The 72,089-nt window shown below is 43.5% G+C and overlaps 4 protein-coding genes across 10 annotated transcripts in view; 1 reads left to right on the top strand and 3 right to left on the bottom strand.

Annotated features, from left to right (window-relative positions):
- LOC139368969 (kinesin-like protein KIF3B) overlaps positions 1-3,611 on the top strand; it is a 13,949-nt gene extending 10,338 nt beyond the window's left edge. Inside the window, exon 9 of the mRNA XM_071108500.1 lies at positions 3,369-3,611. Coding sequence (XP_070964601.1) covers positions 3,369-3,489 — 121 coding nt within the window. The 3' untranslated portion in view covers positions 3,490-3,611. The remainder of the gene's footprint in view (positions 1-3,368) is intronic.
- An 8,372-nt stretch (positions 3,612-11,983) lies between these two features.
- Positions 11,984-16,712, bottom strand: LOC139367765 (protein-L-isoaspartate O-methyltransferase domain-containing protein 2-like). 3 transcript variants are annotated; one of them, XM_071106090.1, is made up of 6 exons: positions 16,257-16,712; positions 14,995-15,342; positions 13,967-14,069; positions 13,639-13,810; positions 12,689-12,812; positions 11,984-12,523 (listed from the first exon to the last, which is right to left on the bottom strand). In XM_071106090.1, exons 2-6 carry the CDS (start codon positions 15,299-15,301, stop codon positions 12,060-12,062), a joined length of 1,170 nt encoding a protein of 389 aa, XP_070962191.1. In that variant the 5' UTR covers positions 15,302-15,342; positions 16,257-16,712; the 3' UTR covers positions 11,984-12,059. The 3 variants fall into 3 exon arrangements, with proteins under 3 accessions (XP_070962191.1, XP_070962192.1, XP_070962194.1); XM_071106091.1 differs by having other exon boundaries at positions 12,019-12,523; positions 16,590-16,712; XM_071106093.1 differs by having other exon boundaries at positions 12,019-12,523; positions 13,675-13,810.
- Positions 16,713-25,281: 8,569 nt separating this feature from the next.
- On the bottom strand, positions 25,282-44,792 carry LOC139367766 (myelin transcription factor 1-like). Of its 5 annotated transcripts, none has more exons than XM_071106095.1 (17): positions 44,519-44,792; positions 42,708-42,854; positions 42,085-42,175; positions 39,747-39,875; positions 37,488-37,702; positions 37,133-37,335; positions 34,989-35,231; positions 34,660-34,820; positions 34,332-34,394; positions 33,495-33,563; positions 33,163-33,225; positions 32,584-32,667; positions 28,278-28,499; positions 27,948-28,039; positions 27,426-27,529; positions 26,808-26,951; positions 25,282-26,563 (listed from the first exon to the last, which is right to left on the bottom strand). In XM_071106095.1, the coding sequence occupies exons 1-17, from the start codon at positions 44,715-44,717 to the stop codon at positions 26,423-26,425; spliced, it is 2,370 nt and encodes a 789-aa protein (XP_070962196.1). In that variant the 5' UTR covers positions 44,718-44,792; the 3' UTR covers positions 25,282-26,422. The 5 variants fall into 5 exon arrangements, with proteins under 5 accessions (XP_070962196.1, XP_070962195.1, XP_070962197.1 ...); XM_071106094.1 differs by having other exon boundaries at positions 25,282-26,566; XM_071106096.1 differs by lacking the exon at positions 33,495-33,563 and having other exon boundaries at positions 25,282-26,566.
- Positions 44,725-48,386, bottom strand: LOC139367381 (myelin transcription factor 1-like). The gene is made up of 5 exons (XM_071105576.1): positions 48,295-48,386; positions 47,735-47,797; positions 45,977-46,323; positions 44,798-45,730; positions 44,725-44,738 (listed from the first exon to the last, which is right to left on the bottom strand). The coding sequence occupies exons 1-5, from the start codon at positions 48,384-48,386 to the stop codon at positions 44,725-44,727; spliced, it is 1,449 nt and encodes a 482-aa protein (XP_070961677.1).
- Between the last annotated feature and the right edge of the window lie 23,703 nt (positions 48,387-72,089).

Below are 72,089 nucleotides of genomic sequence, written 5' to 3' on the forward strand. Positions count from 1 at the left end.
AGTGGCCTTAGACATGGAATCAATGTATATAGGGCAGCAGCCTCTAAGGTGCCGGGTTGAGTAACTGAGTGGTAGCCGGCTAGTGATGGCTATTTAAGTCTGATGGCCTTGAGATAGAAGCTGTTTTTCAGGCTCTCTGTCCCAGTATTGATTCACCTGTACTGACCTCGCCGTCTGGATGATAGCGAGGTGAACAGGCAGCGGCTCGGGAGGTTGTTGTCCTTGATGATCTTTTATGCTTTCCTGTGACATCAGGTGCTGTAGGTGTCCTGGAGGGGAGGTAGTTTGCCCCCGGTGATGCGTTGTGCAGACCTCACTATCCTCTGGAGAGCCGTACGGTTGTGGGCGGAGCAGTTGCCGTACCAGGCGTTGATACAGCCTGACAGGATGCTCTCAATTGTGCATCTGTAAAAGTTTCTGAGGGTCTTAGGGGCCAAGACAAATTTCTTCAGCCTCCTGAGGTTGAAGAGGCACTGAGCCTTCTTCACCACACTGTCTGTGTAGGTGGACCATTTCAGATCGTCAATTACGTTTACACAGAGAAACTTGAAGCTTTCCACCTTCTCCACTGCGGTCCTGTTGATGTGGATCGGGGCGTGCCCCCTCCACTTTTTTCTGAAGTCAACGATCAGCTTCTTCATTTTGTTGACATTGAGGAAGAGGTTATTTTCCTGGCACCACACTGCCAGGGCCCTCACCTCCTCCTCGCTGTCTCGTCATTATTGGTAATCAGGCCTACTACTGTTGTCGTCTTCAAAGTTGATGATTGAGTTGGAGGCGTGGCCATGCAGTCATGGGTGAACAGGGAGTACATTAGGGGGTGGAGCACGCACCCTTATGGGGCCCCTGTGTTGAGGATCAGCAAAGTGGTGTTTCCTACTTTCACCACCTGGGGGCGGCCCGTCACGAAGTCCAGGACCAAGTTGCACAGGGCGGGGTTCAGACCCAGGGCCTCGAGCTTAATGATGAGCTTTGAGGGTACTATGTTGTTGAAGGCTGAGCTATAGTCAATGAACAGCATTCTGACGTACAGTTGAAGTCGGAAGTTTACATACACCTTAGCCAACTACATTTAAACTCAGTTTTTCACAATTCCTGACATTTAATCCTAGTAAAAATGTCCTGTTTTAGGTCAGTTAGGCTCACCACTTTATTTTAAGAATGTGAAATGTTAGAATAATAGTAGAGAGAATGATTGATTTTATTTCAGCTTTTATTTCTTCAGCCGCACCAATGTCAGAGGAAACGGTGTACAACTGGCGACCGAAGTCAGCTTACAGGCGCACAGCCCCGCCACAAGGAGTCGCTAGAGCGCGATGATACAAGAAAATCCCGGCCGGCCAAAACATCCCATAACCCGGACGATGCTGGGCAAATTGTGCACCGTCTCATGGGTCTCCTGGTGATGGCTGACTGTGACACAGCCTGGGATCGAACCCGGGGCTATAGTGAAGCCTCTAGCACTGCTGTGCCACTCGGAAGGCCCAGCTGCAGAGGGCCCATGCCAAATCTTTTCAGCCTCCTGACAACTGTTGGTGTGTGTGGACCATGATAATTCCTTAGTGATTAGGTATTTTAATCCCAGGGTCCTAAGCTAGTGCTGAGCTTGGAGAGGAATGGACAATGGTGTTGACCTCAGCTCAGCCTTCAATAAACAGCATTCCAACGTGTTCCTTTTTGTCCAAAAGGGAAATGGAAGTGTGGAGTGCAATCGAGATTGTATCATCTATGGATCTGTTGGGGCGGAATGTGAATTGGAGTGGGTCCAGGCTGTGAACCATGACCAGCCTTTCAAAGCTTTTCATGGCTAAAAAATGTGAGTGCTACGCGGCCATAGTCATTTAGACATGTTACCTTGGCGTTCTTGGGCACCGAGACTTTGGTGGTCTGCTTGAAACATGTAAGTATTACAGACTGAGTCAGGGAGATGTTGAAAATGTCAGTGAAGACACTTGCCAGCTGGTCAGTGCATTCTGAGTTCTGGTAATCCATCTGGCCCTGCAGCCTTGTGAAGGTTTAACGTGTTTAAAGGTCTTCCTCACATCGGCTACGGAGAGCGTGATCACACAGTTGTCCGGAACAGCTGGTGCTGTGTTGCTTGCCACAGTGTTGGTTGCCTCAAAGCAAGGTATTTAGCTCGTCTGGTAGACTTGTGTCACTGGACAGCTCGCGGCTGGGTTTCCCTTTGTAATCCATGATAGTTTGCAAGCCCTGCCACCTCTGAGCGTCCGCGCCGGTGTAATAGGTTTTGATCTTGGTCCTATATTTACGTTTTGCCAGTTTGATGGTTCGTTGGAGGGCGTAGAATAATTTCTTATAAGCGTCCGGATTAGTGTCCCGCTCTTTGAAAGCGGCAGCTCTAGCCTTTAGCTCAGTGCGGATGTTGCCTGTAATCCATGGCTTCTGGTTGGGATATGTACGTCCATTTTTTTTCCCCCCGCCTCTAGTTGCACAGGTGACATGCTGGTAGAAATTAGGTCAATGGTTTTCAGTTTCCCTGCATTAGTCACTGGCCACTAGGAGCGCCTCCTCTGGGTGAGCATTTTCTTATGGCCCTATACCGCTCTTTGAGTGTGGTCTTAGTGGTGGTAAATTGACAGCTACAAAAAATAAAGAAAATATTTTGGTAAATAATGTGGTGTGTGGGTCAGCTGTTTATTTAGCTGCACCCACCCACAATTGCTAATAACCCATCCGCAACCGCCTGACTACATGTGAAAACCTAAGGCCCCTGACTCAACAGAATGTCATACATTTATAGAATGAATGCTTCAATCTAGTTGACAAACTTTATAGATGTCATCTTCATTTGTGGAGCAAAGACGTTTAGGGACCAGGGATAAAAGACAATAATAGAAACAAATACTAATGTCCAAACGACATCAGTTTAACTGTTTTATGTGGAAGTAGAAAGCTGTGATAACGACCCAATGTTTCTGAAAAAGAGTTCAGTTTGGGCCGGATGCATATTTTATGTGGTTGAAATATAACCAATGTCTTTCACCTCCGACTCATTGAAGTAGAAATCTTCGTTCTTAATCGAGGTTAGTGATCGCTGTTCTGATGTCCAGAAGCTATTTTTCTGTCATAAGAAACGATGACGGCAACATTATGTGCAAAGAAAAGTTACGATCAGCGCAAAAAAAATAGCATAATTGGTCAGGAGCTATAAAATGGTCACTTCCCTCCAGTGCCATTCTGGGTTTTGTCCTTAGTTATTTCAGTAGGGAGGGTTTCTTCCTGTTTAGTATCACAGGTCTACTCGATACCACAGGGTTTATAAAGCAATAATCATAAGCAAATTTAGAAGCCATCCAATGATGTTTCCACACACACAAAAAAACGTTATCTTCTTCTCTTCCAACCAGCCGACCTAAAACGGGTAAGAAGACTGGTACCCCTACCTCTCGCACCCCCAACTCTCCATACAGCCCCTCCAGCCCAGGACATCCTTTATACCCACAATCCCGTGGGCTAGTGCCCAAGTGATAACTCCACACATTTCCTGTTTTTGGACCCAAAATTGAGAAGACTGCTTTTTGTTTTGTTTTTCTACTGAGTCTTGCAGACTGATTTTGCTGTCAGCAAGGGAAAGTGACAGAGACTCCAGACTGATTTTGCTGTCAACAAGGGAAAGTGACGGAGACTCCAGACTGATTTTGCTGTCAGCAAGGGAAAGTGACGGAGACTCCAGACTGATTTTGCTGTCAGCAAGGGAAAGTGACGGAGACTCCAGACTGATTTTGCTGTCAGCAAGGGAAAGTGACGGAGACTCCAGACTGATTTTGCTGTCAGCAAGGGAAAGTGACGGAGACTCCAGACTGATTTTGCTGTCAGCAAGGGAAAGTGACGGAGACTCCAGACTGATTTTGCTGTCAGCAAGGGAAAGTGACGGAGACTCCAGACTGATTTTGCTGTCAGCAAGGGAAAGTGACGGAGACTCCAGACTGATTTTGCTGTCAGCAAGGGAAAGTGACGGAGACTCCAGACTGATTCAAGCACTTTTTTAAAATTATTTTTTTTAAATATATTTTTATTTTACCTGAGACCATAGCTCTTATCATTTTTTATTTTTTTAAAGAGATTTGTATCTACCTTTCCAACCCACATGGTTACTGCAGTACAATACTATGCCATCTGTGCGTGATGTTCCAGAGACAAGCGGTTGAATACTACCTTCCCTTATGGGGCCCACACATGTTCTTAATGTTAACAGATAAGGACGGTGTCCTCTAGACCAATTATTTTTTGAGCTCTAGTCACTATGCATGTGTCCTCCTGGGCCCCTCCTAGGTCTACAGTGTGATGGGAGGAGATGTGGGACATGGGGGGGCTGGCATCGGAAAGGACAGATCTAAATGCTGTGGGGGGGGGGTTTGTCTCTGTCCAGAAGTGTTTGTGGTTGTCAATGTCCCTACTCAAGGTTTACAAGCTGTTATCCAGGTCTGTCTGTACACAGTTGTGCTTTAAGTATCTGTTGTCCTCAATAAGTGGGGGAGTGTTTTGTTTGTACTGCATGGTGAACTAACTGTACAGGCCGGAGGGTGAAGCACGCTGCAACACGTCTGTCACGTCACGCGATGTGGCCGGTCGCTGCTGGAATCACAACATGCTGTTCTTCCTGGAGCACATATGGTGACAGGGATATGGAAGAGGGGAACTAGAGGTCAACACAAGCCAAATCATCTATCAGGGTTCTGAGGTGCCTTAGATTCTCCAGACTCTACAGACCTACAGCGGCTGGCTAAAAGGAGGGGCAGGGAGCTGTGTGTTGCCTCAACCTCATCATCTTTACCGACCTCTCGATCTGCCTCTGAGTGTTCCTTGGAATCAACTGATTTGTTGTACCTTTAGGTAGAAAGTTTATGTCAAGAGGCCTCAATCAGAATGGGACTGGAGGTAGTTTTTCTTGTATGCTTTGGATAAATATGCACTGAATATTACACCTGCATCTGAGCGTTGCCCCCACGCCCTCCACTTATACTACCCTGTGACAGTATATGTGTATACTATGATATACTATATCACCTTTTGCTGTTGTAAAAAAATGTAATACTGAAAAAGGTTAACTTTTATTTCATTTTTATACATATGTAGATACCTTTTTTTTTTTTTTTTTTAAACAATGTTTTCTTTGAAAGACTATTTTTGGATTTGTATAAATTTAAGTGCACTTTAATTTTCTGTTACGTGCATTTGAAATGGCTTTAGTGTTTAAGTTTGTTTTAAGGTCGGATCAACTGTTGCACAATGTTTTATGGGAAGGATGCGTTCTGTCCTAAAATGTGATGTTCACTCAGATTCTGTGTGTTGAGACGTGTATGCATTTGGCATGAGATGGTAATCTTTATACAAGGGTTAGCCCCTATTTTTATTTTTTATACTTCTGACCATAGGGTTAATTCAGCATGATTTTTAGAAAATTCTTACGTCACCAAGCCATAGAATTTGGCATTTAAAATGAATCCCTACATTCTTTATCCCATTGTCACGTCACCGTATCTAAACTTTATGTATAAGACGATTCAGATATTGTTTTTGCCAAATGTTAAAATTATGCAGATGCACTACTATCGGTGTGACTGGCAACGCAGAAGTCCTCAACTGTTCTTTTTGTAAAGAAAAGTTAATAAAGATGACCTAATTACACGCTGATCTATTTTAATTTAAATGAGTGAAACTGATGTGTGGTGGAGTTGAAGTGTATGATCACATCCCAAACATTCAACTTTTGCATAAAATTGACTTATTAACAGCAGTCAAAAGTACAGCTCAAATTCCAAAATAACATCCTTAAAGACAACACACATTTGTCAGAACTTAAGGAATAGTTCTACAGTATACAAGCAAACTGGGAAATACCTTTTTAATTGCTCATATTCTACCACAGTATTGAAATATTTTTAAAAAATCACAACGTGCTGAGTCAGATGAACAAAACAATCTGCCTGGCCAAGGGAGTAAAGATTTATCACTTAACATTTGAAATCAATGTGAAAGTGTTACATTAAAAGGACAAATCAGAATAGTTTTGACCAAAATGCCAATTTCATGTGACATACTGTAGGCTGACTAAGTTAACATCCAGTCTGTAAGGTATCTGTAGCAAGTATGAGCTAAAGAATATATATATCTATATATAAAATTGTATTTATATGCAGAAGACCACCACACAATGTATAACTAAACGAGCAAAAAATATAAACCTTCATAAGTCAGAAATGAAAGGTTTCTTTTCTCTCTGCTGTTTTGACAGCACACAGTAGCTACATGCATTTCCTGTCCTGTCTTCTCACAGGTTTACAGCAGTGGCATGATACACTACACAGCCAAAAGTATGTGGACACCCGCTCGTCAAACATCTCATTCCAAAATCATGGGTATTAATATGGAGATGCCCCCCCCCCTTTGCTGCTATAACAGCCTCCACTCTTCTGGGAAGGCTTTCCACTAGAAGTTGGAACATTACTGTGGGGACTTGCTTCCATTCAGCCACAAGAGCATTAGTGAGATGGGGCACTGATGTTGGGCGATTAGGCCTGGCCTCGCAATCGGCGTTCCAATTCATCCCGAAGGTGTTCGATGGGGTTGAGGTCAGGGCTCTGTGCTGGCCCGTCAAGTGCTTCCACACCGATCTCGACAAACCATTTCTGTATGAACCTGGCTTTGTGCACGGGGGCATTGTCATGTGGTAACAGGAAAGGGCCTTCCCCAAACTGCTGCCACAAAATCACCTAGAATATCATTGTATGCTGTAGCGTTAAGATTTCCCTTCACTAGAACTAAGGGGCCTAGCCCGAACCATATAAAACAGCCCCAGACCATTATTCCACATCCACCAAACTTTACAGTTGCCACTATACATTCGGGCAGGTAGTGCTACAAACCCAGATTTGTCCACCGGACTGCCAGATGGTGAAGGGTGATTTATCCGTCCAGAGAACATGTTTCCACTGCTCCAGAGTCCAATGGTGGCGAGCTTTATACCATTCCAGCCAATGTTTGGCATTGTGCATGGTGGTGATCTTAGGCTTGTGTGCGCGGCTGCATGGCCATGGAAACCCACTTCATGAAGCTCCCGATGAACAGTTCTTGTGCTGACGTTCCTTCCAGAAGCAGTTTGTAACTTGGTAGTGAATGTTACACGCATCAGCACTCATCAGTCCCGTTCTGGGAGTTTGTGTGGCCTACCACTTCGCGGCTGAGCCATTTCCACTTCACAATAACAGCACTTACAGTTGACCGGGGCAGCTCTAGCGGGACAGAAATTTGACTTGTTGGAAAGGTGGCATCCTATGACGGTGGCACAGACGTCAGCACTTCAGTAAGGCCATTCTACTGACTGTTTGTCTATGGAGATTGGTGTGGCTGAAATAGCTGAATCCACAAATTTGAAGGGGTGTCCACATACTTTTGTATATACAGTTTATGTATTATCCCCTGTAAACTAACTTTCTTTCACTATTGATTACAGAGTAAACCAAAATACCAGCTTTGGATAAATGTACATGTCAAGTTTGGCGTTAATTTGATCTTAAATGAATTCAGAAGGTAATGAAATTCAACTCGTGAAAAAAATCCCAGTTTTTTTTTTTTTTTTTTATCTACCTATGAATCAAACGTCAATTATTTTCCAGAATTGACTGAATTAAAAATGGAACTGAACCATTTTAGAGGGAAAAGTAAACATTTACAAATATAAGAGAATTTGAGCAGAATCCATCATAACAATGGAAGAAGCATGGTCAACCCTAGTCTGTCATGTTCAAACTGAAACGTCTGCTGGACATGATCATGGCGTCATAGTGTCTCCTGCATTTATTCTCAAGAAAGTTAACTCAAAACAACACCTAATATCCACTGCCAGTCTGCTAACAAAATAGAGTCAAACAATAATATCGCTTTAAGTGTCTCTAAACCACAGGCATCATGGGTCATCAGTGTCACAACACATCTCATCAAGACAACCTCTACCAGCTCCACACCACCTCATCAACAGACAACCTCTACACCACCTCTCTTCAGAGGTCAAACATCTCTCTGGCTTCTGGACACTACTGAAATGACAAACTTTCTCCTCCACTCTGACACTATCCCATCTTTTCCTTCCATTTATGAAGCACAAGGCTCGATCTCAGATGGTTCTTCCAGTCTCTCGTGGTAACAGAAGATGTGGACCAACGTGCTCTGGGACATGTGGCTGCAGGTGATGTCCAATAAGTAGAGTTTGGTCTTTCAACCAGATAACAGACACCTCCATAGTTCTAGGGCTCACTCAGCACAGAATATATGAATCCCATTCTCACACACAGCTTAAGAGGGAAACAACTTCTGTTGGGTTGAGTGAAAAAGTGAAATCACAAAGATCCTCCCTTCCCAAATACTGCAACAACAAAAAATCCATTCACATAATTGATCTGTTTGGCTGTCTAAACATCCTCAACATTGAGAAAGCTAAGTTACTGAGTACCAGAGAGCCTAGAGACACCTTTCTATCCAAGGTGAAACCCTTCCCATACTGGTCAAATATGTCTCCTCCTTACAGTGACAGGAAAGGAATTGAGTAAGTAACAGTAACAGAGACCCAGTCAGAGACAGAGACCCAGTCAGAGACAGAGACCCAGTCAGACAGAGACCCAGTCAGTAACAGAGACCCAGTCAGGGGTCAGAAACAGAGACCCCGTCAGGGGTCAGAAACAGAGACCCATTCAGTTACAGAGACCCAGTCAGTAACAGAGACCCAGTCAGGGGTCAGAAACAGAGACCCCGTCAGGGGTCAGAAACAGAGACCCATTCAGTTACAGAGACCCAGTCAGTAACAGAGACCCAGTCAGTAACAGAGACCCAGTCAGTAACAGAGACCCAGTCAGTAACAGAGACCCAGTCAGAGACAGAGACCCAGTCAGAGACAGAGACCCAGTCAGAGACAGAGACCCAGTCAGGGGTCAGAAACAGAGACCCAGTCAGTAACAGAGACCCAGTCAGTAACAGAGACCCAGTCAGTAACAGAGACCCAGTCAGGCAGGGGTCAGAAACAGAGACCCAGTCAGTAACAGAGACCCAGTCAGAGACAGAGACCCAGTCAGGGGTCAGAAACAGAGACCCAGTCAGTAACAGAGACCCAGTCAGTAACAGAGACCCAGTCAGTGACAGAGACCCAGTCAGAGACAGAGACCCAGTCAGTAACAGAGACCCAGTCAGAGACAGAGACCCAGTCAGGGGTCAGAAACAGAGACCCAGTCAGTAACAGAGACCCAGTCAGTAACAGAGACCCAGTCAGGCAGGGGTCAGAAACAGAGACCCAGTCAGTGACAGAGACCCAGTCAGAGACAGAGACCCAGTCAGAGACAGAGACCCAGTCAGAGACAGAGACCCAGTCAGAGACAGAGACCCAGTCAGAGACAGAGACCCAGTCAGAGACAGAGACCCAGTCAGAGACAGAGACCCAGTCAGTGACAGAGACCCAGTCAGTGACAGAGACCCAGTCAGTAACAGAGACCCAGTCAGAGACAGAGACTCAGTCAGTAACAGAGACCCAGTCAGAGACAGAGACCCAGTCAGTGACAGAGACCCAGTCAGAGACCCAGTCAGAGACAGAGACCCAGTCAGAGACAGAGACCCAGTCAGGGGTCAGAAACAGAGACCCAGTCAGAGACAGAGACCCAGTCAGAGACAGAGACCCAGTCAGAGACAGAGACCCAGTCAGAGACAGAGACCCAGTCAGGGGTCAGAAACAGAGACCCAGTCAGGGGTCAGAAACAGAGACCCAGTCAGGGGTCAGAAACAGAGACCCGGTCAGAAACAGAGACCCAGTCAGAAACAGAGACCCAGTCAGAAACAGAGACCCAGTCAGTAACAGAGACCCAGTCAGTAACAGAGACCCAGTCAGTAACAGAGACCCAGTCAGGGGTCAGAAACAGAGACCCAGTCAGTAACAGAGACCCAGTCAGGGGTCAGAAACAGAGACCCAGTCAGAAACAGAGACCCAGTCAGTAACAGAGACCCAGTCAGTAACAGAGACCCAGTCAGTAACAGAGACCCAGTCAGAAACAGAGACCCAGTCAGAAACAGAGACCCAGTCAGAAACAGAGACCCAGTCAGGGGTCAGTAACAGAGACCCAGTCAGAAACAGAGACCCAGTCAGAAACAGAGACCCAGTCAGAAACAGAGACCCAGTCAGAGACAGAGACCCAGTCAGAGACAGAGACCCAGTCAGAGACAGAGACCCAGTCAGAGACAGAGACCCAGTCAGTAACAGAGACCCAGTCAGTAACAGAGACCCAGTCAGTAACAGAGACCCAGTCAGTGACAGAGACCCAGTCAGTGACAGAGACCCAGTCAGTAACAGAGACCCAGTCAGTAACAGAGACCCAGTCAGGGGTCAGAAACAGAGACCCAGTCAGTAACAGAGACCCAGTCAGGGGTCAGAAACAGAGACCCAGTCAGAAACAGAGACCCAGTCAGAAACAGAGACCCAGTCAGAAACAGAGACCCAGTCAGTAACAGAGACCCAGTCAGAAACAGAGACCCAGTCAGAAACAGAGACCCAGTCAGAAACAGAGACCCAGTCAGTAACAGAGACCCCGTCAGTAACAGAGACCCCGTCAAGGGTCAGTAACAGAGACCCAGTCAGAGACAGAGACCCAGTCAGGGGTCAGAAACAGAGACCCAGTCAGTAACAGAGACCCAGTCAGAGACAGAGACCCAGTCAGAGACAGAGACCCAGTCAGGGGTCAGAAACAGAGACCCAGTCAGTAACAGAGACCCAGTCAGTGACAGAGACCCAGTCAGAGACAGAGACCCAGTCAGTGACAGAGACCCAGTCAGTAACAGAGACCCAGTCAGAAACAGAGACCCAGTCAGAAACAGAGACCCAGTCAGAAACAGAGACCCAGTCAATAACAGAGACCCAGTCAATAACAGAGACCCAGTCAGTAACAGAGACCCAGTCAGTAACAGAGACCCAGTCAGGGGTCAGAAACAGAGACCCAGTCAGAAACAGAGACCCAGTCAGTAACAGAGACCCCGTCAGGGGTCAGAAACAGAGACCCAGTCAGAAACAGAGACCCAGTCAGGGGTCAGAAACAGAGACCCAGTCAGGGATCAGAAACAGAGACCCAGTCAGGGATCAGAAACAGAGACCCAGTCAGGGATCAGAAACAGAGACCCAGTCAGGGATCAGAAACAGAGACCCAGTCAGGGATCAGAAACAGAGACCCAGTCAGAGACAGAGACCCAGTCAGAGACAGAGACCCAGTCAGAGACAGAGACCCAGTCAGTAACAGAGACCCAGTCAGTAACAGAGACCCAGTCAGTAACAGAGACCCAGTCAGAAACAGAGACCCAGTCAGAAACAGAGACCCAGTCAGAAACAGAGACCCAGTCAGTGGTCAGTAACAGAGACCCAGTCAGTAACAGAGACCCAGTCAGAAACAGAGACCCAGTCAGGGGTCAGTAACAGAGACCCAGTCAGAAACAGAGACCCAGTCAGAAACAGAGACCCAGTCAGAAACAGAGACCCAGTCAGAAACAGAGACCCAGTCAGAAACAGAGACCCAGTCAGAGACAGAGACCCAGTCAGAGACAGAGACCCAGTCAGAGACAGAGACCCAGTCAGAGACAGAGACCCAGTCAGTAACAGAGACCCAGTCAGTAACAGAGACCCAGTCAGTAACAGAGACCCAGTCAGTAACAGAGACCCAGTCAGTAACAGAGACCCAGTCAGTAACAGAGACCCAGTCAGTAACAGAGACCCAGTCAGTAACAGAGACCCAGTCAGGGGTCAGAAACAGAGACCCAGTCAGTAACAGAGACCCAGTCAGTAACAGAGACCCAGTCAGTAACAGAGACCCAGTCAGGGGTCAGTAACAGAGACCCAGTCAGTGACAGAGACCCAGTCAGAGACAGAGACCCAGTCAGAGACAGAGACCCAGTCAGAGACAGAGACCCAGTCAGAGACAGAGACCCAGTCAGAGACAGAGACCCAGTCAGAGACAGAGACCCCGTCAGTAACAGTCAGGGGTTGTTGGTTTCTGCTGGGTGCTGCATCTGTGGAAAAGTCATTTCTCCCGGCAGTACAGCAGGTACATCTTCAGAGGCTCCGGGAGGGGCAAAACGAGAATCCTTTCTCTCAGGATGTTTATAGGTGGCTCTGCTGGGAGTAGCTCCCCTGTCTCCTTTTCTGCTTCCTCCTCCTCCTCCTCCTCCCGGGCTGCCCTTCGCTGCCCATCCTCCTGCCCCCCGTGGTTATTGTTGTTGTTGTCCAGGGGAGCAGGGGTGGGGTCAGCATTGCTCACCACACGCTTGTGTGCCAGTACTACAGAGGTGCAGTGGCGGCGGTGGTGAACTCGCCGGCGTTTAAAACGCGGGCCGTACTTGTGGAGCCCACTGACCCCCAGGCCCCTGCCTCCTCCAAAAGAGCCCTGACCCCGTGGCTGACCCCCCCCGTTGTCCGTGGTCACTCTCAGGGTGTGGCGGATGGCTATACGAGCCAGCTCTTGCAGTGTCCGCACCTCAAACGTGGCTGCTCCGTGGGTCACCAGAGATCAGCAAAGGAGAGAGAATGAAGAGAACGTCAGTATGCTTTGGATGGTGATCAAAACGTATGGGGGGGGGGGGTTTCCTAGCGTTTTTCACTCATCTCTTCTGACTTTTATGTTAGAAAATCCCAAACTGACAAGGTACTCACGTAGTGGGACTGTCTTGGGTTCGCCATTGGTGTTATGTTGGGGCAGTGCCAGTGGAGCGAAGGACACAGAAATGATCTTTTTGGTCTCCCAGCTGCTCTGGCCTGTACGCCTGATCTTGGTCAGCTAGGAAGAGTACAAGAATAGGGTACATTAGGGCAGGGCTTCCAAAACTTGGTCCTGCCCCCCCCCACGTGCACATTTTGTTTTTGCCTCAACACTACACATTTGATACAAATGATCAAAGCTGGATGATGAGATGGTTATTTGAACCAGCTGTGTAGTGTTAGGTCAAAAAACAAAACATGCACCCAGGGGTGGGGGGGGGGCAGGACCGAGTTTGGGAAGCCCTGCATTAGAGCACATCCTATTTGTGTAAGGGACATAATTACATGTATTTCAGTAGCTAGGTCTCCATCCTATTGGCTACAGATTTGCATGCATTATATTTTAGAATATGCATGAAAATATGCAAATTTTCTCATCAGAGGGGTGTTTCCAGCCAATGATGACGTATTGCACATACAAAAAAAATTAACTTTTGCTGTTCAATTCCCACGAATAAAAAAAAATACAATGGGTTTCCTTCACATTATCTTTAAGCTCATCACCGTGCACGTTGACCACGCTTTGAAGTTCATCACCACTCATTCCATCTGTAGCCTAATAAACCGCATGCCTGAGTCGTAGTGGGAGGACCACACAGCATATCATTGTGTGACTCCAAATGTACTCCAATTCAATGGTTATTATATCAATATTTGCGCATAAAGGCGTTTCCACCACCATTTATCGCATAGTACATTTTACAGACGAAAAGATCACACCACCTCTAGCGTATTTTATTTTGTCGACATTTTGCTGAGTTTACCGACAAATTGACATTTTCTATCCGACAAGTACAAGCATAAAAAAGGTTGGATGGAAACCTAGTTAGTGTGAGTATACACACCTTCTCCTCCAGAGGCAGTACCAGAATACCCCCCACCTTCAGCAGGTTCTTCATGTATTCTTCATGGTCTCTCTGCACTCCCGCGCCACAGTACACCCTGTCATACTGCCTGCTCTCAGGGGGGATCTCCAGGCAGTTCCCCGCCACAAACGAAGGTTCGCAGAACTCAAACCTAAAGAAAAAACACAAATACAGTATAAACAAAAACAATAGATTTTACAGGCTACACACTCCCACCTGATATTCAACTAGCCACGATGTCTACTGACAAGAGAGAACTTCAAGGCTGATGTAGACTGGAAAGGCAATCAGAGGTAAAGAGTCTCACTTGTCAAAGCTTTCGCTGGTTTTGATGAAGTAGTCTAGCTTCTGATAGGCATACTCAATCACATCAGCATATAACTCCACCCCATGGTTCACACCAAATGGACCTGGAACCAGGATTACAACAGAAAAATAACATCCACAATGCATTTCAATCAACTTTTCCAATCAGTTGGCCTGCTGATTTCCCCCTTTCCAACTCCAACAAGACCCAGAGTGGTTGTACTGTCCAGCTACAGTAACTCACCCAGGCCCGGAGTGGTTGTACTGTCTGCTACAGTAACTCACCCAGGCCCGGAGTGGTTGTACTGTCCAGCTACAGTAACTCACCCAGGCCCGGAGTGGTTGTACTGTCTGCTACAGTAACTCACCCAGGCCCGGAGTGGTTGTACTGTCTGCTACAGTAACTCACCCAGGCCCAGAGTGGTTGTACTGTCTGCTACAGTAACTCACCTAGGCCCAGTGTGGTTGTACTGTCTGCTACAGTAACTCACCCAGGCCCGGAGTGGTTGTACTGTTTGCTACAGTAACTCACCCAGGCTCAGAGTGTTTATTTTACCAGGTAAGTTGACTGAGAACACATTCTCATTTACAGCAACAACCTGGGGAATAGTTACAGGGGAGAGGAGGGGGGATGAATGAGATGAATTGTAAGCTGGGGATGATTAGGTGACAGTATGAGGGACAGCTTGGGAATTTAGCCAGGACACCAGAGTTAACACCCCTACGCTTACGACGAGTGCCATGGGATCTTTAGTGACCAGAGAGTCAGGACACACGTTTAACGTCCCATCAGAAAGACAGCACCCTACAGAGGGCAAAGTCCCCAATCACTGCCCTGGGGTATTGGGATTTTTTTTTTTTGGACTCGAGGAAAGAGTGCCTCCTAATGGCCCCCCCAACACCACTTCCAGCAGCATCTGGTCTCCCATCTAGGGACCGACCAGGACCAACCCTGCTTAGCTTCAGAACCAAGCGGGCAGTGGGATGCAGGGTGGTATGCTGCTGGCTAAACCAGTTACAACAACTCACCCAGTATGAGTCCCACCATAGTGCTGAGGTACCCCGTCCCACTGCCCAGGTTGAGGAAGGACAGGCCAGGGTGCAGGTCCAGGGCCTCCATCACCTCAGAGTAGATACAGGGGGCTGATAGGTGGATGTTGCCGTGCCTCCAGGCCAGGTCCTTGTAGGCACTGTCACGGTACTCCTCCAGGTAGTAGTCGGCCCGGTCGATGGCCCTGAAGGCCCGCTCCACCAGGTCTGAATGGATGTAGTGTGCCTCCTTCAGGTTGTCAATCAACTCGTCATTATCCTCGCCAGCGCTCACAGCTCCTCCCATCTTGACTGGCGAGAGAGAAGGGGAAACTTCTGAGCCTTTATCTGAAGAACAGAAACAGGTTGTGTGCAATTGAATTGAAAGAGTTTGTTGCATTGCCACCACTAACAAAACATCATCCTCCACTTCACATTTTGTACATTTCAGAGTAAACAATCCCCATTTTTTGCCTTCCAATGATATACTGAAAGTGCTTTGTGAAAAGACTTCCTCAGCACATTAGGTGTGAGTGCTGTTCCTGTGGCCTGCCCCTGCGAACAATGCCAATGGGGAGATGACAAGCCAAATGTTGAGTTGGCCTGCTGTGTCATAAAGCAATAGAAAACAAAGGAGCCTGGCCACTTTAATGATGCTTGGTTCCTTTGATGCCTAAAACAGCCATTGTGTTTGATTGCCAAATGACTAATTTATGCACAATAAATTATTTGAGAAAATCCTCGATGGTAGTGAATATTTCTGAATAACATTATGAATTTATTTTTCAACAGCGATTACAAATACACGACCAAAAGATGGCGCTGTGGGACTTGGACCTTTGCCTTGTTTTAAGAGAAAAGTACACTATTTCCTGTAAAAGAACGCTGCGTTTTCTAACACAAACCTTGAAAAACAACCACACCATGCTAAAAAACAGCATATAATTTAGCAAGAAATGTCAAAACTACAATAACGTTACCCCACATGCATCCGATGACCTTCGCGAGACACGTTGCAGTTACTATTTGTGCGCAAGTTAACCCGATGTTGAGTCCAAAATATCCACAACAAATATGCAAACGTGTCAGATCATGTCAATTAAGTAGTTTAGTTAGCATCTAAATGGTTTTTAAGTGGTTGACACATTGGAAATGTGAAGAAGAAAAAAAGCCAATCGTAATCTGAACAAAGATTCGGGACTAACGTTAGGCAAGGTCGACAGACACACGCTAACATAACGTTAATTGGAAAATATAATTACCTAGAACTTGATAATCAAAATTTTCCGTGTTAAAATATCGATGGCCGCTGCAAATCAGCTTGTTTTAAGGCTTTTGTTCGGTAGCGCTCAGATAGTTCACAGCTAGTGCTAGCTAGGCGCTAACGTTACAGCTTCTACCCCCAAAACGGTACAGCTTCTACCCCCAAGCCATAAAACTGCTGAACAATCAAATGGCTACCCAGACTATTTGCATTGAACCCCCCCTTTCAGTTTAAAAAAAATATTTTAGATTTTTGTACACTGCTGCTACTCGCTGTTTATTATCTATGCAGTCACTTTACCCCTACCGACGTACAAATGACCTCAACTAACCTGTACCGATAGCCTCGTTATTTTTATTGTGTTACTTTTTTACTTAAGTTAATTTATTAAATATTTTTCTTAACTATATTTTCTTAAAACTGCATTGTTGGTTTATTAATGGGTTGCCTGCTGTATTCGGAGCAGATGACAAACACCTTTTGATTTGCGATGTAAACGTTCAACCAGTCGACGCGCTTACGTCATACGTAAGAAAAAGCAATGTAGATCTGATTATCATTTTGATTGGCTATTGATTGATACACTAAAATAAATCATGGGCCTAAACATACAATATAGTAATTGAACAAGCCCACCTGTAAATGTGCACCAAAGTGAATGTGGTGCAGGCTGCTAGATAAAATATGTTTACAGAATAGAATAGAAATACTATGATTTAAAAAATATATATATAATCTTGATTAATATAGCACATCAATCTGTTGAATGCAAGCTTTATATTTATCTTTAGGATTAGGCTTGAGCTGGAATGTGGACATGAAGCTAGGGTTAAGGTTAGGGTTATGGTTGAGGTTAGGGTTAAGGTTGAACCGGGATGTGGACATGAAGCTAGGGTTTGGGTTAAGGTTAGGGTTAAGGTTAGTGATAGGGTTAGGATTGAACTAGGATGTGGACATGAAGCTAAATGACGCAAATCATATTTTATCAGAGCGGAATTATATATGCTGCCTGTTCTATTATAGTAGTCTAAAATAAATAGCATATAGTAATTTATATTTATATGTATACACAAACAGCAACATGCCTTTTAAAAGGTTATGCTTGTTCACGTTATAGAAAATAGGCTACTGGAGTCTGAGGAGATTTCATTGACTAAAATGTATTTTACTTTTATTTCACTAGACAGGTCAATTAATTAAGAACAAATTCTTATTTACTGTAACGACCTGGCAAATATCTGACTCAAACATGTCATGTGACTGTGGCACACTATTTGAGATCTCATGTAGCCCAGCAGATGGCAGTGGTCAACCATGTCACGTGACTGTGGCACACTATAGCCCAGCAGATGGCAGTGGTCAACCATGTCACGTGACTGTGGCACACTATAGCCCAGCAGATGGCAGTGGTCAACCATGTCATGTGACTGTGGCACACTATAGCCCAGCAGATGGCAGTGGTCAACCATGTCATGTGATTGTGGCACACTATAGCCCAGCAGATGGCAGTGGTCAACCATGTCACGTGACTGTGGCACACTATAGCCCAGCAGATGGCAGTGGTCAACCATGTCATGTGACTGTGGCACACTATAGCCCAGCAGATGGCAGTGGTCAACCATGTCATGTGACTGTGGCACACTATAGCCCAGCAGATGGCAGTGGTCAACCATGTCATGTGACTGTGGCACACTATAGCCCAGCAGATGGCAGTGGTCAACCATGTCATGTGACTGTGGCACACTATTTCATGTAGCCCCGCAGATGGCAGTGGTCAACCATGTCATGTGACGTGCAGCCTGTCATCAAACATTGTCCTCCATTTTGGCAAACGACAAAACAAGAGAGACGTTTTTTTATTTTATTTTCTTCTCTGGCAACCCATAGCCTACAGTGTATGGCATACACACACACACACACACACACACACACACACACACACACACACACACACACACACACACACACACACACCAATTAACGCAAGCGACCGATGCACTTGTCTATAATTCTTTATTAATGTTTTTCATAGATAACATGGTTGATACCCCCAACAATAGCTGACATCTCTTATCTTGTTTATAATACTGACACGGGAACATGGGAACATGTACACAAGTACACAAAACACAGAGTCACAATTTCAGCCCAACTACAGAGTTAACCTCCAAAAGAAAACAGGAGACCCAGAGGCCATACAGCCAAGGCCTGTCCTGCTTTACAAAATGGTAGCAAAAGAACAACCACCTCTACAAAAGTAACAAAAATCCTTACTATCTATCATTGTGGAAGTGCTTGTAATTTTGGAAGTTTGTAATTTTCAAAAGGGTATTAATAATATGAATGCCTAGAAAATCCCCAGTAAAAATAGCTCATCTCTGTAAAAATGGGCTTAGCAGGACAACCCTTGGCTGTGCATTTAGTCACAAACTTTTTTTTTCTCTCTCTCTCAAATTTTCTTTAATACAACAACAATAACATTGTTCCTTAAATACAAATATGTACAGAGACTTCAACAACAAAAAAATTATTCTTCAAAATAATGCCCTAAACACTAATGCATTATCTATAATAAAGGTTATGCTCATTTGGATATTTCCTTCACAGAAATCGTCCATACAGTTGGATACCTGAATCATCGTAATTAGATCACAGTTTCCTTATCATTATAGCATATTGATGTTTTGTGTCTCTGTAACAACATGAATGTGTCACCACGGCAACAGCAATAGTATCTTCTCCTGCCTGTCAAAGACACATTTAATATGTTTTTCTTTTTTTAAATAGCCCCCCCAATCCTCCCTGATCCCCTGAAAATTTTGTCTTCACCTCTGCCAACCTCCTGAGCAGGATTTGAGCCAGCTTCTTAAAATGTAAACATACCTTTGCCTGCAATGAGTGGAGAGAGAAAGGCACACATGATAAAAGCACACAGCTTTAAGCTACAGTACCTACAGAGGGAGTTTGGTTTTGGTTTGATTAGCTAAATGACACCTTTTTACCATTCTACCAGATATGATTTTCTCCTGGAAATGTTAGTGTGGTATGTATGTACTTTGATTTGTTATGTTTTGTGTTTTTAATTAGGATGATAATGTTTGAAGTATAGGCACCTAATGATTGGCTACCTCCCTTTGCTGGACAGAACAGAATCAGGGGACCATTCTCAGGGGCCTTCAGATGTGTACAGTACCAATCTCAGGGGCCTTCAGATGTGTACAGTACCAATCTCAGAATAGGGTGCTTTGGGCTATCTTTTATCATGTTTACAGGGTACTCTACTCTGTCTGTCCTCACTTTAACTGATGAAGGAAGGGCAAAGGCCATTAAAGAGAGGACACTAAGAATCTTTGTATACCCTGGCCTACCACAAACTGCGATATTAGATCATTGGTTTTATATTCTGCCTTATTCAGGGGGATTCACAGGTGTGTGATCACTTTTGATCAGAGCGAACAGAGACTTCTTGCTTTCTCATGCAACACTGTACTTTTACAACCACTACATGAGGCCACATCCATTCACAACTAGCAACTGGAAATGGATCGTTTTACATGTCATGGCCAAATCACATGCCATGGTACAATATGTCACCATGCTCCTCCATCCTGTCTCGTACGTAGACATGACCATTATCATCCATGTAGTCAAATGTAGTGTTTATAAATTTTAAAAAACTGTCAACACAGCGTTCCATTGGCTGGCGTAACATGACCATGTATTTATACACTCTACTCTGTGCCAAGTTGACACAGTCCAACATTTTCAGTGCTTCTATCCCCATGACAATTGGCCATTTAGGAAAAAAACTAAAACATTACAAATACAGAAGACAGAAACTCCTTATAGGAAGAATATGTTCATCACTCATTATCAAATGAACAAGCTGTTGTTGTTAACACTTGATTCTATTAAGTTTTGTACCTAGCTTTATAAATGTGTTGGACTGCCATTCAGCCATTTAATCTTACATCTCAGTGCAGTTCAAGCAGTTTAAAAGGGGTCATACCATATCGAATAAGATATGAGAATAATCGTAACCTGTATACTCTTGTAGTGTAGTATGCATGCGCATTAAAGGGAGGTGGAAGAATAAGCTACTTTCTTAATCAAATGTATCAAGAACTCCTTCCTGAGGAAAAGTCACACAAGACAAAAGCCTTTAAAGGTTTTGACATTCTGAGTGATGGACACATATTTATGTAACAAACGCCTCTCTCACTCTCTCTCTCAAACCAAGAGGGAGACCTCTAGCGCTGCAAATCAATCTCCACTCCCACACGTTCCTCTCTCTTCACTTGGAGGGCTTTGAGTCAATCCCTGCTATCGCTGCATGCTTTGACTAATGTCTTAGTATCGTATTTATTTTGTAGATTTAGTCAGTTCTTTCCAGTAACCTGCGAGCACAAACCCTGCATCCCCTCTATTTATTTTACCTTTATTTAACTAGGCAACTCAGTTAAGAACAAATTCTTATTTTCAATGACGGCCTAGGAACAGTGGGTTAACTGCCTGTTCAGGGGCAGAACGACAGATTTGTACCTTGTCAGCTCGGGGGTTTGAACTTGCTAGTCCAACGCTCTAACCACTAGGCTACCCTGCCGCCTCGGCAGAGGGGATGGTCAAAAGATTTTGGTCTGAAAATATTACTGCCATGTGTAAACACGCGATAGCATTCATTGAATCAAACACCCCGGACACTGATGCAAAGGGAATTATACATCTCAAACAGTGTTTGGATTTACATTATCAGTCAGAAGTTTGGACGCAGCTACTCATTCAAGGGTTTTTCTCTTATTTTTTTTTACTATTTTCTACATTGTAGAATAATAGTGAAGGCATCAACACTTTGATATAACACATATGGAATCATGTAGTAACCAAAAAAAGTGTTCAACAAATCAAAATATATTGTATATTTGAGATTTTTCAAAGTAGGCACCCTTTGCCTTGATGACAGCTTTGCACACTCTTGGCATTCTCTCAACCAGCTTCATGAGGTAGTCACCTGGAATGCATTTCAATTAACAGATGTGCCTTGTAAAAAGTTTGTGGAATTTCTTGCCTTCTTAATGCGTTTGAGCCAATCAGTTCTGTTGTGACAAGGTAGGGGTGGTGTACAGAAGATAGCCCTATTTGGCAAAAGACCAAGACCAAGAACAGCTCAAATAAGCAAAGGGAAATGATAGTCCATCATTACTTTAAGACATGAATGTCAGTCAATACGGAATATTTCAATAACTTTGAAAGTTTCTTCAAGTGCAGTTGCAAAAACCATCAAGTGCTATGGTGAAACTGGCTCTCATGAGGACCACCGGATTCTCTCAACCTGCTTCACCTGGAATGTTTTTCCAACAGTCTTGAAAGAGTTCCCACATATGCTGAGCAATTGTTGGCTTCTTTTCCTTCACTCTGCATTCCAACTCATCCCATAACATCTCACCATTGGTTAGAGCCTGTAAGTAAGCATTTCAACTGTAATACCTGTTGTATTCAGCGCACGTGACAAATTAACTTTGATTTGATTTGAAAGGAAGGCCCAGAGTTACCTCTGCTGCAGAGGATAAGTTCATTAGAGTTAACTTCACCTCTGATTGCAGCCCAAATAAATGCTTCACAGAGTTCAAGTAACAGACACATCTCAACATCAGGAGACTGCTTGAATCAGGCCTTCATGGACAAATTAGTGCAAATAAACCACTACTAAAGGACACCAATAAGAAGAGAATTGCTTGGACCAAGAAATTCGAGCAATGGACACACCTGGTGGAAATCTGTCCTTTGGTCTGATGAGTCCAAATGTGAGATTTTTGGTTCCAACTGCCGTGTCTTTGTGAGATGCAGAGTATGTGAACGGATGATCTCTGCATGTGTGGTTCCCACCGTGAAGCATGGAGGAGGATGTGGATGGTATGATGGTGTGGGTGTGCTTTGCTGGTGACACTGTCTGTGATTTATTTAGAATTCAAGGCACACTTAACCAGCATGACTACCACAGCATTCTGCAGCGATACGCCATCCCATCTGGTTTGCGCTTAGTGGGACTATCATTTCTTTTTCAACAGAACAATGACTCAAAACACACCTCCAGGCTGTGTAAGGGCTATTTGACAAAGGAGAGTGATGGAGTGCTGCATCAGATGCCCTGGCCTCTACAGTCACCCGACCTCAAACCAATTGAGATGGTTTGGGATTAGTTGGAATGCATAGTGAAGGAAAAGCAGCCAACAAGTGCTCAGCATATGTGGGAACTCTTTCAAGACTGTTGGTAAAGCATTCCAGGTGAAGCTGGTTGAGAGAATGCTAAGAGTGGGCAAAGCTGTCATCAAGGCAAAGGGTGTCTACTTAGAAGATTCTGCAATCTAAAATATATTTTGATTTGTTTAACACTTTTTTTGGTTACTACATGATTCCATATGTGTTATATCAAAGTGTTGATGCCTTCACTATTATTCTACAATGTAGAAAATAGTCAAAATAAAGAAAAACCTTTGAATGAGTAGGTGTGTCCAAACTTTTGACTGGTACTGTACATTAAAACACAAACAGGGTAAATTTGCAGGTCTTTGTTTCTCTTTTTCTCACTCTGCTGGGGTGAGTACCAGTACATTCCTAGTGGCCATAACCCAGTGTGCTATTAGAAGTCCATACTCAAATGCTGGCACTTTCAATGGTTTAAAAAAAATACACAAGAGAGTTTCATTACACTTTCTGAAAGCTAATTACACTACCCATTATCACAGGGTCTCCCATTAGGCTACCTCATTATATTATCACAGGGTCTCCCACTAGGCTACCTCATCATATTATCACAGGGTCTCCCACTAGGCTACCTCATTATATTACCACATGGTCTCCCACTAGGTTACCTCATCATATTATCACAGGGTCTCCCACTAGGCTACCTCATTATATTACCACAGGGTCTCCCACTAGGCTACCTCATTATATTACCACAGGGTCTCCCACTAGGCTACCTCATCATAATATCACAGGGTCTCCCACTAGGCTACCTCATTATATTACCACAGGGTCTCCCACTAGGCTACCTCATTATATTACCACAGGGTCTCCCACTAGGCTACCTCATCATATTATCACAGGGTCTCCCACTAGGCTACCTCATCATATTATCACAGGGTCTCCCACTAGGCTACCTCATCATAATATCACAGGGTCTCCCACTAGGCTACCTCATTATATTACCACAGGGTCTCCCACTAGGCTACCTCATTATATTACCACAGGGTCTCCCACTAGGTTACCTCATCATATTTTCACAGGGTCTCCTACTAGTTGCAACAGATCACTCAGAGCAAGTACTACACTTTCCCTATTGGCTTTTTAACGTTGTGATCTGTGTTTGAGAGCTGACCTTATCATAATCTTATCACAACGACACAGTACTGCACAATATAACGCCAATGTGACCAAAGAGGCCTCTATGCATGAACTCACTCACAGGACACTTGAACGAAGAGCCAACCATTTAGTTAAGATTACAGACATTTCAGATTCACTACAACATACATTAGCTTTTCAGATTCACTACAACATGCGTTAGCATTTCAGATTCACTACAACATGCGTTAGCATTTTCACCATGTCTGGATCAAAGATAGAGAGAAATCCATAGAAAAGGAAACCTAAAAAGCCACAGTCATATCCGCCTCTATTCGTCACAACTCTCAGACAGGTGTAGTTCCTCTGATAAGCTAACAGAAGAGGAAAAGAGGCAACAATTACACTGGAAAAATATATGCATGTTTCTATTCATATAGCTTTTAAATGTCTATTTATACAGAATGTATATACAGTGTACTTATGGCCATCTTGGCAAAGAAACAAAGGCATCTGAAACAATCCCAACTCTCGGTCTGACGCCCTGGTCATGTCACGTGACTAGACATTGTACATTGCAGAATGCAAAGAATCAGGAAAGAAAGTGAGGGGTTTGTGGCACTTTGTGCATCAACAAATGAAATCTAAAATAAGGCTACATGGGCGTAGTGGATCTGATATTAGTTGTCATTCTCCTTGATGGTTTAGTTTTTCCTTAAAGTGTTTTAGACCCAGACATCTAGTCTAGAACACACTGGAACAGAGCTCTAGAACACACTGGAACAGAGCTCTAGAACACACTGGAACAGAGCTCTAGAACACACTGGAACATAGCTCTAGAACACACTTGAACAGAGCTCTAGAATACACTGGAACAGAGCTCTAGAACACACTTGAACAGAGCTCTAGAACACACTGGAACAGAGCTCTAGAACACACTGGACCAGAGCTCTAGAACACACTTGAACAGAGCTCTAGAACACACTGGAACAGAGCTCTATGTAGCTTCTGCCCAAGACATTTAGAGAAAAGAATAAACAGAGAAAAAATATTTGATCAAAAGGCATTAAAACATCTCTGGTACGTTAAAGATGTTTTGGGTTAGCCAGTGTTGGCCACTACAAAGCGCTCGGGGAAGAAACATTTTATCCTTCTATTTTCTTGGTCTTATTTTTCCTGACAAAACGCAAACAACTCCTTGCTGACACAAAGACAATCTGATACCAACAGAACAGTGACTGCTTGTGTTTGTTATTCTGCTTAGGAATAACTGCTGGTATATCTATGAAAGCAAATCAAACAATATTCTATGATTTTCTTTCGGGCCATGGTTTTTTCTTTATTTAAATATTAGCCATGGATTTTAAGACTACTAAGACTCAGCCATCACAGCACACACAGAAATGACTAAATAAATATACAACCATATGACAGTCAATTTCCTCAATATTAAATAAATAATAAATACATACTTTCTTTTTAAGCCGTGGATTTTCTGAAGATACTTTATCATAACAGAAATAACAGAAATGAAAACAGTTTTATAAAATTATCAAAACTTTTGTCAGTTATAAAATATCTGCACTTAAAAATGTTTAAAAAAAAAATATTTAAAATAAAATAAGATATATAAAATAATTAAGTGTGAACAGTTATCTATAGATATTTTTAAATATTGATGTCGAAGACTCCCTGTTTTAAATCTTTATGGCCATGATAGACCAGCAGGGTTGCATTTTGTGTTTCACAAAACAAAAAAATAAAGTGAATAAATAGATAACATTAAATAAATACAAGTAGTTTAACATAAAATGGCAATAAATTACAATTTTGTGCATTCACAAATGTTTTATAATTTATATAACATGAATTATTGTACCACAAACTATTCATTGAAATGAAGTGCAATTTCTATGTTCATAAAAACTATTGATAGGACTAACTGGAATTGACCATTACTATCATCATTCAGTTCAAGGAAAGAAGGCTGTATTTGCTGCTCTCATACACCAGTTGTTCCATTAAAAATATAGTACAGGCTGTACTGTTGATTTCCAGAAGAGAAAAACTCCCCCGTGATTTGTGACTTAATCTTCATTTGAACAGTTGTTCTGCTGATTTCAGACATAGAGCCGTGTTGACATCTTGCTGCAGTAGTAACAACAATAAGTACATGAACCAATACTCAAGAAGACCTCAGAGTTCAGTGATTCTCCATTTGCTTCTCCTCAATAGGGGTTGCTGCACCGCTCACAAGCACGCTCTCCTTATCCTGCCCCAGAGCAACCTTTCTGAATGAAGCCTTAGTGTCTTCCCTAGAACACAACGTTGGCGTTTCATCGGCTTGGTTTTTGATATTTCCTCAACGGTTTTCTTCACCTCATGTAGGCAGGTCTGACCCACTACTTCCCATCTTTATTTATTTTGTTCTTCTCCAAATTGTTGCTGAACTAAAGCTTGAATTACAGTATACATTGGGACAGTCAATGAGACACCTCCAAAACAGGACAGACATGAAAACGACAAAGATAACATATCACAAACAAACAAATCCCCAGATATAGATTTTTTTTCTCATCAATTCAAACTGAAGGATTTGGTTCCATTTCACTTCCTCCTTCCGATCCCAGCAGCAGCAGGTTTGGATTTTGGTCCTAGTTAAGTTTTTCTTCTTTACAGAATGCTCCCTGGGTTTAATTTAAGTTGTCGTTTATAAAACCTGAATGCCCTTTTTGTATTCGTATTCTCGGTAAATATACTGTGGTCTCTTGACTCCATCTCTCCTTTGACATGTTTTCACTTTTTTTTTTTCTCTCAAGGTTTTCACACCTTGATGCTCTTCACAGCCTTGTTGATGCTCTCCAGCAGAGCCTTGTTCTCCGGGTTCTGGAAGCACTCCTTGTTGGTGTACATGTCAGTCAGGGTGCTCAAGTAGCTGTTGAAATTCTGCTCAGTGATTGGCTCCTGCTGTGATGCGAAAAACAAGGAATTTCAATTTGTTTGTACAGTATACAGTTTCTGTTTAGTGTGTTTCTGTCCATGTGTGTATTAGTTTGTGTTAGTGTGTGTATTAGTTTGTGTTAGTGTGTATATTAGTTTGTGTTAGTGTGTGTAGTAGTTTGTGTTGGTGTGTGTATTTGTTTGTGTCTGCATGTTCAAGCCTCGGCCACAGCTGTTTCTGTACTGTATGTAAATGTATTTAACTCACCATGTGTGGGAGACGTATGTTGGCCAGGCTGCGGATCAGGGCGTGGCTGAGGCCAGATAGCTCCACGAAGAGAGCCTCATTCTGCTCCTCAATCAGCTTGTTCTCATCCTCAATGTTCTTCAGGTTCTTCTCCATGGATGAGATCTGCACCACAGCCCAACTGTTATTTACACATTCTGTATATACATTTACTTGAGCTCAGTCATTTTGCAATAAACCACAATGTTAAACTGTTAGATATTGGCTCAATAATGCGACACAAAGACACACACACTGTCATGTGCCTATCACTGAGGACTGGCTTCCGTCTGGCCACTCTACCATAAAGGCCTGAATGGTGAAGTGCTGAAGAGATGGTTGTCCTTCTGGAAGGTTCTCCCATCTCCACAGAGGAACTCTAGAGCTCTGTCAGAGTGACCATCGGGTTCTTGGTCACCTCCCTGACCAAGGCCCTTCACCCCCGATTGCTCAGTTTGGCCAGGCGGCCAGCTATAGGAGAAGTCTTGGTGGTTCTAAACACACACACACACACACACACACACACACACACACACACACACACACACACACACACACACACACACACACACACACACACACACACACACACACACACACCTGTGTCTGCAGGTTCACCATGTCTGTCTCCATCTCGTTGTTGGTCTCGTTGAGCTCATTGATCTCCTTGTTGAGTTGCTTCATGTCCTCGTCATTATCCAGAACTACAGGATGAAAAGGGGATGTCATCATTTGGGGCGGCAGGGTAGCTTAGTGGTTAGAGCGTTGGACTAGTAACCGCAAGTTCAAACCCCCGAGCTGACAAGGTACAAATATGTTGTTCTGCCCCTGGTTCCTAGGCCGTCATTGAAAATAAGAATTTGTTCTTAACTGACTTGCCTAGTTAAATAAAGGTAAAATAAATAAATAAGAGAGAACAGGAAAACTGGGACAACATCATAGTTTGAAAAACGAAACGACGCAATGCTCTCTCGCCATTAAAAAACTCATTATTTTATTAAACCAACTTGAAAAAAAGCTTGAAGGTAATGAGGTAATGAACAAACATTCTAGTTTGAAATACTGTATTGACTAGACATTGACTGCCACATAAAGGTGTTCCCTATTCCGTTGTTCTCTTACCGCCACTGGCCCTGAACTTGGTGCTCAGGTACTCCTCTCCAGGGAACTTGGCTTTCTTCTTGGCAAAGGAGGCTCTGGGACAGCCAGAGAGACTACAAAACAGGAGGAATAAAAATGGTCCATTTCATCAAGTTGAGTATTTGAAACCATGAATGAAACACACAATGATACAGTTAGATTGATTATGCAACCAGGGGTAATAATCTGCCCTGTGTTCTGTGTTGTCATTGGTCTATACCTGCGGTGTGTGAGGAAGCTGGCCTGTGATTGGCCTTTACCTGCGATATGTGAGGAAGCTGGCCTGTGTTCTGTGTTGTGATTGGTCCTTACCTGCGGTGTGTGAGAAAGCTGCCGTTGGCGTGTCCTGATCCATCGCAGTCGGGGGTGGGGCAGGTGGGGGCCTCCGTCTTGAAGGCCTTCCAGGAAAAAGGGTTACCGTTGAGCATCCCTTCCTTCTGCCTGCGGGCAGCCAGCGGGCACCCATAGGCACTGCGATGCGTGGCGTACTTCCCACTGATGTGACCTAGGCTGTCACAGCCAGGCACAGGGCATCTGTAGGGAAGAGAGAGAGTGACAGAGAGAGAGAGGGGTAACATTAGTATATCTATAGATATGTGACTTGTAGAGAGAGATGAGATGTAAAGCACAAAGTGTATTGTAAATATAGTTATAACATAATTTCATATAAAAAATGAATGTGTAAGACTGCCATTACTTGAGTCGCATTAGCTGGCATCATTTCACTATGTAACAATATTTCACTATGTAACACTATGTGACACTATGTAACACTATTTCACTATGTAACACTATGTAACACTATTTCACTATGTAACACTATGTAACACTATTTCACTATGTAACACTATTTCACTATGTAACACTATGTAACACTATTTCACTATGTAACACTATGTAACACTATTTCACTATGTAACACTATTTCACTATGTAACACTATGTAACACTATTTCACTATGTAACACTATGTAACACTATTTCACTATGTAACACTATGTAACACTATTTCACTATGTAACACTATTTCACTATGTAACACTATGTAACACTATTTCACTATGTAACAATATGTGACACTATTTCCCTATGTAACATTATGTAACACTAGTTCACTATGTAAAACTATGTAACACTATTTCACTATGTAACACTATGTAACACTATTTCACTATGTATTACTATGTAACACTATGTAACACTATGTAACACTATTTCACTATGTAACAGTATGTAACACTGTTTCACTATGTAACACTATTTCACTATGTAACACTATTTCACTATGCAACACTATGTAACACTATGTAACACTATTTCACTATGTAACACTATTTCACTATGTAACACTATGTAACACTATTTCACTATGTAACACTATTTCACTATGTAACACAATTTCACTATGTAACACAATTTCACTAAGTAACACTATGTAACACTATTTCACTATGTAACACTATTTCACTATGTAACACTATGTAACACTATTTCACTATGTAACACTATTTCACTATGTAACACTATTTAACACTATGTAACACTATTTCACTATGTAACACTATTTCACTATGTGACACTATGTAACACTATGTAACACTATTTCACTATGTAACACTATTTCACTATGTAACACTATGTAACACCATTTCACTATGTAACACTATTTCACTATGTAACACTATTTCACTATGTAACACTATGTAACACTATTTCACTATGTAACACTATTTCACTATGTAACACTATTTCACTATGTAACACTAATTCACTATGTAAAACTATGTAACACTATTTCACTATGTAACACTATTTCACTATGTAACACTATGTAACACTATTTCACTATGTAACAATATGTGACACTATTTCCCAATGTAACAATATGTAACACTATTTCACTATGTAACACTATGTAACACTATTTCACTATGTAACAGTATGTAACACTGTTTCACTATGTAACACTATTTCACTATGTAACACTATGTAACACTATTTCACTATGTAACACTATTTCACTATGTAACACTAATTCACTATGTAACACTATTTCACTATGTAACACTATTTCACTATGTAAAACTATGTAACAATATTTCACTATGTAACACTATGTAACACTATTTCACTATGTAACAATATGTGACACTATTTCCCAATGTAACAATATGTAACACTATTTCACTATGTAACACTATGTAACACTGTTTCACTATGTAACACTATTTCACTATGTAACACTATGTAACACTATTTCACTATGTAACACTATGTAACACTATGTAACACTATTTCCCAATGTAACACTATTTCACTATGTAACACTATTTCACTATGTAACACTATTTCACTATGTAACACTATGTAACACTATTTCACTATGTAACACTATTTCACTATGTAACACTATTTCACTATGTAACACAATTTCACTAAGTAACAATATGTAACACCATTTCACTATGTAACACTATTTCACTATGTAAAACTATGTAACACTATTTCACTATGTAACGCTATGTAACACTATTTCACTATGTAACACTATTTCACTATGTAACACTATGTAACACTATTTCACTATGTAACATTATTTCACTATGTAACACTATGTAACACTATGTAAAACTATTTCACTATGTAACACTATGTAACACTATTTCACTATGTAACACTATGTAACACCATGTAACACTATGTAACACTATTTCACTATGTAACACTATTTCACTATGTAACACTATTTCACTATGTAACACTATTTCACAATGTAACACTATTTCACTAAGTAACACTATGTAACACTATATAACACTATTTCACTATGTAACACTATTTGACTATGTAACATAACACTATGTAACACTATTTCACTATGTAACACTATTTCACAATGTAACACTATGTAACACTATGTAACACTATTTCACTGTGTAACACTATTTCACTATGTAACAGTATGTAACACTATTTCACAATGTAACACTATTTCACTATGTAACACTGTGTAACACTATTTCCCAATGTAACACTTTTTCACTGTGTAACACTATGTAACACTATTTCACTATGTAACACTAAGTAAAACTATTTCACTATGTAACACTATTTCTCTATGTAAAACTATGTAACACTATTTCACTATGTAGCACTATTTCACTATGTAACACTATGTAACACTATTTCACGATGTAACACTATGTAACACTATTTCACTATTTAACACTATTTCACTATGTAACACTATTTAACACTATTTCACTATGTAACACTATTTCACTATGTAACACTATTTCACAATGTAACACTATTTCCCAATGTAACACTATTTCACTGTGTAACACTATGTAACACTATTTCACTATGTAACACTAAGTAAAACTATTTCACTATGTAACACTATTTCTCTATGTAACACTATTTCACTATGTAGCACTATTTCACTATGTAACACTATTTCACGATGTAACACTATGTAACACTATTTCCCAATGTAACACTATTTCACTGTGTAACACTATGTAACACTATTTCACTATGTAACACTAAGTAAAACTATTTCAATATGTAACACTATTTCTCTATGTAACACTATGTAACACTATTTCACTATGTAACACTATTTCACTATGTAGCACTATTTCACTATGTAACACTATGTAACACTATTTCACGATGTAACACTATGTAACACTATTTCACTATGTAACACTATTTCACTATGTAACACTATTACACTATGTAACACTATTTCACTATGTAACACTATGTAACACTATTTCACTATGTAACACTATTTCACTAAGTAACACTATGTGACACTATGTAACACTATGTAACACTATTTCACTATGTAACACTATTTCATTATGTAACACTATTTCACTGTGTAACACTATTTCACTATGTAACACTATTTCACTTTGTAACACTATTTCACTATGTAACACTATGTAACACTATTTCACTATGTAACACTATGTAACACTATGTAACACTATTTCACTATGTAACACTATTTCACTATGTAACACTATGTAACACTATTTCACTATGTAACACTATGTAACACTATGTAACACTATTTCACTGTGTAACACTATTTCACTATGTAACACTATGTAACACTATTTCACTGTGAGGCCAAAAACCTGCCCGACTAAAAACAAAGTGTTACTTCATCGCCGTAGGTTTAATATTATTGGTACCTCGCTATAGGTACTGTACCTGTTGCCTGGCATCATGTCGTGGTAGCATAGCCAAGCAAGCACATTCAACAAACACAGACACCCAGGTATTTTATTAGCTGTCGTCAGTTGAAAAGAGACAATTTCAGAGAAATATTACTGTACTATTTTTTGAGACATGATCTACACTGCAATACTCTACGATGAACTACAGTACTATGAGTCAGCACAGGCAGCGCAGTGCGTCTCAGGCTGGTCTGGGTGTGGTACTGCTGTGATGATGTCATCTCTAGGAGACAGACTGGGGACAGGTCATCCTGCCTCTGCACGGAGGTCAGGGTGACTGCCTTTACTATTTTGGATGTGACTTTTACCGTAAATCTTAATTGGAAGAAAAAAGGGCCGTGGCTTTCTTTAGTGGTACGAACTTTAAGAGCTCGGAGTCCTCCTTGTCGTCCTTGGTGGGAGATGTTTTTAATCCACCTTTCTTGGCACGGGGGCACCCAGACAAACTGAAAACAGAAAGTATGAAGCTGATAAAAAAAGGGTGGAAAAACACCTTGAACAATCGTCTTCTATGGTGGAGACGTTACTGTTTGACAACAGGGATGGAACATTATATGGAAGCATCTTATTTGTTTTATTCTAATGCCCGAAAGAAAGTGAAACATTTTAAATTAAAATAAAAGAAACCAAAAAAAAAAAATAACGCTATTTTAAATAGTAAATCCAACAAAGTAGTAAAACCAAACTAAAAGGATAAGCATATCAAAAATTGATAAAACTAGATTTTTCACAATTGCGGATGAGTGTATGAGTGTATGAGTCCTGCCTGAAACGACCATGATCTCTTTCTAAGCTTCACTGGCCTTGTGTGTCTGTGTGTGAGAGAAGGAGGAGCGAGGGAGAGGGAGAGAGAAGGTCGTTTTGCGACTGTCTCCCATACAAGATGGAAAGTAGGTAGGGATGGTGAACGTAGGTTGGTAGTCCACTGATGAGCTCTGTACCTTCTGTGGGAGGCGTAGTTTCCAGTGTTATGTCCTGAACCATCACATCCTGGAGTGGGGCACCTGGGAAAATCAAGGGGAATGGGTTAAATGTAAGTACACCGACAAACTAGAACCATCACATTTGCACCACAGCAACTGATGGGTGTGAGGGTGTACGAGTTCTGGTTTGTCAGCGGAGATGGGTGCAGGAGAATAACAAGGGCAGATGCAGTAACAGTGATGTTAGCAGTCCCAGTAAAAACAGCAGAAATAGAAGTAAATAGAATGGATCATTGTAGCATACAGTAGTGACAGAACCAAGGAGAAAGCCCAGTGGAAGACAGACATACTTGAGTTCAGCAGAGTGGGTCGCCATGAGGGACCGAAGACTCTTATCAGCAAGAGGACACCCAGACAGACTGAAGGGAGAGAGAGGAGATAGAAAGAGAAGAGAGAGAGAAAGAGAAGAGAGAGGGAGAGAGAAAGATAAGAGAGAGAGTAAGAGAAGAGAGAGAGAAAGAGAAGAGAGGGAGAGAGGAAGAGAGAGAGAGAAAAAGGAGAGAGAGTAAGAGAAGAGAGAGAAAGAGAAGAGAGGGAGAGAGGAAGAGAGAGCGAGAGAGAGAAAGAGAAGAGAGAGAGAAGAGAGGGAGAGAGGAAGAGAGAGAGAGAGAAAGAGAAGAGAGAGAGAAAGAGAAGAGAGAAAGAAGAGAAGAGAGAAAGAGAAAGAGAGAGAAATAGAGAGGATAGATAAAGAGAAGAGAGAGAGAAAGAGAAGATAGAGAGAGAGAAAGAGAAGAGAGAAAGAAGAGAAGAGAGAGAGAAGAGAGGGAGAGAGGACGAGAGAGAGAGAGAAAGAGAAGAGAGAGAGAAAGAGAAGAGAGAAAGAAGAGAAGAGAGAAAGAGAAAGAGAGAGAAATAGAGAGGATAGATAAAGAGAAGAGAGAGAGAAAAGGAAGATAGAGAGAGAGAGAAAGAGAAAGTGAGGGAGGAAAATAATCAAAGACGAAATATAGTTCAAGGTTATTGAGAAAGTCTTTGGAAATAGAAAACAGCCAGCAAGGAAAACATTCTATTTTTGATGCAATCTTAATCTAAATTGTTATTTAAGTTATCTGCTATGTTTATGGTATACAGTGTGACTACATCATTGGCTCAGGGCTTGTGCTATATAGAGGGGCATACCATACCTGCGATGGGATGCATAGTTTCCGGTGATGTGGCCACTGCCGTCACAGCCAGGAGTGGGGCACCTGGAGACAACAACAGAGAGGATAGGAAAGGAAGGAGAGGAGAGGAGAGGAGGGGAGGGGAGAGGAGAGGAGAGGAGAGGAGAGGAGAGGAGAGGAGAGGAGAGGAGAGGAGAGGAGAGGAGAGGAGAGGAGAGGAGAGGACGGTGAATGACAGTATCTCAGGGGAAAAGGGATCAGAAAATCAGAGAGAGAGTGTCGTGGTGGACTTAAAGGATGCTTTGTACAAGCCGTTCCTCCAGGGAGAATAGACAGACCATTGACTTACAGGAGCACATCTTTCTTGCAATCCTTTGGCTGTTGGAACTGGACCTTGAAGTTTGGGGTGGTGACCTCTCCAGGGTACTTCCTCTCCTCGGGGTAGTCCTGCATCAGGTCCATGTCCTCAGGGTCGGACGAGGCAAACGACTGCGCTGTGTGGTGCTCCATCTGTGCAATCAAACGGAATCAAGAAGAGTGGAAAACACAACCGAATCCTTTAGTACATTTTAAATGGTTGGTTACGCATGAGTGTACACACGGCAACGAGCCTCAATGATCATAATGAGGAGAAGAGACAAGGACAGATGAAGGAGAAGAAGAAGGTAGAGGACAGACCTCCTCTGTATCCTCCTCCCGCTGGCGGTTAGGTTTGGTGTAGTCCAGAGGCTCCTCCCAGTGTTCCTGTTTGTAGGCGTGGCCCGTGTGGGGCGAGGTCATGCCACTGCTGCCTCCGTGGTGCAGGGAGGAAGAGGAGGAGGGGTCCGGGGAACATACCCCAGGGCTGGTGCCCTCTCGTTTGACGGGCTTCTTCATGCTCAGGTCAAGAGTCCCATTCTCGTCCACCTCGATGTCCATGCTCTGCAGAGGGCAATTATGGTAATGCTGACAATCACAATGACATTACATTGTCTCATGTGATACACACCACAATGTATCACGACAAGTCTATCCCCAGCGCCTGTTATCTTAATGCCCCACCTGTCTCTCTTAAACACGTTTGAATGGACATACATTGCCAACAGAGCTGGTCAGGCTCCGTTTGTATTGTCAGATCTATAAGACCGGGGAAACAGAACCTCTCTTTAGCATTCATCTGAAATGGTATTCATATTGGCTGTAGAGGAGCCAGAGAAATCAAAGAGTTACGCGCCGCGGGCACGTTGGCTGTGGGGAGCAAGAAAAAAATGGGCCCTGGTCCCAGAACGGTCCCTGGCTGACGAGCACTGCTACTGAGCCACTATGGCCATTAATCTTCCCTTTCTATCGCCCAACACCATGTCAGGAAATCAAAAAAGTATGAAACAGTCACTCTCCCCGCAAAGGCAAAAAGCTTTTAAAAAAACACAGTATGGGTGAGAGTGCTGCTCCAATTACATCTCCTGTGCACAGATAGACAGAGGGAGGAAGGGAGGGAGGAACAGAGAGATTCGGCCAGCAGATAATGAAAATAGACTACCTGGTGGAGGGTAATCCAGGGAACTGGCAGCCAGCCAAATTCAATAACAACATGAAAAGGATGAAGGGATAGGGGGAGAAAATAAAGATAGGTGATGCAACAATACCTCAACACCATCATCTTCCTGGTAATGAACGCCACCTGATGTTACATTCTATTTGCTTGGCAGTTGGGGAGCTCTAGGAGTTTAGGGAGTAACTTGGCAGTAGGTGAGCTCTAGGAGTCTAGGTGGTAACTTGGCAGTAGGTGAGCTCTAGGAGTCAAGGTGGTAACTTGGCAGTAGGTGAGCTCTAGGAGTCTAGGTGGTAACTTGGCAGTAGGTGAGCTCTAGGAGTCTAGGTGGTAACGTGGCAGTAGGTGAGTTATAGGAGTTTAGGGAGTAACTTGGAAGTTGCTGAGCTCTAGGAGTCTAGGGGGTAACTTGGCAGTAGATGAGCTCTCGGAATATATGGCTAATTGGCAGTTTGTGAGTTCTAGGAGTCTTGGGGTAACTTGGCAGTAGGTGAGCTCTAGGAGTCTAGGTGGTAACTTGGCAGTAGGTGAGTTATAGGAGTTTAGGGAGTAACTTGGAAGTTGCTGAGCTCTAGGAGTCTAGGGGGTAACTTGGCAGTAGATGAGCTCTCGGAATATATGGCTAATTGGCAGTTTGTGAGTTCTAGGAGTCTTGGGGTAACTTGGCAGTAGGTGAGCTCTAGGAGTCTGGGGAGTAACTTGGCAGTAGGTGAGCTCTAGGAGTCTAGGGAGTAACTTGGCAGTGGGTGAGCTCTAGGAGTTTAGAGGGTAACTTGGCAGATGGTGAGCTCAAGGAGTCTGGGGGCAACTTGGCAGTAGGTGAGTTCTAGGAGCCTAGGGGTAACTTGGCAGAGTTAGATCTCTAGGAGTCTAGGTGGTAACTTGGCAGTGGGTGAGCTCTAGGAGTCTAGGGAGTAACTTGGCAGTGGGTGAGCTCTAGGAGTCTAGGGAGTAACTTGGCAGTGGGTGAGCTCTACGAGTCTAGGTGGTAACTTGGCAGTAGGTGAGTTATAGGAGTCTAGGATGTAACTTGGCAGTAGGTGAGCTCTAGGAGTCTAGGTGGTAACTTGGCAGTAGGTGAGCTCTAGGAGTCTAGGATGTAACTTGGCAGTAGGTGAGCTCTAGGAGTCTAGGGAGTAACTTGGCAGTGGGTGAGCTCTAGGAGTCTAGGTGGTAACTTGGCAGTAGGTGAGCTCTAGGAGTCTAGGGGGTAACTTGTGGACACAATCAGGACAAATAATACATGTTAGCAGCAGGTATAAGCAGGGCTAAAGATAGGCGGCTTGCCTACCTTGCTAGCCAGGTCCTGGTGCTTGGTGCTCAGGTTCTCAGGCCTCTCCCAGCAGCGTGTGGACAGGTTTAGGATAGCGGTGGCAGCCATGTGGGCTGCCTGGGCTTCATGGGAGTAGTCGTAGGCAGAAGAGGAAGCAGTCTTTCCATAACCTCCATGCAGGCTGAGGCTGGGAGAAGAAGACTTGGGGGACGAGAGTTTAGCTGAGGGAGCAGAAAAAAGATAAACAGAGATGTTAGCTATATAATCATGTCCTGTTGTGTGTCTGTATTTGTGTCTGTATGTCTGGGGGGGGGGGGGGGGGTTGTATGTGTGGGCTAAAGATATATACGGCTATAGGACAACGTTTCCTTACATTTGAAGGCTTTGGGTGAGGCTTCGCTGGTCGGTATCTTTGGAGCAAGCATGCGTTTCCCAAACACCTGACAGTCGAAGCTTGCATAATCAAAGGAGACCTTGGAGTACTTCTCCAGCTCCTTGGCCAGGTTGGCACGAGGTGTGGCAGGCACCATATTGGGCCTGTACTGCCCATAGTGAGGTACTTCCAGCTGCTTCACAAAACACATGGGCCTGGAGGGGAGAGAGGGAGAGAGGGAGAGAGAGAGAGAGGGAGAGAGAGACAAAAAGAGAGAAACAAAGAGAGAGAGAGAGACAAAGAGAGAGAGAGAGAGACAAAGAGAGAGAGAGAGACAACGAGAGAGACAAAGAGAGAGACAAATAGAGACAAATATTGTATTATATACCTCACTTGCTTTGGCAATGTTAACACATGTTTCCCATGCCAATAAAGCCCCTTGAATTGAAATGAAAGAGACAAAGAGAGAGAGCGAGAGACAAAGAGACAGAGAGAGAGAGAGAGAGAGAGAGAGAGAGGGAGAGAAATAGAGAGAAAGAGAGAGAGAGTGAGAGATAGAGAGGGAGAGAGAAAGCGAGAGAGAGAGAGCGAGAGAGAGAAAGAGAGAGAGAGAGAGAGAGAGAGAGAGAGACAATGAGAGAGAGCGAGAGAGAGAGCGAAAAGAAGAGAGCGAGAGAGAGAGACAGTGTGTGAGAGAGAATTGAATTGAGAGAGAGAGAAAGGGGGTGTGTGTGTGTGTGAGAGGAACAGTCTGCTTGGGAGGAGAGAGGCAGGATTAAAAGCTCTCTTATCAGCAGAGGGCACATTTGCATATTGTAGAGCATGGAATTGATTAGCTTTAAACCCTCTCGTTTTCCTGGAGTGCCAGGGCTTTTGTCAGACCTGTTGGGGTTAAATCCACTGACACACGCAAATGGTCCTGGGAGGGGATAGTGTAGTCCAGTGATTTCCCTCTACTTATCACAGAGTATAGTACCCCATCCCTCACCGCTCCTACCATGTACAATCCCATATCCCTGGTCACAGACAGTAGCCTGGAATGGCTCAAACAACATGCTCTCTCGCATGGCTCACAGACTGTCTGGGAGGAAATGGCTTCTGTCATGTTCACAGACACATAGACAGACAGTGTTGAACTAAGCTGTGTGCTTTCTGCCATTGAGCACTGGGAAAACCTTTCTCTTTATTCAACGTGGATAGCATTATAACAATGATATCATGTCGAGTATTTAGCCAGCTCGGGTGTGTTTTCTACACACAGAAAAGGCCAGCTCATTTGAATGACAATGAAGAAAAAACAAGGCTAGCTTTATTATGTTTAAATACTTGGGCACTTTGTCGGACCACAGACGAGGTTCCTCAAGGAAAGCAATTATTTTCCCTTATCCTCACAATACCCTCTAACTCGCATAATTAGCTTATCGGGTGGCATTATTAATTAAAATACCAAGAAATGAGGATGTACTTAGCATAATACCTCTGTCTAGTCGTTAAATGTAATTATCATTCTTTTGAGCGTGATGAGGGTGAATAGAGAGAACAGGATGTTGAGGTGACATGACAAAAACATCATTGCACTAGTGCTGATTAAAACTGGGATGTCCTGATTGACACATCATACAAGGGCTCCGCCTGCCGAGCAGTCGACAACAACACGAGTGGTGCTGCTCAGTCACTGCAAGGTCACAGTGTCACGCCCTGACCTTAGAGAGTCTGTTTATTCTCATTTTGGTTAGGTCAGGGTGTGACTTGGGTGGGCAAATCTATGTGTTCTATTTCTTTGTTGGCCGGGTATGGTTCCCAATCAGAGGCAGCTGTCTATCGTTGCTGATTGGGGATCATACTTAGGCAGCCTGTTTTCCACCTGCGTTTGTGGGATCTTGTTTTTGTTCAGTTACTGTGTAGCCTGCAGAATGTTACGTTCGTTTATTATTTTGGTGTTTTTTTGGTGTTCATCTAAATAAAATAAGATGTACGCTTACCACGCTGCGCCTTGGTCTCCTTCTATCAACGAGCGTAACACACAGGGTTGGGGTCAAATCCAATTTCATTTGAAATTCCAATTAAATTCTTGAATTCACTCATGAAGTGGAGAATTTATGTTGAATTCAATTGGAATTTCAACAATCTTCAAGTTCGAATTGGAATTAGGCTGTTTGGACTTCCTGGATTTGCATTAAATAATTTCTCAACTTGTATTTCTTTATTTCCTATAGATAGATAGAAAGAGGTGTGACCAATCACAGGGCAGTTCCTTACCTTAAAACTCTGTCATTGTTGTTGGGACTTTCTTTGAGGTGCTCTCTGATTGGCTGGGAGAGATGCTGCTTGTCAAGGTTGTGGCTCTTGGACAGCTTCTCTGTGGCTGCGATGGGGCATCCTGACAAACTGGGACATCCAATAAGAGGAGAGAGTGAATACTGGGGAGGAGTCAGGGTACTGTACAGTACATCTACATCAAACTGATCCAGAGTGACATACAGAACATGCAGTCACATAGATAAACACATAATGACACACACACGCACATGCACACGCACACACACACATATAAACATACACACATACATTGCCTTGCAAAAGTATTCACCCCCCCTTGGCGTTTTTTCCTCCAAATTGGTGAAGTGAAATGAAAAAAATAACTTGTTTCAAAAAACTAAAACATGTTTAAAAAAAATTACTACATTTAATAAAACGGAAAAGTGGTGAGTGCATATGTATTCACCCCTTTGCTATGAAGACCCTAAATAGGATCTGGTGCAACCAATTACCTTCAGAAGTCACATAATTCATTAAATAAAGTCCACCTGTCTGCACTCTAAGTGTCACATGATCTCAGTATATATACACCTGTTGCGAAAGGCCCCAGAGTCTGCAACACCACTAAGCAAGGAGCACCACCAAGCAAGCAGTACCATGAATACCAAGGAGCTCTCCAAACAGGTCAGGGACAAAGTTGTGGAGAAGTACAGATCAGGGTTGGGTTATTAAAAAATATCACAAACTTAAAACATCCCACAGAGCGCCATTAAATCCATTATTAAAAAATGGAAAGAATATGGCACCACAACAAACCTGTCAAGAGAGGGCAGCCCACCAAAACTCACAGACCAGGCAAGAAAGGCATTAATCAGAGAGCTGCAAAGCTCCACAGCGGAGATTGGAGTATCTGTCCATAGGACCACTTTAAGCCATAAACTCCACAGAGCTGGGCTTTATGGAAGAGTGGCCAGAAAAAAATAAGCAAACATGTTTGGTGTTCGCCAAAAGGCATGACTCCCCAAACATATGGAAGAATGTACTCTGGTCAGATGAGACTATAATTGAGCTTTTTGGCCATCAAGGAAAACGCTATGTCTGGCACAAACCCAACACCTCTCATCACCCCAAAAACACCACCCTCACAGAGAAGCATGGTGGTGGCAGCATCATGCTGTGGGGATGTTATTCATCGGCTGGGACTGGGAAACTGGTCAGAAATGATGGAATGATGTATGGCGCTAAATACAGGGAAATTATTGAGGGAAACCTGTTTCAGTCTTCCAGAGATTTGAGACTGGGACGGAGTTTCACCTTCCAGCAGGACAATGACCCTAAGCATACTGCTAAAGCAACACTCGAGTGGTTTAAGGGGAAACATTTAAATGTCTTGGAATGGCCTAGTCAAAGCCCAGACCTCAATCCAATTGAGAATCTGTGGTATGACTTAAAGATTGCTGTACACCAGCGGAACCCATCCAACTTGAAGGAGCTGGAGCAGTTTTGCCTTGAAGAATGGGCAAGAATCCCAGTGGCTAGATGTGCCAAACTTATAGAGACATACACCAAGAGACTTGCAGCTGTAATTGCTGCAAAATGTGGCGAATAGTTATGCACGCTCAAGTTTTCTGTTTTTTTGTCTCATTTCTTGTTTGCTTCACAATAAAAAATGTTTTGCATCTTCCAAGTGGTAGGCGTGTTGTGTTACTCAAATGATACAAACCCCCCAAAAATCCAATTTAATTCCAGGAGGGGTTAATACTTTGTATACAGTGCATTCGGAAAGTATTCAGACCCCTTGACTTTTTCCACATTTTGTTACGTTACAGCCGTATTCTAAAATGATTAACACATTTTTTCCCCTCATCAATCTACACACAATATCCCATAATGACAAAACAAAAACAGGTTTTTAGACATTTTTGTAAGTGTGTTAAATATAAAAATGTACATAAGCATTCAGACCCTTTACTCAGTACTTTGTTCAAGCACCTTTGGCAGCGATTACAGCCTCGAGTCTTCTTGGGTGTGACGCTACAAGCTTGGCACACCTGTATTTGGGGAGTTTCTCCCATTTTTCTCTGCAGATTCGCTCAAGCTCTATCAGGTTGAATGGGAGCATCACTGTACAGTTATTTTCACATCTCTCAAGAGATGATAGATCGGGTTCAATTCCAAGCTCTGGCTGGGCCACTCACACACACACACACGCACACACACACACACACACACACACACAGATACACACACACACACACACACACACACACACACACACACACACACACACACACACACACACACACACACACACACACACACACACACTGTAGAGTACCTGCGGTGGGTGTTGCGGTTGCTGTTGACATGGCCCTGTCCGGTGCAGCCTGGGGTCGGACACTTCAGCACGTTCTCATGCATGGCCAGGACTGGAGAGGGCGACACACCGACAGGGGATTATTACTAACTAGTTCTCTAGTTAGAATAGAGAATGGCTTTCTGCCTTTGGAACTTGTAGAGGGTATAGGGTATTGGGTATTGGGTATTCGGTATTGGGTATTGGGTATTGGTATTGGGTATACGGTATTGGGTATAGGGTATAGGGTATACGGTATTGGGTAGAGGGTATAGGGTATACGGTATTGGGTAGAGGGTATAGGGTATAGGGTATTGGGTATTGGGTATAGGGTATTGGGCATAGGGCATAGGGTATTGGGTATTGGGTATAGGGTATTGGGAATAGGGTATAGGGTGTTGGGTATAGGATATTGGGTATAGGGTTTTGGGTATAGTGTATAGGGTGTTGGGTATAGGGTATTGGGTATAGGGTGTTGGGTATAGGATATTGGGTATAGGGCTTTGGGTATAGTGTATAGGGTGTTGGGTATAGGGTATTGGGTATAGGGTGTTGGGTATAGGATATTGGGTATAGGGCTTTGGGTATAGTGTATAGGTACTGACTCTCAGGGGGGATCCTGTCCTTGTGAGGACAGCCAGACAGGCTGCGGTGGTGGGGGTAGAGTCCAGTAACATGACCAGTCCCGTCACAGCCAGGGGTGGGGCATTTGATCTCCCTCTTCTCTGGCCTGCTGCCCTCTGTAGAGACAGCTAGAAGATACACAAACATAGTACTGCTTAACCATCTGCCTGAAAGCACTGTCTGTCAGCCAAATAGAAAATAAAATACAAAATCACACACATTATCAAATGGCATGTACAGTACCAGTCAAAAGTTTGGACAAACCTGCTCATTCAAGGGTTTTTCTTTATTTTTTACTATTTTCTATGTTGTAGAATAATAGTGAAGACATCAAAACTATGAAATAACACACATGGAATCCTGTAGTAGCCAAAAAAGTGTTAAACAAATCAAAATATATTTTATGTTTGAGATTCTTCAAAGTACCCGCTCAAGCAAGTCTCTTCTTATTGGTTTCCTTTAGTAGTGGTTTCTTGGCAGCAATTCGACCATGAAGGCCTGGTTCATGCAGTCTCCTCTGAACAGTTGATGTTGAAATGTGTCTGTCATTTGAACTCTGTGAAGCATTTATTTGGGCTGCAATTTACGAGGTGCAGTTAACTCTAATGAACTTATCCTCTGCAGCAGAGGTAACGCTGTGTCTTCCTTTTCTTGTGGCGGTCCTCATGAGAGCCAGTTTCATCACAGCGCTTGATGGTTTTTGTGACTGCACTTGAGAAACGTTCAAAGTTCTTGACATTTTCCGGATTGACTGACCTTCATGTCTTAAAGTAATGATTGACTGTAGGTTCTCTTTGCTTATTTGAGCTGTTCTTGCCATAATATGGACTTGGTCTTTTAACAAATAGGGCTATCTTCTGTACACCACCCCTACCTTGTCACAACACAACTGATTGCCTCAAACGCATTAAGAAGGAAAGAAATTACAGAAATGTACTTTTAATAACGCACACCTGTTAATTTAAATGCATTCCAGGTGACTACCTCATGAAGCTGGTTGAGAGAATGCCTGGCTACTTTGAAGAATCTCAAATATAAAATATATTTTGATTTGTTTAAACACTTTTTTTAGTTACTACACAATTCCCTATGTGCTATTTCATAGTCTTGATGTCTTCACTATTATTGTACTATGTAGAAAATTGTAAAAAATATATATATATATATTAAAGTAGGTTTGTCCAAACGTTTGACTAGTACTGTATATAGACTTGTGGATGCTTTGTCTGTGTGGAGCAGGTAACTAATTTGGTCAAATTGAAGAGTAAAAAGAAGACTGTATACATGATAATATTACTGTGCGATTAGTATACAGTAGGGCACTGAGGAGCCCTGTTCACTATTATATATCTTCCCACTAGAGAGAGGAAGGGAGAAAGAAAGTGGAGGTAAACTGATGCTCTATTGGCCTCCAAATTGACTGCTAATGAGACACACACCTTCTAATTAGTGCTGGGCAGAACATGAGCATTGCCACAGGGGAGTAGAATGGGGGCAGGCGGCCCCACTAGGCGAGCGGCCTGTTAGTGTCAGAGGCAGGACAAATGGGCACAGTGCCAGGACACGACTAGGTCTAAACAAAAACATACCAATATCATTATGGAGCATCTCTCTCTCTCTCTCTCTCTCTCTCTCTCTCTCTCTCTCTCTCTCTCTCTCTCTCTCTCCCACTGATGTGTATCTGTGGGTCTGTTCATATGTGGTCATCTATTCCAATATGTGTGTGGGATACTATGTACATGGTCTCTTTGGGGTTTAATGCATTTTTGATTGATTGAATTCCCACCCTTACCTTTACTGCTGAAGTAGCTCTTGCGCATGGTGTCCAGGTGTTTGGGCCGGTCGTCCATGGTGAAGTAGCGGTGGTGGTGCTCCGGGGTGACGACGGGGTGACGGAGGAGGAGGAGGTCGCGAGGCCCCTTCACCTGTTCTGCCTTCAGGGCGATGGCCTGCTCCAGAAGCCCCAGGTTGCCCCGGGTCATATCATACATCTCTGACTCATCTGTCCACCTCTGAGACAAACTGTCATCTTCTTCCTCCTCATCACCATCTTCTTCATCGTAGTCCCTACCCGAATCCTCTGAACGCACCTCGATGATGTCAGAGGCTGCTGAAGCCTTATGGGAGGTGTAGTGCTGTAAGGGGCTGACTCTGTGGGGGTTGTAGTTCTCCAGTGGGCTGGTCCTGTGGGGGTTGTAGTTCTCTAGGTGGCTGGTCCTGTGGGAGATGTAATCCTCTGTAGTCCTGGCCCTGTGCTCTTCTCTCTCCCTCTGTGTGGCTGGTCCCTGAGCTGCTGCAGTGATGGCGGTGGGCAGGAAGACAGGGTGCACTCTCACGTCCACCTCCTCAATGTCATCTTCATCCTCCTCCTCCTCCTCCTCCTCCTCCTCTTCCTCTAGTATCTCATGTGGCTGGTGCTTTGCTTCCCTTCTTTCCTCTTCATACTCTTCCTCCTCTTCATCTTCCTCAGCCTTGTCCTGCTGCTGGTGGATGTCTCCAGTGAAGTATGGGTGGTCAAAGGTTCTCTGTGTCACAGCCTCTCTAGTCTCCTCAATCTCATCTTCCTCCTCCCCCTCCTCTTCCTCCTCCACCCTATCTACAACAGAAGGTTCTTCACTTACTTTAACACTTCCCTCCTCCTCCTCATCCTCCTCCTCTTCCTCATCTTCCTCTTCCTCCTCCTCTTCCTCATCTTCCTCCTCCTCTTTCTCTGCAGGTTGCTGCTCCTCCTCTTCCTCCTCCTGTCCCTCCTCCTCTTCCTCCTGCGCCTCTAAGTGTTCCACTACCACAACGGAGTGCTTCACAGCTGTGACATCTTCCTCTGTCTCCATGGTAACGGGCTCGTTTGAGGTGGTCTCTGTGGTGTCGGGGACCCCGCCCAGGTGGAGTAGAGAGTTGGCTAGGATCTGATGGTAGCTGGAGTAGTCCTCTCTCTTAGGCCATTCCCCCTCTTCAGCTTTGCTAGCTGTTTTACTAGATACCGGCTCAATGATCATACATTCCTCTGTGGGACAGGCAAGGGAGATATCAGTGAGTTCAACGGAGAGAACAGTGTGACACTAACTGGTCGTCATTACCATCAGCAGCATTGTCATGAGCATCATCCTCTCTGTCATCCATTCTCTCCTGTACATTATCAGAATGACGTCATGATTAATGATCAGTGACAGTTAATGTCATCACACAGCGTCACATAACTTCCTTCATTCTGATTCGCCGGTGGTGTGTGTTTATAGAGTACAGTTCATACCTTCATCTGCATCAGCTGCATCTGTGTTCTCCTCCTCTTCCTGATCTGTGTTCTCCCCCTCCTCTGTCTGCTTCTCCTGCCTTTCCTCCTGCTCCTCCTCGGTTTCTTCTTCGTGCTGTGGCTGTTCCTGGGTCAGCTCTTCTGTCTTCTCCTCCTTCTCGTCCTCCTCTTTCTCCTCCTCTTTGGCCTCCTCCTCTGCCTCTTCGCTGCTCCCATCACTGTCCATGCTGAAGCCCTCGTCCATGACCAGCTTTAGAGGGTGGGACTTCCTTTTAGAGGACGGCTGGTCCTGCTCTGCCTCAGCGTCTGCCAGACGTCGCTTCCTGGCCAAGGGGCAGCCCAGCACACTGCATGGGGAGAGAAGTGTTGAGGAGAGAGGGAGAAGGGAGTGTTGGGGAGAGAGAGGGTGAGAGGGAGAGGGGGAGAGAGGGGTGTTGGGGAGAGAGAGGGAGGGAGAGAGGGGTGTTGGGGAGAGAGAGGGAGGGAGAGAGGGGTGTTGGGGAGAGAGAGGGAGGGAGAGAGGGTGTGAGGGAGAGGGGGAGAGAGGGGTATTGGTGAGAGAGAGGGAGGGAGAGAGGGAGAGAGGGGTGTTGAGGAGAGAGAGAGAGAGAGAGAGAGAGAGAGAGAGAGAGAGAGAGAGAGAGAGAGAGAGAGAGAGGGGTTGGGGAGAGAGGGGGACAGGTGTTGGGCGGACAGGGGTGTTGGGGGAATAGGGATAGAGAGGGATAGAGGGGTGTTGGGGAGAGATCGAGAGAGAGAGAAAGAGAGAGAGAGGGGTTGGGGAGAGATAGAGAGAGAGAGAGAGAGAGAGAGAGAGGGGTTGGGGAGAGATGGAGAGAGGGAGAGATGGGTGTTGGGGAGAGAGGGAGTGGAAGAGGTGGGGGGTTGTGGAGAGAGAGGGAGAGGAAGAGGGGGGGGGGGGTTGGGGAGAGAGGGGGAGAGGTGTTGGGCGGACAGGGGTGTTGGGGGAATAGGGATAGAGAGGGAGAGAGGGGTGTTGGGGGGACATAGAGAAAGGGATAGAGGTGGAATGTTATAGAGAGAACCCTGAGGTGTGCATCTCCAGTAATGAGCACCAAAAATATAAACTTCATGCATAACAAAACAAAATGAAACCACACAAACATTATTCAAATCATTCCAATAACAAAAACGTGAGTTAAAATGACATGGGGATGAATAATGGAGCAATGCAGAGTGTCCTATGCCCTGAGGAGGGTGCTGTGCTCACTCAAACATTACAACCACAGCCCTCACCTAGAAAACAGAGCGAGTGGAGTGAATCTGTAAACCCAGTTCATCAGAAAATTGGTTCTTGAATGAATACACATGTAAATAAAGACAATTTGTCTGATTCTTTCCAATAAGCTGTAGTCACAACCCAGTGAGCGGCCCAGGGTCTACAGGGGTCCTCTGGGTAAGACAGAGTGTCAAACAGGGACATATCAGGACTGTTCTGAGACCCAGGAGGGCTGGGATCTGGGGGATAAAGGCTGAGGGCTAAGGGCTGAGGGCTGGGGGCTAAGGGCTGAGGGCTGGGGGCTGAAGGCTTAGGGCTGAGGGCTGGGAGCTGGGAGCTGAGGGCTGAGGGCTGGGGGCTGAGGGCTGAGGGCTGAGGGCTGGGGGCTGAGGGCTGAGGGCTGGGGGCTGAGGGCTAAGGGTGGGGGCTCGGGGTTGGGGTGGGGGCTGGGGGCTGAGGGCTGGGTGCTGGGGGCTGGGTGCTGAGGGGGTACAGTAGGTGGGGGTTGTCTGCCCTACCTTCTGTGTCGTGAATATCTCCCACTGATGTGGCCAGAGCCATTGCATCCAGGGGTGGGGCAGCTGAATGGAGTCAAAGATACATTACAGATTTTACGCATTTTGTCCCTTGGAGAATTGAAAATAATTGAAGTGAAAGAATTAAAAGGTAGTAAAAAAATGAATAAAAATAACGATAAACAAACCAAAAACAAATTAACAAACACACACTTCCTCACACACACACACACACACACACACACACACACACACACACACACACACACACACACACCTAGATAACACAAACACACACACACCAGGGATGCAAACTAGAAACCTTTCGGCGTTTTGAATCCAAAATAGGTAACCTATGTGATTCGTGTAGATCACTACTGGCTGTAAGCGAACTGCACATTTGGAGCAATACTGACTGTATCCAAGGCTCAGCCAATCGTTCACATAACAACAAAATGCAGCACGTGACTGAAGAGAAAAGAGACAACCCATGTGCTAGTTACAGCATCAGCGCGTGCTCTGGAAAGACAGCGGGAGAGTAGGAAAGGCCGTTTGTCAGTTACAGCAACGCGTCGCCTGAACGATAACGGAGAGGTCGGTGAGAGGCCTGACCACGGAGACCGGGGGTTGAGAATGTGATGAAGCAGTACTTCATGAGTTGTAGCCTGAAAAACAACTAGCATTTGGAAAGTTTGAGGTGAGGGAGAAAGTGTGGTGGAACAAGAATTGTTAACAGTATCTTGCTAGCTGGATCGAATTCTCTGTTAGCTAGCCAGAGAAATGTTGAGCAACATTAGCCAACTTAACTGATCAAATAATTGAGTTTTTGATGTGAAAATTAGCTGGCTAATAAAGCAGACAGTTAGCTAGCTAACGTTACAACATCAGATGAGCTAACGTTAGTAACCTAACCAATTCACTATAGTATTAACTGGTATACGACTCCTTGCCATTCCTCAAGTTACAACGTTAGTTGCTTACTGGACCTTGGCAATCTGTGTGAAATGTTAACTAGTTAACTAGCTAACTAACTACTATCTATGAACTGATGTTTTCCCTCTACAGTATGTGGTTAATTTTCAGAATGAGAGAATTAGGTGAAAATGAGGCGTTGCTTGTTAAACAAGTGGATTCAGGGATCGAGTGTAGCTGGAGCTGGGCCTGGTTTAAACTGGATGCCACTATAGAGGTGAAAAGAACACCATACACTTTCCCTCTTTCTCACTTTTTCAATACAGTGGATTAAAAGGGGAATGCCAGGTGTACTCTCTGCCTGAAAGAGATCAATTATGCCAACAAAGGGTCTCATGCTATGCCAACAAATGTCCACAGGCAGAAAGTGTACAACGTAATAATGTGCAGTGTAGCCCAAAGATATTGCTTTTGTTGTGTTCAACTTTGACAGTAACACTTGCGTGTGTGTGTGTGTGTGTGTGTGTGTGTGTGTGTGTGTGTGTGTGTGTGTGTGTGTGTGTGTGTGTGTGTGTGTGTGTGTGTGTGTGTGTGTGTGTGTGTGTGTGTGAGTGAGGGGGGATTATCACATGTTTTACTCAGTGAACATTATTTTTGCACACATGTAGCCTTGTGCAATTGATCGATGTCTAATATAGTGGTCACTATAATAGAGCAAAAATAGAATGCCTGTTTGTTTCATTCTATTTATACTTTAAGATGGGTTTTTTTCCCCCAAGTGCAATATTTAAGTGTGTGTGATCACAAGCTTTCTATTATAAAGGCTGTCATGGCAAACTGCAATATTAGTGGATTGTTTTTCCTCAAGACTTGAGTTTCATTTGCAGTAAAGTCTAGGCAAAAAGTAACATTGGATGTATGTCTTTACATGTTTTAGCTGTGAGTTCGGTTCACATGAATCACTTTTTATTTAACACACAGTGACTGATCATGTAGATCATATTCTTTGTTGTTTAATTAGTTCAAACCTGTATTTCCTCCTAGCAGGGATTTATTACATGTTTCAGTGCAACTAAATAAAAGGGTCACCTTTTTGGGTCTTCACCAGTTAGTATCCCTGACACACACACACACACACACACACACACACACGCACACACTCACACCTAGATAACACACACACACACACACATACATGCACTCTCACACCTAGATAACACACACACACACACACAAACACACACACACACACACCTAGATAACACACACACACACTCACACCTAGATAAAACACACACACACTCACACCTAGATAGCACACACACACATACATGCACTTTCACGCTTAGATAACACACACACACACACACACTCACACACACATAGATAACACAAACACACAATATCACACACTCACACACAAAGACATGCAGGTGGTATTAACCAAGGACAAATGTGGCACCCATCAAGCTGACCATTCCCATTTCGTGTGATAGTGATCCCACCAGGCGTTTTGTCATTTCCTCTCAGCTACAGGGCCGCAGCGACATTTCATTCACATTGTTACGACCCTTTTAGAACGACTAATTTCAATTCTCATTAACTTCTCTCCTCAATTGTATTTATTACTTCAATTATCCATATTATTACTTTTACTTATTAAAATGCTGCATTTGAAATGAAGACGCAAGCCTCTCCAACACGTCAAGGTTTTTGGGGGGGGGGGAGTTGAGAAGTGAAGGGAGACGAATGATAAAGAATGAAAAACTATCTGGGGAGTGTAGACGATGTTCGTCATGACTAATGAGGTTCATTAGCCCCTATACAGGTCATGCTCATTGGGGGAGGAAGAGGAGGTGGAGGAAGAAGGTGAAGGCTAAGGGTTTCTGTTTCACTTCAGTATGTTAGAGGGGTTAAACTTTGGACCATGGAGTAAATGATGGACCATATTGATAGCATCATCTGACAGAAGAAAATAAAAAATCCACTGTGTGATTATGGGTATTCTGATCATTCTTATCCCTTGGGGACAAGTTTTCTGTATTACTGCTCTGAATGACTGACATGTCCTTTATTTTTGTCAGAAATGTGCAATATGACAAAAAAACTAAACAGTATAATGTTTTCTGTTAGTATTTCTTCAGTATAATGTTTTCTGTTAGAGAGATACAAACTAGAGAGACAAGCAACATACAAGAAGGCAGTCTTGTGTTTCTTACCTCAGCTCTTGTCCAACAAGCTCTATAGGAACTATAGGTGCGATAAGAGAGGAGAAATAAATGATTGTGAACACAAAGGTGAAAGAGCTTTCTGAAAGCTGCACTGCAGAAGGAACGACAATCAATAAAGCACAAATGCATACGAATCCCAGGAGGCCTCTTCACAGACATATACATGACTGTATTATCAGGAGGACCCTTCACAGAAATATACATGACTGCATTATCAGGAGGACCCTTCACAGAAATATACATGACTAAATTATCAGGAGGACCCTTCACAGAAATGTACATGACTGCATTATCAGGAGGATCCTTCACAGAAATATACATGACTGCATTATCAGGAGGACCCATCACAGAAATATACATAACTGCATTATCAGGAGGACCCTTCACAGAAATATACATGACTAAATTATCAGGAGGACCCTTCACAGAAATGTACATGACTGCATTATCAGGAGGACCCATCACAGAAATATACATAACTGCATTATCAGGAGGACCCTTCACAGAAATATACATGACTGCATTATCAGGAGGACCCTTCACAGAAATATACATGACTGCATTATCAGGAGGACCCTTCACAGAAATATACATGACTGCATTATAAAGAGGCCTCTTCACAGAAATATATATGACTGCATTATCAGGAGGACCCTTCACAGAAATATACACGACTGCATTATCAAGAGGCCTCTTCACAGAAATATACATAACTGCATTATCAAGAGGCCTCTTCACAGAAATATACATGACTGCATTATCGGGACGACCCTTCACAGAAATATACATGACTGCATTATCAGGAGGACCCTTCACAGAAATGTACATGACTGCATTATCATGAGGATCCTTCACAGAAATATACATGACTGCATTATCAGGAGGACCCATCACATAAATATACATGACTGCATTATCAGGAGGACCCATCACAGAAATATACATGACTGCATTATCAAGAGGACCCTTCACAGAAATATACATGACTGCATTATTAAGAGGCCTCTTCACAGAAATATACATGACTGCATTATCAAGAGGCCTCTTCACAGACATATACATGACTGCATTATCAAGAGGCCTCTTCACAGAAATATACATGACTGCATTATAAGGAGGACCCTTCACAGAAATATACATGACTGCATTATCGGGAGGACCCTTCACAGAAATATACATGACTGCATTATCGGGACGACCCTTCACAGAAATATACATGACTGCATTATCAGGAGGACCCTTCACAGAAATGTACATGACTGCATTATCATGAGGATCCTTCACAGAAATATACATGACTGCATTATCAGGAGGACCCATCACATAAATATACATGACTGCATTATCAAGAGGCCTCTTCACAGAAATATACATGACTGCATTATCGGGACGACCCTTCACAGAAATATACATGACTGCATTATCAAGAGGCCTCTTCACATAAATATACATGACTGCATTATTAAGAGGCCTCTTCACAGAAATATACATGACTGCATTATCAGGAGGACCCTTCACAGAAATATACATGACTGCATTATCAGGAGGACCCTTCACAGAAATATACATGACTGCATTATCAAGAGGCCTCTTCACAGAAATATACATGACTGCATTATTAAGAGGACCCTTCACAGAAATATGCATGACTGCATTATCAAGAGGCCTCTTCACATAAATATACATTACTGCATTATCAAGAGGCCTCTTCACATAAATATACATGACTGCATTATCAAGAGGCCTCTTCACATAAATATACATGACTGCATTATCAAGAGGCCTCTTCACATAAATATACATGACTGCATTATCAGGAGAAGAAAGAAAGATCTACATACTCCTACAACAAACAGGTTCACACACACACACACATCCAATAATATCTAAATAAGCCACATTTCTTGGCGCTGATCAGAACCAATTACTGTATATGAGGGGTTCAGAAAATGGAGCATGATTAATTGTAGCAGTTTAGTTACCATAATTGTGAATGTCAGATATCCATAAAAAATACTGCAATTCTTTCAGGTGAATGAATTGAATTGAAACAATGAATCATAGTCCTCAGTCAACACCACTATCAGTTTATTACTCAAGGAGGAACCAATAGGGTGTCAGCAATAGAGCAGATTGTAGGTCTCATTGTCGCTATTGGATAGAAAAACTCTGCAGAACACAGTCACAGCTCCAATTACAGATGCATTAATCTGGTGTCAGAAGGCCCAGAGTAAGAGGATACCTAAAGAGCACTCAGTCAGCATCCCTCTCTCCCCACAGTCAGGCCTATGCATTTCTCTGCAGTCAGTTTCTGTCTGTTTCATCATTCAGTACGGTGGGTATCTATCTATGAAGGAGATGGACCCCTGACTGCGTTCTGAACGCATTGTGAACTGTGCTCTCTCTCTCTCTCTCTCTCTCTCTCTCTCTCTCTCTCTCTCTCTCTCTCTCTCTCTCTCTCTCTCTCTCTCTCTTTCTTTCTCTTCCCCCCACTCTCTCTCTCTTTCTTTCTCCCCCCCCCCTCTCTCTCTCTCTCTCTCTCTCTCTCTCTCTCTCTCTCTCTCTCTCTCTCTCTCGGATCAGTCCACTCAGCATGAGCTGAGACCTGCCAGGTAACAATGGCTAGCGGACCAGCACTACTGGACAAGACGTATTTTTAGTGAGGAAAGCTGTGGACTAGCACCTTTTAGGGAAATCTGCCTTGGCAGTAAAATAAGAGAAAAGAGGACAAACTCCTCCTTGTGGCGTGAGAGCTGAACTCACCTCTGATTCCCTTGGAGCGTGTACTTCGCTTGTCATCACTCTCCACACTCATCTGTCACAAAGGAAAGAAGTCACAGAGAGTCAGGACATTGCTTTTAATGGAAGAGGGAAACGATAGAAGAATAACAACCGTTACAAGACTAACACCCACTCACGAGCTACAGTTCATAATCATGTCTACTTACATGTATACAAATATAATGTAAATATAATGCAGACAACCTTTTATGATACAGTGCAACCACAATGCACTTCTTATGGACGCAAGATGAAGCCCCATGCATTCACAATTAAACACAAATACACTTATATAGACAAACAAAACCGCACAGGCAGGCATACAAATAGATTATATATTTTTTCTTCTGGAAAATGCACTTCCCCCTCGCTCTCTCTCCCCCCTCCCTCTCTCTCCCCCTCCCTTTCTCGTCCCCATCTCCATCTCTTTTCCCATTGCTGGTTAACCTGAGACAGAAGAATAAACCTCGAGACAGAAAAATAAACCTTGAGCACCAGGAAGAACATCTCTACTGTACCAATGCCCTCTTATTCAGTCCTCACACAGAGAGAGAGAGAGAGAGAGAGAGAGAGAAAGAAAGAAAGAAAGAAGTGACAGTACATGAATCACCGGAACATTAGTGAAAAGTGAAAATGAAAGACAAATAAAAAATGCAGGTAGAGAAAAGAAACAGGTGTTTGTTTTGAAATTCTCCTCCAGAATCAGCCCTCTGCAACCACAAACCTGTGCGCTTCGCCACCCAGGACACTCCCCGCCTCTCTACTGCTGTTATTTCCAGCACCTGAGTGGATTGGAATATCAAAATAAGTAATATGCAATGCCTACATACATGAGGGCATGGCTTGTAAGCAAAGGGAATGGTAATCATAACTGTGCTGCCTGACCATAGTATTTTATTTCACCTTTATTTAACTAGGTAAGTCAAGTTAAGAACAAATTCTTATTTACAATAAACGGCCTACCCCGGCCAAACCCAGACGACGCTGGGCCAATTGTGCGCCGCCCTATGTGATACAGCCCGGATTCAAACCAGGGACTGTAGTGACGCCTCATGCACTGAGATGCAGTGTCTTAGACACGCTGCACAACTTGGGAGCCCCAAAATATAGTAATGATATTAACAACAACAAAAACAGGACTGCTCAGAATCACTGTAATTGCTCTTTTAGGGACCCAGCGCTCCCGGTTCACCCGACTTAGGCCTTGCTTTTAAGGCACAAAAGAGCAGGTGTGAAGGCCCCCCTTCACTACTGACCCCCAGCCACACCTCGCGGTACCACCGTTCCCCATTCCCCACTCAGCAGCCAGGCAGGCACACTCTAAAGCTATCAGATGCTTTTTTTAGACACAATGGGAACATTAGCTTTGATTACTGAACTCTGGGTCTTTTATGGCCTGTCCCCCTGCGCTCTCCCCTGTCCTCTCCCCCTCCCCATGCGATCCCCTGTCCTCCCCCTCGCTTCAGCATTAGCTGCTTTGTCTCAGTCAGTGGTGAAGTTGGCAGGGCCACAGTGAATTCAAACATCTCTGTCTCTTTTTTCCCGTTCTTTTTCTGTGATTGGCAAAGGCACTTCCTGCTAATAGAGCTACTTTTGAAAAGGGAGAGGAGAGAGGGGGCATAAGAAGTGTGTTGTGTTTTTTTGGGGAGAGCCCTGTGTTCTACGTCTCGTGCTTATCCGGAGGTACAGGTGCAGTGTGGAGCCCGGGGCCCGGCCCCAGCCCTCCCTCCTCCCCTGGCCCCTGGGCTTTTGATCAGGCACTGCTAATGTGCACCCGTGCAACAAGCCGGCTTTGTGCCCCAAACTAAAGGGTGCAGTTTGCTCTCTGTGCTCAACTTACGGGCCTGTGTGTGGCATGAGTGTAAAGTTTTACAGGGGATCAAAAAGCCACGAGAAGCTAATGAACACAGTTTGTTTTGTCTCTTTCACTGGACAGAAAATGGGGACTGTGTATTAGCCTAGCCTCTCCTTACTCTTCATGACCCATGTGACCCGGGGGGGTGGGGGTGGGGGGGAGAAAACAAATGAGGCAGCCCTAAAGAGATTCACTGTGTTGGCTGTGTCTTATCAATGATGAGCCTGTACACACTTCGGTTTCTCCTGTCTCGTTTTCTGTTTCTGCTTCTTCCCACGTCGATAGTCATCACATGAATCAAACGGGATTGAAAGGAGCCCCTATTGCTTTCATGTTTGCAGTAACCATAGCTACACACATTTAAATAGGTAAGCACATCTGAGTTCAGTTTTATTTTATTTTATTCCACCTCATTAATTTTATATGAACACAAAGTCACTGAATGAATCCAGAGCGAAATGAGGCTGGCGATTCACCATATTTTCAAAGGGCTTCTTTTTTTTAATGTATGTTCAAACCTATCCTTTGCCTGTGTTGTTTTTTTAATTACATTCTTCGAATGAGAAATGTATATGGTGCCCAGATGCTCTTTTCTCCCTGCAGCGAGAGAGGAGAAGGTGTGGGTTTTACCAGAGTAGCTCATGAAGGAGCGCTTTGCATCCCTACAGACTGTGTTACATTATCAATTATGTCCCTCTTTGTGTGCCGTACAGCCAGGAAGGCCATCTCTGCTCTGCATTCTGACAGCTATATGTAAATTGCTGGCTGGGGGCAATGACTTCACAGAGAAGGTCACCCCTCTTCCCCTGGTGCACATAAATCAGTCTTTTATTCATTTTCACGTTTACAAGCGGAGAGGGAACCAGTTCACTAGGCAACCAGCAAGGAAGACTGACATCTCCAAAATTACCTGCGGACAGCAACTGCCAATTAGAGAGGCCCGGGTTCCTGGACCAAGCAGTCACTACTACGTGTTGAGCCCCAGCCGGGCTCATTTGAATCATTCACACCATGGAGGAGGAGGTACTACTAAAACCAACTGTGTTACACACTCATGAGTTGGTGTTTTATCAGACATCATCGCTCTCCATTCCTCATCTCTTTTTCTTACACTGAGTGAAGTCTTTTCAGCACCGATTCCAATCCAGAACGAGGAAATCTGTTTGAAATGATTCACTGTTTCGATTTAAAGCATAGCTTGTAACTGCTACTCCACTTCAAGAAATCAAACCAAATCAATAAAAGCCATCCTTTCTGATGAACCCTGGCCTTCAGAGGGTAGCTAAACAGCTTTAACTAGACCCAGAGGACAACATCCCCCTCCTCTTTCTCTCCTTTTCCTTCATTCCTCCCTCCATCCCTCCACTTTGTTACATTTTGTCTTTATTACTTGTGCACCTTTGTCCAAACAGAATTCCCTTTTTCAAAAACAATTCACCTCCAGCCCCACACTGAAACACATTGGCCAAAATGAAACATTCAATTTTTTTTATGCATTAAGACTCTCAAAACATTAAATAAATTACACCAAATCAATGACCTCCGACAAAACATACAACTTGTTATCTAATCAAAAGTTATTTCAATCACTCGTTACACAATGGCCCAATAAATACTAACTACAACGATCAATATACCCTAACATGGTTAACCCTCTGTATGTCTGGGCCATTTGTTGATACTATAAGTATAGTATGCACCATAAAAGGCAAGTAAACATAACAGCATGGCCTGTATTATTTTGTCTCAAAAATTATTTTACCAAAGATGACCAATTCAGAAAGAATATCACTCAAGAATATCCAGAAACAAAAAGCTTGAACCTTTTTCCATTTGAACTGAGAGCTGAACTCTCTTCCTCTATGGGTCCCTCTACCTCTCCTCCCCTTGAACTCTTACTCGGTCCCCTCTTGCAAACAGCAACTCAGAGGTGACCTCTTTTATGCATGAATAAGGACTGATTGCTGACTGATACGTTTTGCACTCGTGCAGAAGAGGTTCACATTCATGGGAGTTATTTTCTATCATCTGTGACCAAATGTTTTCATGTTATTTGTCATGATTTACTAAACTTTTGTAGAGAGTTGTGTTTATTGTTTAGCAAAAATGTGCTTAGCATTTGCATTGTATGTGAAAGCAATGAGAAATGACTTACAGTTTAACGAAGAAGAATACGGGTATGATGGAGATCAACTGGACCCCAGTTTCATTAAAAGTGTCTTAGCAAATCAAGAAAAACTGTAATATATGTATAAACTCAGGTTCAAATACAAAGTTTAAAAAATATCCACACAGAGAGGAGCAGTCATAATAGTGGGAGAGAGAGCGAGAGAGAGAGAGAGAGAGAGAGAGAAAGAAAGAAAGAAAGAGAGAGGGAAAGATGTTTTATTTTATGCTGATGAGGGGGAATATCGGTGAAAAATCAAAGCAGCTCAAGGACATCCTCTTGAGATGTTCTGTCTGATGTCAAAAACAAAATGCTCTAAAGTGAACTCTGTGGAAGTAAAATGCTGAGCTTTGCTGAGCTGAGCTGAACTGTGCTGAGCTGTGCTATAGGCTGGGCAGGGCTGGGCAGGCAGGAGAGAGGATTTGATGTGCTGTTTGATTTGTTTGCCTGAAGTGCACTGTCCAGCACGCTTGTCGAGCAACCCCCCCCCCCCCCCCCCCCCCCTCTTCCTCCACCCCCTCCCCCTTCACTCCCCCCTTGAACCTCCTCCACCCTACCTCCTCCTCCCTCCTCCACCCTACCTCCTCCTCACTCCTCCACCCCCCCTCCTCCCTCATCATCCTCCACCCCCCTCATCCTCCTCCACCCCCCGCTCCACCCCCCACCTTCCCCTTCCCTTGTGCTGGGCGGTGTTGAAGTGCTCAGAAATCAGAAATAAAGTGCTGCGCTCTGTAACTCACTTTGATTGGTCCGCTCTGCAGTCTCTGTGCGGGCTGGCAGCGGCTGATCCTCTCGCCTCGCGTCCACCGCTGATTCAGGAGCTCACCCCGAAACTCATTTTCTGAACCAGCCAAAAGAGGGGGCGGGGGGGGGGGGGCAATATAGGAGAAAAGAAGAAAGAGTAATTTTAAATAACAGCACAAGCAGAGAAACGAGGAGGAGGGGTGGGAGGAGGAATAGGGTAAAGAGGGTGAGGAGAGGAGGGTGATGGAGAGTGGGTGGGGGAGGTAGAGGGTGATGGATAGGAAAGGGGGAGGGGGAAGGTGATAAAGAGGAGAAGGAGGAGGGGGAGGGAGAGTAGGTGGGGGACGGTGATGGATGCTGATGGAGAGGTGAAGGGGGAGGGTGATGGAGAGTGGGTGGGGGGGGGGTTATGGAGAGGGGGTGGGGGAGGGTGATGGAGAGGGGGTGGGGGTGGAGAGGGTGACGGAGAGGGGTGGGGGAGGGTGATGGAGAGGTGAAGGGGGAGGGTGATAGAGACGGGGTGGGGTAGGGTATGTTGGGACTGGGTGGGGCACTCAAACATACTCCAGGCACTAAAGAAACAGAGCACACACACACACATGTCAGTATGCCCCCAAAGTGCCCCAGCTGGAGTCTCTGTCAGTCTGCTATTCGAATCAATCACATTTGTATTGAGCTTTTCAGTAGTTGGGTGCATATGAGCAAGGTGGGGGGAGGGGGTCAGTAAATAATGAATCATCCATAAATCAAGAGCTTTTTTCTCTTTTTTTCATCAAGGTAATAGCTATTCCATTCATCACACATTACGGAATAGAAACAAGCTAAACTATTATTAAAAAAACTGTTTCTATCCTTGCAGTTTTTGGAGCTATGACTGAAATGATTAATCCACTGTGGAACTGTCCACAGACATGTGGTTCTGAAGTGTGTTAAATGATGAGAGCATAGACCTTCACAGAATGTGAAGAAAAAAAATGATTTGAGAAAAAAATATCAAACTGTCACAGCTCACTAATGAAACCCTGACCTGCAAACATGTAAGATAATGCAAATCTGTACAAGACTACTCTTAGTGTCTTCAATGTGGCCAGAGGGTAAATAAACTAGCACCCAACCACCCTGCTCCTAGCATCAAACCACCCTGCTCCTAGCATCCAACCACCCTGCTCCTAGCATCCAACCACCCTGCTCCTAGCATCAAACCACCCTGCTCTTAGCATCAAACCACCCTGCTCCTAGCACCCAATCACCCTGCTCCTAGCACCAAACCACCCTGCTCTTAGCATCAAACCACCCTGCTCCTAGCATCAAACCACCCTGCTCCTAGCACCCAACCACCCTGCTCCTAGCACCCAACCACCCTGCTCCTAGCATCAAGCAACCCTGCTCCTAGCACTCAACTACCCTGCTCTTAGCATTAAACCACCCTGCTCTTAGCACCCAACCACCCTGCTCCTTACACCCTCCTGCCCTGTCTCCTCTCTCCCAATCTGGTGAATTTCCTGAGCAGTGAGTGTCTGTCCTGAAGTCCCATCTGTCTCTACCCGGGCATGGGGACTGAGACCTGCAACCAGAGCTCCTACAGAGAGGGAGTGGCACAGCCTGGCACGGCCTGGCACGGCACAGCCCAAGTCAAACTAACTGTTCCACAACTAAAACACACTCAGACTCTTTTGTCACCTGTATCAATTTTTATTTTCTCTCCACCTCTTTCCATCTTCTCAACTTTTCAACTTCCTCCTATCTTCTCTTTCCTGAACCTTACCGTCTGTCTAGTTAAGTAATGAATGCAGTGACATAACATGAGCTGTTATATAAACATATAGGAGTATCAGTCACAGCCCACTCCATGTCTCAGAGATAGCAGACAGACAGCACCTATAGTCACAGCCCAGTCCTCGTCTCAGAGCTAGCAGACAGACAGCACCTATCCTAGTCACAGCCCAGTCCACGTCTCAGAGATAGCAGACAGACAGCACCTATAGTCACAGCCCAGTCCTCGTCTCAGAGCTAGCAGACAGACAGCACCTATCCTAGTCACAGCCCAGTCCACGTCTCAGAGATAGCAGACAGACAGCACCTATAGTCACAGCCCAGTCCTTGTCTCAGAGCTAGCAGACAGACAGCACCTATCCTAGTCACAGCCCAGTCCACGTCTCAGAGATAGCAGACAGACAGCACCTATAGTCACAGCCCAGTCCTCGTCTCAGAGCTAGCAGACAGACAGCACCTAATCCTACAGTCACAGCCCAGTCCACGTCTCAGAGATAGCAGACAGACAGCACCTATAGTCACAGCCCAGTCCACGTCTCAGAGATAGCAGACAGACAGCACCTATAGTCACAGCCCAGTCCTCGTCTCAGAGCTAGCAGACAGACAGCACCTATCCTACAGTCACAGCCCAGTCCAAGTCTCAGAGATAGCAGACAGACAGCACCTATAGTCACAGCCCAGTCCTCGTCTCAGAGCTAGCAGACAGACAGCACCTATCCTACAGTCACAGCCCAGTCCACGTCTCAGAGATAGCAGACAGACAGCACCTATAGTCACAGCCAAGTCCTCGTCTCAGAGCTAGCAGACAGACAGCACCTATAGTCACAGCCCAGTCCTCGTCTCAGAGCTAGCAGACAGACAGCACCTATAGTCACAGCCAAGTCCTCGTCTCAGAGCTAGCAGACAGACAGTGAGAAAACAAAAGGCTGTTTCCATGTCAGAGCAGTCCCGAGCTCCCCCCCTCTTCCTTAACCCACCTCCCTCCTCCCTCTTCCCCCCAACCCCCCCAGCACAACACAGCACAACCCAACGCGCCCCAGCACAACCCAACCCACCCCAACACAGCACAGCACAAACCAACACGCCCCAGCACAACCCAACCCACCCCAACACAGCACAGCACAACCCAACGCACCCCAACACAGCACAACCCAAAGCACCCCAGCACAACCCAACGCACCCCAGCACAGCACAACCCAACCCCCCCAGCACAACACAGCACAACCCAACGCACCCCAACACAGCACAGCACAACCCAACACAACACAGCACAACACAACACAACACAGCACAACCCAACGCACCGCAACACAACACAGCACAACCCAACGCACCCCAACACAGCACAACCCAACGCACCCCAGCACAACCCAACCCAACGCACCCCAACACAGCACAGCACAACCCAACGCATCCCAACACAACACAGCACAACCCAACGCATCCCAACACAACACAGCACAACCCAACGCAGCACAGCACAACACAACGCACCCCAACACAGCACAGCACAACCCAACACACCCCAACACAGCACAACCCATCGCACCCCAACACAGCACAACCCAACGCACCCCAGCACAACCCAACCCAACGCACCCCATCACAGCACAACCCAACGCATCCCAACACAACACAGCACAACCCAACGCATCCCAACACAACACAGCACAACCCAACGCACCCCAGCACAACCCACCCCAGCACAACACAGCACAACCCAACGCACCCCAACACAGCACAGCACAACCCAACACAACACAGCACAACCCAACGCAACACAACACAGCACAACCCAACGCACCCCAACACAGCACAACCCAACGCACCCCAGCACAACCCAACCCAACGCACCCCAACACAGCACAGCACAACCCAACGCATCCCAACACAACACAGCACAACCCAACGCATCCCAACACAACACAGCACAACCCAACGCAGCACAGCACAACACAACGCACCCCAACACAGCACAGCACAACCCAACGCATCCCAACACAGCACAGCACAACCCAACGCATCCCAACACAACCCAACGCAGCACAGCACAACACAACGCACCCCAACACAGCACAGCACAACCCAACACACCCCAACACAGCACAACCCAACGCACCCCAGCACAACCCAACCCAACGCACCCCAACAAAATGCTTCTTTATCAACTTTCCTTCCTCCTTACAAAAGTGATGACAACAATAACACTGTTCATCTCCATCTCAGTTAAAATCATAGGGCTTTATTGGTGTGGGGAAACATACAGAGAGCTCCAAAAGTATGGGGACAGTGACAATTGTTGTTGTTGTTTTGGCTCTGTACTCCAGCACTTCAGGTTTGAAATGATACAATGACTAGGAGTTTAAAGTTGCAGACTGACAGCTTTAATTTGAGGGTATATTCATCAATATTGGATGAAATCGTTTAGAAATTACAGCAATTTTTGTACATATTCCCTCCATTTTAGAAGACCAAAAGTATTGGGACAAATTCACTTATATGTGTATTAAAGTAGTCAAAAATGTTGTATTTGTTCCCATATTCCTAGCACACAATGATTACTTCAAGCTTGTGACTCTACAAACTTGCTGTTTGATTTGGCTGTCATTTCAGATTATTTTGTGCCCAATAGAATGAATGGTAAATAACATATTGTGTCATTTTGGAGTCACTTTTATTGTATATACGAATAGGATTCAACACTTCTACATTAATGTGGATGCTACCATGATTACAGATAATCCTGAATAAATTGTGAATAATGATGAGTAAGAAAGTTACAGACGCACAATGCTAACCTCCCTGATATTGTAATTGTGAGAGATTAGAATGTCTTTGGGGTATGATATTTCTGCATCTATAACTTTCTCCCTTGTCATATCTAATCCTGTAGTCAATAATAACTAAGGCCTGACAGCCGTCCTGGAAAGGCTTGCTCCTTGCTAAAGCCCACTCACCCTGTTTTAAATGAGAATATCAGTTTAAAAAGCAGGAGATCAGGTGATGTTCACTGTGAATTCAATTACTGCCATCTAGTCATTTAGTAGTGAGAGAGATGAAAAGTTGACAATTAATTGGTTGTCAGGGGACGTTCATTTCAGAGACAGTAGAGAAAGGCAAGTGAATGAAAATGTACAATGACTGAAGGAATGAAAATACAAACTTCAACTGGGGGACATGGCCTTTTCAAATCGCAAAGATATATTTTTTTTTCCAGGATAGTGACAAACTATCTAGCTAGAGACAAACTCAGACAAATCACATTTAGCAGAAAAAAAAATGGGGTAATAACATTTGGGGGGAGATTGGAGCAAAGACAGATACTAAATCCATAGTTAGATTAAATACCAGAGTATGCTGTTACAATAATCCAAAATGGGCCAGCTGTACACCCCTGGTAGAGTTAAGCAGGATTTAGAGATAACTTTGTATGATTACTGGCGACCCAGACAAGGCTCTTAACAAAAGTGGAGAAATGATAAGTTCTGTACAAACATAAAAGCATACTAGCTGCACGCACATATTAATAACAACAACAACAATAATAATAATGAAAAGTATTAATATATAAAGTCATTTAATCTTACTAAATGTAATATGGATTTAAAAAATGTACATTAAACTATTAATATTCGATAGAAATTGTCAAGAATAGACCGTTCCAGAAGGTCAAAAGCAAACAGACCTTACAGTAAACGAAACTAATAAAATAATGCTTGTCAGAATGAGACAAAGTGCCTTTGAGAAGGACACGGGGTCTCCCACAGAGGAAGCAGTCTGAAGGACATCACAGCTCCATGGAAACCAGGTTTGGGAGGAGCCATAAGGAAACCATAAACAACAGGAGAGATCGAGCCATACTCATTCGATATTCTGAAACTTTTACCGCTTTCTTTTTTTTACAGTTATGATATGGGCTCAACGAGTACAGCTCTGTGCCTGAAAGCCGTTGTTGACGGTGTTAAAAGTCTCTTGATAAATGCTGAAAAGACTGTTGTTAATAAGGCTTCATTACTAAATAATTAAAGTATGTTCCTAATCATGCCACATTCAGAGTTATCATTTCTGAAGGCACACTTGTTTAATATCATGTCGGTGTCGCATACAAAAAGAGTCTGAGGTCTTTTAGAGTAGATTTTAGTTCTAAAATGACCATAACGGAATACTCCAACTGCTTAACAATCATAATTCCAAGGTTGTTGTTATAAATGACACTTCTCTCTATATTGACTGCTTGGACGACCCTGACCCTTGGCTCTATCGCTCAGATTTCTGATATGCTTTGAATGACGAGGGCGCAATTTGGCCCAGCTGCTCCTCTCGACGTGTTTATTTCACTCCCCTCTTCATTGATCCCGTGGCACCTGCTGCCAGCACCACGGGCGATGGGAGCATTTCAACTCATGACAAGAGTTCAATCAGCCTCCAGGATCCAAACTTAGATCCAAATATACCGTTTTATAATAACACATATTAATATTGATAAATCAAACGATCAAAGCTTTACTAGTTTATACGAGGTCTATGAAATATAATACTATATCAAGCAATTAAAAACACAGGATACTCTTAAATTATTATCTTCAAAAAATATATTTGTCACGCATGTATTTAGGCTTACTATAAATTGTGTAAAAGTAGTCTAAAATAAACTAGGCTATTTGGCTATTACAGAGAAAAGAAACACACTGTAGATTCTCTCTGTCTATATATATATATATATATATATATATATAAAGTGATCTACTACCATGGAGCGGCTGCAATTTCGTTATAATAAACTTAGACATTGGTGCCCACATCAATCTGCCACTGCGATAGCAAAGTAACTAAAATATAATATTTTATTCGACTGAATTATAATGTTCACTATAGGACTAGTAGTATAGTTGCTTTGTGGCAGCAAAGCAACCCCCCCCCCCCCCCCCCCCCCTCTCATAGAAAAGTAGCGATACTAATAATAGATAGTAGTAGTAGCAGCAGTAGTCAGGTAGTAAAGCAACCCCCCCCCCCCCTCATAGAAAAGTAGCGATACTAATAATAGATAGTAGTAGTAGCAACAGTAGTCAGGTAGTAAAGCAACCCCCCCCCCCCTTCTCATAGAAAAGTAGCTATACTAATAATAGATAGTAGTAGTAGCAGCTGTAGTCAGGTAGTAAAGCAACCCCCCCCCCCCCCCCCCCCCCCCCTCATAGAAAAGTAGCGATACTAATAATAGATAGTAGTAGCAGCAGTAGTCAGGTCGTTCTCGGGAGAGACCAGCATATTTTCTGTAGGCCACAGCAGTTCAAACTTTCGACCAGAGGACATGTTTTCATAATGGCCTTGAATTTCATTCTCATCCTCCATCTTAGGCGCAGGTGCTTTGACAGTCCGCATGGCCAGCAAAGCAGAGAGAGCAGCTTAATTCCAAACAACATGCCATACACTGACTCAAACCAGATCAGTACGAAAAGCGAAAGTAAACATAGCAGACAGAACACGGGTGATAATAGATTTTGGAACGGGCACGTTGAGTGTTACCGGACTTTCAAATCAAAAATAACATTATAAGGACTTTTATCTGCGCATCTGACCAAGGACGCCTGACATTTGAAGGGAGCATCACTGTTTTCTGCTGCACATCAAATGGCCACCCCTCCTCTTTCCTCCTCCGTCCATACGCTTGGCTGGGACTCCTGTGCAACGCAGATTGTTCGACCTTAATCACACACAGCCATATGGAACTAACAAACTCCCAGTAAAGCGAGTTTGGCTAAATAATTCACTGGATAGTCAGTCAGAATAAAATCGACCATATAGTGATAAAAAGATTGACGTGGTCAACTGCGTAATAGCGAGGTAATAGCGATTGATGAAGCTCGAATCTATTTAAAATACAAAGTGATGTCATAGCAAAGGATAGAAATTGAAGGAGTGCGATGCACATTCACCACAAACAGCGGTGTTTCGAGATCAATGCAGATGTACGTTTTTTTTAAGAGTTGGTTTGCAGGAAACACAATGACTAACTAACTATACGCACACAAGCAGAGTCACAGCTAAAAGTGCGAAAATATCAGCGAGATTATAGAGAGCGCCATAGTTGATTAATTTGGACTACTCGCTATTATTTTTGTATGCTAAATAGATATACGTTTCTGTTTTAATAAAGGCGTATTCTCCCAAATACAGTAATGTCAACAAATAGCCTATACACGTCAGATTGTGGAAGCCTAATTGCCTTACCGAGGAAATATCATTGCAGGAAAGAGGTAATAAATACACTGTTACACAAAGGCCATATCCTGATCCTAAAAAAAAGTAAGCCTTGATTGCAAAGGGCAGGTACATCCTATAAACCCAGAAACATAAACTACAAACTGTGAAATATGACAAATAAAGCACTATCAAGTCACCACCACATTCACTCCATCCTCCTTGGGTACCAACTCCAAATGCAGGATACCAACGATGCTGAAACGAACGGCGACACAAATAGTGTAACATTAAAGTTGTACAAAACCATGTATACATTGGTTTTTACACATTTTCAGTTATTTTTTTATATTTTTTTGTAGACTACGCAAAGTGAACAATAATAATGTGTTATTACCTGAATCCCTAAATATTCCCTTAGGATTTTCCCTATACGTCTTCCTCGTGTTTTTGGGTGAGTTCAGTTCGTTGTCAAGTAGTTTGGTGGACGATGTCCTCAGTCACAGCTAAAAAAAATAAAACATATTCTAGTCCGGTAGCCTATAATATCCAGATGTCGATCAGAGAAAACGCGAGCGCAAGACGGCCTCCTGACTAGGGCGACAGCGCCGAGCTCCAGATCAAGGCGTTAAATGTTACTTGTTTGTAAGCAAAAACATGGCTTCATTTGCCTTTGTCAGCGAGAAATCGTAATATTGACTTACCTTTCCCACATGAGCCATTGTCCCCCCCCCCCCCCTCCCGCCATCCCACCCCTTTCCGCCCTTTGCCATGACATCACGAAAGCTGTAGTAAAACCGAGCGCATCAGATGGGCAGGGCTTTAGGTAGCCCCACTATAATTCAATGGGCATGTATAGCCTACGCTCTCTCTCTCTCCCTCTCTCAAACACACACAAACACACACACAGACACACACACACACACACACACACACACCACTATTATTTAGTCGAATAAAACATTTTGATTAGCATTTATAAGCTTTTATTTAAAAAACAAATATATATATATACAGTATATTCGATTTAAATAGCCTAGTAATGAACAATTCTTACAAATCTATATAAACCGATACTCTTTGTATCAAGGAGGATATACTGGCTTTACAATGGAACAACCAATACCAGAATGAGCTAATTTTCCGCCTAGAGATATATCTTTGATACTCCATAAAAGCATGCATACTTTATAGTTGTCATCTACTCCCCCCACACACAACTCATTGGAGGTGGTGCTGTGCAATAACTCACACAAATGGACATTTCTGGGGCCGGGAATTTATATATGCCCATAGTATGTGTTGCTTGGGATGACAGAATCTGATCATTTGTTCGTTTCGAGTACATAAGTAAGTCTCCGTGGAAAATAGCAATAGGCTATAGTTAAAAACTTTAACGGAACAAAATAGTGTTGTAAAAAAACATGATTGAAATTCAAATAATTATAACACATGATGATAAAACTTTAAAATGTAAATTTCTATCACATAAAATGTATATCTTGAGTGAAACTTTGCCACATGCACTAACGTATTAATGGTGATTGCAGCATTCTTGTGGCAGTGATTAAATAATGGGCCTATTTCTGTGTGGGCCACTTGCCATGGATAACATTCTGCAAATAGAGACCTGTAAATATTATAGCATTTTACAACTTGGAATCAGTCCCAAATGTTGCATACACCGTGGTTTTTCGTTTGCTGTTTGGAACCATTAGTGAAAATGACAACCATACATTACAAGCCATTTGAGAATAGTCCCCACAAATGGCTTCTTTTATCTCGTCTCTCCACAACGGGCACGTAAGGGAATATTCAAAAAGCCAACCTTCAGCTTTCAGAAATTCTATTAAATTCTTATCTCTTTGCAGCAGGCAGTTTTTTTTTTTTTGCAATCCCATTGTTATGCATTGGAGCTGAAATCAATCACTGGCGTAGCGCACGCCGCATCACTATGATTTCAGTTGTGCGGCTCAGAGCAAGGCGCTAGTCAACACAACAGCATCAACAATCGAGTAAACAAAAGACAGAAACAAAAATCCGCTTCGCCACCCGTGATCCGAGAAATACACTCCTGAGAAAGCTCATGAGAAGCCAGGTGAAGGCACACTGCTGAAGTGTATGTGTGTGACACAATCTACCCTTTGAGAGGATTTTAAGAATCACATTGCTGAAAACACACACACACACACACACACACACACACACACACACACACACACACAAACACACACACACACACACACACACACAGCAAAAAGGCTACAGTAAGTTTGAACTTGTCCTGTATGACTTCAGGACCCCAGATAGATCGTTTTCCTGTTCGCCCTCTATAGTTTCAGGACCTTGGACAGCAGTGCGTGCTCAATAGATTTCTTCTGTAAAACTCACCGAATTGAATTGTCTTTCCAGCATAGGACAGGCTTGACAACATATCTATGGGGCTACATCTTGCAACAACGGCTAAATTACTTTAGTCTATTGATGTGCACAACATTAGGCCCATCAGTGTATAGCCTAAATATGACTTCATATACATTCATACACATACATATACATTTCCTATCACAACGTGACTGATTCGACTAGCCTAGCCTAAGTAAATGTATTCCTTCAAAATAGCCCTATTCTGATAGCTTATGTTTGCATTATTCATACTGATACCCTAATCCAAACTTTTACTTTGTGTGCCCACGGTTTTATAAAAAACTGCCCCAAAAGTTTCGAGAAACAACTCCATTGTTTTTCCCAACTCAATGACCCCCGAGCAGTTCGTCGGTTACCAGCTGGTAAACTTTTTTTTTCTTCTAAAAAACGATTGCAAGCTCGTCAATGGTCTCGTCGCTCCAGACTACAATTAGTCCGATGGCTATATTGTGACGGGCCCATGGTCAGTAAACATATTGCATATGGTGGCAGCTGAAGGGAGGAGGTGGAGAAGTCCCTCGACAGATGGAACAATCTGACAGACAACAAGAGAAAGTTTTAATATGCCTGAAGCCTGGGATGGCATTGTCCCCACGGTAGGTTACTGAGTCACACGTCCCCGGAGGATTAGACTGGCCTTTGTCTGGGGAAAGTCTTCCGGGGTTAGGGAGTTTAGATTTCGGTTATTCGAAGGTTCATCACATGTTTTAAGGAATATGTAGGCTATTTATAAATAAAATATAATAATCTGTGAAATTGTGTATGTTTTGGTTTCCGTTTTAAAGTAGCAGAGAGCAAAAATCTCTGAGTAAATCAACTACATTTTCGGAATAATAAAAAGCAACGGTTTGAGTTGAATCAAAAAGTAACACCAGTCTTCTAGACTTTGTGGGCAGTATCATTTAGATTTTTTAAATTAAATTATTGTCACTATCATGTTCCTATATGCCTTGGCAAAAAACAAAGACATTTAAATTAAAATGCAACAAAATAACAACATGACCCCAAAATGGCAGTTAGTAGCTACAGGACACAAACAAATACCGAACAGTTCAGTAGGCTAAACGCATTATCAATACTATTTATTTGAGTTGTGTGCTACAGTGTCGCCCACTCTTACATTGGAACCTCGAAAATCACAAACAGCATTACTTTGTAGCCTGCATCACACAAACAACTCATTTTTAAAACACCTGTTCAACCCAAGTACGGTACCTGTCAATATGAAAAAGAATATTAGGTTACTATACTAACCTAGAAAAGTGCGACACAGCTTCATGTTTGCGGTCCCCTCCTGCCCCTTACGCGACTGTCAATTACTGAGATGTTAACTTCTCTGGAAAAAAAGTTGTAGTAAACTTTGTTCAACTTATACAGGGATGGGGAAGGGGAATGGGGCTATTGCGGTTAGCCCATACCAAACCAATCAGATGGGGATGTGAAAAGAATTATAGTTGACTGCTGCAAACTCCCTTAGCCAATCACAGCCGGTCACTCTCAGCTTTCAACACAAATGCTCAACGGCTTAAGAACTCTTAACACAAAGGACACTTGATACGCACGCCTAGTCTGGACAGACCACTACTACTGGGACTCAAATACTCTGCATTCTTTTATGGAAACTTTAGTTTTCAAAAACTTTTTAAAATTTAAATCTTGAACTTGACTTTCAAAGTCTTTTTGAGCAAGATCTTGTATATACTGAATATATAACCTAACTCACATATACTCAGATCTCAAGTATAAACAACATGGTAACAAGCATCTGGTTTTATTTGTCTAAATAGCCCATCAAATTACAACTACCACAACAACAACTATGACAACAACAACCACAACATCAACAACAACTACCACAACAATAAAAACTACAACAACAACAACAACCACAACATAAACAACAACTACCACAACAACAACAACAACAACCTCAACATCAACAACCACAACACCAACAACAATAACTACCACAACAACTACCACAACAACTACCACAACAACAACCACAACATCAACAACAATTACCACAACAACAACACAACAACTACCAAAACAACAACAACAACAACTACCACAACAACAACCACAATACTAACAACAACAACAACTGCCACAACAACAACTACAACAACAACAACCACAACAACAACCACAACAACAACCACAATACTAACAACAACAACTACCACAACAACTACCACAACAACAACCACAAAATCAACAACAACTACCACAATAACAACCACAACAACCACCACAACTTCAACAACAACAACTACCACAAAAACTACCACAACAACAATCACAACATCAACAAAAACTACCACAACAACAACAACAACCACAACAATTAACACCACAACAACAACTACCACAACTTCAAAAACAACTACCACAACACCATCTACCACAACAAGAACAACAACTACCACAACAACAACAACTACGACAACAACAACCACAACATCAACAGCAACTACCACAACACCATCTACCACAACAACAACAACAACATCAACAACAACTACCACAACAACAACAGCTGCCACAACAACTACCACAACAAAAACAACCACAATATCAACAACAGCTACCACAACAACTACCACAACAACAACAACAACTACCACAACAACAACTACTACGGCAACAACAACCACAACATCAACATCAACAACAACTACCACAACAACAACATCAACAACAACTACCACAACAACAACAACAGCTACCACAACAACTACCAAGCAAATTCCACAACCACAACATCAACAACAACAACTACCACAACAACTACTACAACATCAACAACAACTACGACAACAACAACCACAACATCAACAACAACTACCACAACAACAACTACCAAACAAATTCCACAACAATAACAACCACAACAACAACTACCACAACAACAACAACTACCATAATAATAACAACTACAACAGCAACAACAACTACCACAACAACAACAACTACTACAACAACAACAACAACAACAACACCACCACCACCTCCACCACCACTACAACCTCCACCACCACTACCGCCACCACTACCTCCACCTCCACCACTACTACAACCTCCACCACCACTACCACCTCCACCACCTCTACCACCACTACCACCTCCACCAGCACTACCACCTTCACCTCCACCATCTCCACCACCACTACCACTACCACCTCCACCTCTACCACCACCTCCACCAGCACTACCACCTGACCCTAACTTCCACCGTCACCACTACCTCAACCAACAGTACCTCAA

This window comes from Oncorhynchus clarkii, chromosome 16 (genome assembly GCF_045791955.1).
Source record: "Oncorhynchus clarkii lewisi isolate Uvic-CL-2024 chromosome 16, UVic_Ocla_1.0, whole genome shotgun sequence".
In the NCBI taxonomy this organism is placed as follows: Eukaryota; Metazoa; Chordata; class Actinopteri; order Salmoniformes; family Salmonidae; genus Oncorhynchus; species Oncorhynchus clarkii.

Excerpts from the sequence above, each read along its gene's own strand:
- LOC139367766 (XM_071106094.1), bottom strand. The coding sequence starts at position 44,717 with ATGTATGATATGACCCGGGGCAACCTGGGGCTTCTGGAGCAGGCCATC. Across the intron at positions 39,876-42,084 it reads AACCGCAACACCCACCGCAG|TTTGTCAGGATGCCCCATCG; the intron begins GTACTCTACAGT and ends TGGATGTCCCAG. Across the intron at positions 34,821-34,988 it reads GGGAGGAGGATACAGAGGAG|ATGGAGCACCACACAGCGCA; the intron begins GTCTGTCCTCTA and ends TTGATTGCACAG.
- LOC139367381 (XM_071105576.1), bottom strand. The coding sequence starts at position 48,386 with ATGAAGTACTGCTTCATCACATTCTCAACCCCCGGTCTCCGTGGTCAG. Across the intron at positions 46,324-47,734 it reads AGATATTCACGACACAGAAG|TGTGCTGGGCTGCCCCTTGG; the intron begins GTAGGGCAGACA and ends CTCCCCATGCAG. Across the intron at positions 45,731-45,976 it reads TGCAGCTGATGCAGATGAAG|AGGAATGTATGATCATTGAG; the intron begins GTATGAACTGTA and ends CCTGTCCCACAG.
- LOC139367765 (XM_071106090.1), bottom strand. The coding sequence starts at position 15,301 with ATGGGAGGAGCTGTGAGCGCTGGCGAGGATAATGACGAGTTGATTGAC. Across the intron at positions 13,811-13,966 it reads ACCAGCGAAAGCTTTGACAA|GTTTGAGTTCTGCGAACCTT; the intron begins GTGAGACTCTTT and ends TTTTTTCTTTAG. Across the intron at positions 12,813-13,638 it reads TACTGCCTCTGGAGGAGAAG|CTGACCAAGATCAGGCGTAC; the intron begins GTGTGTATACTC and ends TACTCTTCCTAG.